At 29.2% G+C, this 72,089-nt stretch overlaps 2 protein-coding genes across 8 annotated transcripts; one reads left to right on the top strand and one right to left on the bottom strand.

Moving 5' to 3' along the window:
• The first annotated feature begins 39,970 nt into the window (after positions 1 to 39,970).
• Positions 39,971 to 50,225, top strand: LOC115697072 (transcription factor TCP2). 7 transcript variants are annotated; one of them, XR_009688868.1, is made up of 5 exons: positions 39,976 to 40,173; positions 40,714 to 40,850; positions 40,950 to 40,970; positions 41,389 to 43,705; positions 49,936 to 50,225. XR_009688868.1 is itself a non-coding variant. In XM_061119041.1 (3 exons), exon 3 carries the CDS (start codon positions 41,910 to 41,912, stop codon positions 43,650 to 43,652), a length of 1,743 nt encoding a protein of 580 aa, XP_060975024.1. In that variant the 5' UTR covers positions 39,972 to 40,173; positions 40,714 to 40,850; positions 41,389 to 41,909; the 3' UTR covers positions 43,653 to 43,811. The 7 variants fall into 7 exon arrangements, 1 of the variants encoding a protein (XP_060975024.1); XR_009688867.1 differs by lacking the exon at positions 40,950 to 40,970 and having other exon boundaries at positions 39,971 to 40,173; XM_061119041.1 differs by lacking the exons at positions 40,950 to 40,970; positions 49,936 to 50,225 and having other exon boundaries at positions 39,972 to 40,173; positions 41,389 to 43,811.
• A 4,695-nt stretch (positions 50,226 to 54,920) lies between these two features.
• Positions 54,921 to 57,676, bottom strand: LOC115697151 (F-box protein At5g46170). Its single transcript, XM_030624060.2, has 2 exons — positions 55,979 to 57,676; positions 54,921 to 55,431 (listed from the first exon to the last, which is right to left on the bottom strand). Exon 1 carries the CDS (start codon positions 57,221 to 57,223, stop codon positions 56,000 to 56,002), a length of 1,224 nt encoding a protein of 407 aa, XP_030479920.2. The 5' UTR covers positions 57,224 to 57,676; the 3' UTR covers positions 54,921 to 55,431; positions 55,979 to 55,999.
• Between the last annotated feature and the right edge of the window lie 14,413 nt (positions 57,677 to 72,089).

The raw sequence follows: 72,089 nt of genomic DNA, 5'->3' as shown, positions 1-72,089 counted from the left end.
ATTAATATCTTGATTCACATCTGTTACATGGACAATGTTTGTTTATTAATATTGTTTATTCAAAAACTCTTTTTAACAAACCTATTATTTATCTGATCTAAATTGCTATGATTAACTTGTTGACAGATCATGATCCAATGATCTGATTTTAATCATAGTCTAATTGACGATAGATCTTGTAAATAATTTGTAACAGGTAAATTTTGTACTTCTTTCATCTGTGTAAACCTAGTAACATGATAGGGTCCATCCAAATCATTTGACCTGTGTGAGCCTATATGTTTGCTATTGGGCTTAGATACATATAGGGAGCCCATTTAAGTTTTTACTAAGTAAATGGACTAGGTTGCTAAAATAAATTTTGACATAAGGAAATTTATTTAGGCCCAATTAGATTTGGGCTTATTCAATGAATAACAATTGTTTATTTTAAGGTTAAATTCCTCTCTTTTGGGCCTTGTGTGAGAGTTGGGGGCCATAGAAGTGGGTACGACATACTGAACCCAGCTCCCCCTCACATGAACTATCCCAATTGTGAAGGCCCATTTGCCTTATTTAAATAATTGTATTAGGTTAATTATATTAGTCTAACCTAATTAAAATTGAATTAACAACATAATTAACTTTTAAAATATATGAAATTTATTTTTCATGTAATATTTTAAAGTTAATTTTAGAAAAACACTTAGTCAATGATATATTCTAGATAGTTATTTCTAGTACTAGTTATTATTTCTAATATTAAATAGGAAAATATCATAGATTGTGAAATTTATTGTTTCCTAATTAATTTTGGTACAATCTAAGTTTAGAATATTTTCCTAGTATTAAACTAGAATTAATAATTAAGTTTCCTCTTTACTTAATTATTTATTTCTTGAATTTAATACATTTAATTAAATTGAAAATTTCAATATCTAAGTTGATTTTCATCATGATACTTTAATATTGTTATTTTCATGTTATTTAATTAAAGTTGAAAATTATTTTAAGTTTGGAATCTTATTTCAGAATAACTTAAGTTTGAATAATTTTCAAAATATATTTTATTTTATTTTATTAATCATTTCCCAAAATTTCGAAATTGCATCACCTTGATGCAGAAATTTCGAATTTTATTTGAAAAATAGATTAAAGTTGAAAATTATTTATTTAATTTTGGACCAACTTAAATCAGTGACTTTTTCATTTGATGGTTAATTAAAATAAATGAACTAAAATATATTATAATTAGAAATTAGATTAATTAGTCTATGAAAGTCTAGATAGATATTATCTGTTTTGCTTGAAGTATTTTTCTAGTGATATTTAATTAAATAGAAAATTAATATTTAAGTTGATTTTTTAATCATGATACTTAAATATTTGAAATTTTTCTTAGATATTTAATTAAATAAGAAAATTATATTTTTTGTTGAAAATTAATTTTTATTAATTAATTTTGGGCCAACATAAAATTAGAGTAATTTTCCAGGATTTATTTTATTTTATTTTAAAGCATTTTCGAAAATGCAATATATATTTATAGAAAATTAAATTTGAGTTGTAAATTAATTCAAATTAATTTTGAAACAACTTAAATTGAATAATTTTCTAAATATTTATGGAAATTATTACTAAGATGGAAATAATTCACGTTATTTATCCATCTAAGTATAATTTATAAATATTAAATTAAAATTTATATTTGGAATTTTTCATTCTAAATTGGAAATTTTAATTAAATAAATATATATTTAAAATAAATGGATTAAAATAAATATTAGAAGAAAATACAACCCTTCATTAAATAATGAGCTTTATTATAAGGATATTCGATCTCCATTGTTGGTTTTACATAGCTATTGTTTTAGTGAGTAATCCTCCCTAATGGAGGAACGTTCATTAGCAAGTTAGCACCGTTTAATCTCGAAAGATAAGTAATCTTGTAAGTTTTTTTATATAGTTTATGACCACCCTAATGGTGGCGACTGTATAAGACTTGCAAGAATATGAAACAATGGTGGAAGCTCATAAGATAGAATAGCCTTGACTCTCGCCTAAACGGGACAACGCGAATTTCAATCTTGATCGAATAAAAGGTTGCTAGAATGTTGATCATTTTAGATGAGCTGACAACTCTATTCAATGGATGATAGCTTTGACTCTCGCCTAAACGGGACACTGATATCAGTTTGTTGAAAACCTTGGAAATTATTTAGGATTGTATGTTTTTGTATTTACACTTGTCATTCCTACTTGCTATGTGCTTCATAATTTCTGAATTGTGTATGAATTTGTATTGAACCATGCTATTTTCTGTTATTAAATTGTAGTTTAATTTCGAATCTTCATTGTTGGTCTAACTTGATTTGTTTTTCTAATGAGATAAATCCCTAATGGATTTTCACCATTAGACTAACATAATAGTGTTAGATCTCGAAAGATAAATATTGTATGTGCAACATCTAGCTGTTCATCAATTGATGACACCTTAGACTAGTGTTTTACAATATGAAACAAGAAGATTGTATAAATAAGATTACTTTGACTCTCACTAATCGAAGCATCGTTGGATTCTTATTTAAAATGAAATTATCCTAATTCCTCTTAGCTTATTCATTTCGAATTAGCTTAATGACATATCATTGGATGAATGGTCTATAAATCATATAAAGTCTTATTTTCTCTTAAGAAATTAGATGACGCATATTATTATATTCCCGAAATTCTATCCCTAAATGATATAAATCCTCAATCTTAGATATCTCCTACTTGTATAGGCAAATCATAGAGTTAGATTAGTAGTGGTGGTCCAAGAAAGAGTTACTAATTATACAGTTACACTTTCACAAGTGTTTCATAGCCATTTTCTTTCAATGGATTCAAACTGTATGAGTTTAGTATTCTGTGACCAGAATCCACTTGCACTATTCTAAGAACTCTTTGATGTTGATGTAACTTAAGTCATCAAAAGATACAACCACATATTTTATAAATCTAAGGCATTTGTATCTTGTTCATAGTGGTTTTGACAAGATCATTCTCTGCAAAGAGTTAATATGCCTATATCCACTGAAAGTAATTTCATCTCATTCGCAGATGGATGTACATTCAGGGGTGGATATGAGTTTTCGTTGTATTCTTAAAACGATCACTCTAGATTTTATCTTATGCAAAGGAAATTTGAAATGTTTGAAAAATTTCATGAATTTCTAGCAATGGTAAGTGGTTAAAGATCTTGCGAACTGATAGGGGTGGAGAAAAAGTTAGTAGATATGCAGTTCAAAGATCATTAATTTGATTTTGAATAATATCCAAACTTACCTCCCCAGAAATTCGAGTTGCATATTGATGATCAGTTACTAGTCGTTGCCTAAATCCTTCTATGGAAATAAAATTTCAGAATGATGTAATGGTTGTATACTTAATGTAAATCATTACTAGATTCATGGATGACCTAATCGAAACTTAAGAAAAGCTAGAACTGCTAACCTTGGTTTGCATGTTTGTCAGCTATTCTAAGTGATTAGGGGTGGAGCATCCCATAGTCATTAGACAAGAAAGTGTTTGTTTAAACAAATACTACTTTTCTAAGAAAATGACTAAGTCTGAAAATAAAGTAGCAAATAATGGAGATATTTTTTTTTCTTGATTCCATAAGTGTTCTATCATCTTATTTTATAAGATGATCTCACTGCCTCTGTTGTCTTAACACAACTGAGAGGTCTATACCATTTAGTTTTCTTTGACATAGTTCACGGTACCTTGTTGTAGTGGGAGAGTTTCTAGGAACTCACCTTCTTATATCTTGGAAGACACTAGTGATTAAAATCCATTGTGAGTTTAAACAAGTAATGGATTGTCAAGATAAGAAACTAAGAAGAAAGCCAATAGAACTATGGTTTGATCCATTCACATGGAGTAACCTAAAGTTTTCTATTACAAGGACATGAAAGGAAATTTTCGTGAATAAGTCTATTCAATGGACTTAACAAAACTTCCTGTTCCTAGTATTATAGGTTTGAGTTTATCTAAACCTATGGCTTGTGGTATACCTGGAAATTACTTACTCTAATGCAAGCATGAGATGCTGATGCATTTTCTTTCCAATGGAAATCTATAGAAGCTTCACAACTTCTTAGATATAGATTTGATTTATCTAAGGAAAAGTTTCAACTATTCCAGAAAAGATAAAGCCATGAAAGAATTTCTTAAATCAACAGTGAGAGGTCTCAGATATGCTTTAGTATGCCTTAGACCAGACACCTGCTGTTGAGTGGGAGTAATGAGTAGGTATCAGATTAATCCAGGAGAAGAACATTGGAAGACAATCAAGTAAATCTTAAGATTAAGAAGAGGAACTATATGTTAGTCAATAAGGGTGTTTGTTTAAAACTCTTAGACTACACCACATCAGAATTCGAGACTTGCCTGTGTGCTAGAAAGTCAGCTGATGAGATGGTGATTACTTTGGGGGTGGAGTAGTGATTTTGGAGAAGTGTAAAAACCTATCTGAAATCTCTTGGTCTACCAGAAAGAGACTGAATGTTAAAAGTTGCAGGAAAGATACTTTTTCAGTCTAAGGAAAGTTCTATACATTTGTGGCAGTGTTCCAACTTGCCTTAACTACTAGGGTTACTGCCTGTATAACAAAAGAGTAGTTGCCCAAAAGTATAGAATCCAGTATCCCAAAAGAGTAGACATATAGAGAGGAATTTCACATTATCAAGGATTTTGTGATTAAGGAAGAGTAATGGTGTAGAAGAGGTTGTGTTTAATTCAACCTGTCAGATCCCATTACGAGGAGTATACTACTATTACACTTGATTGGTATATCAAGGTGTTAATGATTATTTGAAATGCACTTTTTGTTTTATATTAGTGCAAGTGGGAGTTTGTTGGGTTTTATGCCCTAAATAAAACTCATTTCATATAATCAGATTTACTCATTAATAAAGATCGGAAATAACATTTTATGTTACATGGTTCACATGATTTATTTCATGATTATATGTATATAATGTATGAATTCTTTTTAAGTCCAGAACATATGAGTTGGTTAAAGATTATAGTGTTGTCAGCACAGTGGAATATAATCTTTATTATATGTTCAAAAGTTGATTCCCTGATTTGTCAGAACACTGGATTTAGACTGACATGGTATAATCAGCGATAGGTATTCTTACACCTTGGAAAAGTGTTATGTCCTTTCCAGGACATTGGCAAAGTTTACCAGTATCGGATGTATGGAGTATACATCGGAATGGACCGATATTGAACTTTGAATTAGATTTTGAAACTTACCGTAAATATCTATTCAATTCAATATCATAAGTTGATCCTAGATCACATGATCGAAATCCTGATATGGTTAGGCTCAATTTCAAGAGTATTACTCGTGTTCTTTGATTTGTTAGTTAAGCCCAGTTTTGTATCAGGGTAATACGTACATTTTGGGAACACGGTAATACAATTGAGTGGGGGAGCGCTAACATAAATATGGAATCTATAGCTTCTATTTGGCAAATAGAAGTAAAGGATGATTTCCTTCGAGCTTAACCAAACGAAGATAAATGGTGGAGATCTCATTTCACTTAGGTGAAATATCATTTATACAGGGTTAAGTGTTTTAAGGATAAAATACATTGTAGGGTGTTACGGTAATTTAATCCTGTACAGTGTAAATCATCTATATAGAGGATCATTGATCACATTAGGGTTATAACAATGGATAACTGATGACGTGTCTATATCGTGGAACATATAGAGCGTTTCTATATGACTGAGAGTGCAATTCCAAGTTCTAAGTGTGGATTCAATGAGGAATTAATAAGTTAGGGAATTTACTTGGTAAATTCGGTTCGACTTATTGGAAGCTCGGTTATATAGACCCATGGTCCCCATACTAGTTGAGGCCATACTGCTTGTAAGACTCAGTTAATTGATTTTAATTAATCAATTATAATTCTAAAAGTTAGACTATGTCTACTTTATGAATTCTCACAATTTAAGGATGAAATCGTAAAAAAAAAAGGATTTCTAGGTTTAATTATTAATTAAGAGACTTTGTATGTCTAATTAATAATTATTTTAAATGACAATATTATTTAATAATCTATTTTAGTTATTAAATAATTAGTTTTGGCATTTAAATGATTAGAATTGGAAAAATGGCATTTTTGGAAAAATTGAAATAAAATTGAGGAAACTGCAAAATCCAAGTGAGGCCCATATTCCCTCTATGGACGGCACCTCTTTGTGTGTTTCCCAATTATTATTTTCAATTTTAATTGCCATGTAATTGCTAATCAAAGCCTAGCTATAATAGGAAAGTGGTGGATCACACTAAATAAGGCAGTTAATCAATTACACAGTAAAAGAGGAAACTGTTTTATTTGGAAAGTTGTGCTCTCCCTTTTCCCTATATAAAAGCAACATTGCTCTCTTCTCTTGTATGGATGATCAGCCACGAAATTAAGAGAGAAAAATAGAGAGAAATTTCGAAATCCTTGTGAGATGAGTAGTGCCCACACACATCAAGTGGTATCTCAATCATAGTATGGAAGACTATGGAATTTCTGCATCAAAAAAGGAGAAAAGAAGATCCATGTAACACCCTAACTAATTTAGGCGTATTACGTGATTTTTAAACGTACTGTGCAGCTCGTTGCTAATCAACGAGGTTTATGGAAAAACGTGATTAATTAAAATTTTGCTTTTTAATTAAACTTATAAACCATATTATAAAAGTCTCGGGATCCCGATTTATAAAATCATTTACAAACGTTTTAACTGTTTAACTTTTACATCAAAATAAAGTCGTCTAACGACAGTTACAAAAATCTCAGCCTTGCTGTCCCGAGGATCGTACGCTCCAGGCCTAACCGCCCCGACATGTACAATCTCATAAGCTCGCTCACGGTCCATCGGCTATGACCTTGCCTTTACCTACACATGAACATAAACCGTGAGTCGACGGACTCGGCAAGAAAAGCATAATAATATCATACATAAAACTGACTGCCGTGTCCAACACGATACTGAGTCCCGCTACTGCCATGTCCAACATGGTACTGAGCACTACTGCCATGTCCAACATGGTACTGAGTTTTGAACGTTCAGGGGACGGTACTATTGACAAGTATCCTCCTGATCGGTCGAACCGGTCATACTCCGCCGCTTGGTCATACTCCGGCTGTACCGACGGGATAGGTCAATAGCACCGAACCACCAACCAAGTGTCGGCTGATCGGTCGAACCGGTCATACTCCGCCGTCGGTCATACTCCAGCCTGTACCGACGTGACAGGGTTGGATGGTTCGAAGCCTAAATACATAACTAATGTAATCTAGCAATCTTCCTACATGCACGCTAAACATGTAATCTACATATGCATACTGTTATACTAATCTTACCTGGATTCCGATTTCGGGTGTGCGGTCAACCCGACCGGAATCGAAGCCGAGCGGCGGACATCGGCTCCTAAACCATAAAAATCACAACGCTATAAGTGACACGCTAAATCACTTCCCGGGGACTAAAACTTGGAACTAAAAGTTTCCCTATCGATAAAAAGCATGCAATACCCCTAAAAACCTAAAAACGAGGAAAACTAGGGTTCTGAAAAATCCCCCAACCGGAAGACCGGTTGCCCAACCGGAATTCCGGTTCTGGGAAATTCAGGACCCCCATCCGGAATTCCGGATGCACAACCGGAATTCCGGTTCCTCGCAGGCAGCCAACTAAAAATCCCATAACTCGACCAATTCAACCCCAATTGGTCCCAAACTTTCCAGACCTGTTCTAAACTATCCCTAGAACAAATCCAAAGCCTCAAAATCACCCAGAAAGCACATATACAAAATTCACCATTAAAGACCAAGCTTTGAGTTCAAAAACTCAAACTTGGTTAAATCCACTAACATGCATCCTAGCCTAGTTAATTCTACTTAACTAAGCATAATAACACCTCTGAAAACATACAAGAACATCCAGCAATTCACAGAAACAAAATATAACATTTCTTTCAAAATTCATAACTTTTTCACATAAAAACTACAAGCTTGAACAACCTAACTAATATGCTTTCAACACAGCTCAATCAACATCAATAATCATGCTTTGAATCACACAAATTAACCACAAAAACACAGCAGCAAAATCAACTAAAAACTCATGCATGCATCATCATTTTTCATCATATTTTTCAAGAAATTAAAGAAGGAGAGACATGAACCAACCTAGCTTGCAATGGACCTTAAAAGATGATGAATAACCAGCCAAAATCAAAGGAAAAACACCCCCTCCTTGCTGCTCAAAGCTTGGCCGAAAGAGAGAGAGAGAGTTTGAGTGTGTGATTTTTGGAAATGAATTTCTAATTTTGACTAAGTGTTCAAATGAAGGAGAAAATGGATTTTAATGCATATAACACTTTATTTCAGCCACAATTATTATTTAAAAATAAACATTTAATCCATTTATTAAATCATATAAGACAAAACACTAATGGGGCAAAAAGACCATTTTGCCCCTTCACCAAAAAATCACATAAATCATACTAAAGGGGTATTTTTGGGACATTCTAAATTCCCGGCCATTCCCGACATTCCCAATGTCTAAAACCCGTCCCCAAAATACTAACATACTAAGTTGTGATTTCTACTGAGCCAAACGCCGAGTTCCAAAACACCGGACACCGGAAATGCGAAATATAAAGCTACTGATGACATAATCATGCATTTCTGAATTCCGTAAATAACAGTAGTAAATTATTTAAATAGCTATAAATAATTCCATGATTAAACATAAACAACTGCTAATTTCCAAATTAACTAAGCGGGCTTTACAATCCAAGTTCAGATCTTGGTGATGCTCTGCTACAGAAAGGAATCAAGGGCTAGAGATCTGAACGGAAGGAGTCATATTATTCCGCTGCACCCACTGTAAGGTTTTCTAACTTTATATGTGTTTATTTTCATTGTTTTAGAATTCATATTAGGTTGTTAATCCAACATACTTGTTAGTAAATCTAGATCCTGGTAAAATAATTTCTAACAATGTGTGCATTCAGATTTATGGGAAGCTTCAAGGGTTCAGTCACTAGGTGGTGCCAATTATTTCCTAAGTATTGTGGATGACTTCTCCAGGAAAGTTTAGGTATTTCTTTTAATAATAAAAGATGAGGCCTTTGAAACTTTTATCAAACGGAAGAAACTAGTTGAGACTCAAACAAGGAAGAAGGTCGAAAAATTGAGAACAGACAATGGAATTGAAATTCGCTCAGGCTTATTCAATGCTTACTGTGACAAGAAGGACATTTCTAGACACAAAATAGTTTCCAAAATCCCTCAGCAAAATGGTCTTGCTGAGAGGATGAATAGGACATTATTGAGAGTGTCAGGTGTATGCTAAAAGGAGCAAACTTAGACAAAAGTATTGGAGAGAGGCAGTAAAGATAACATGTTATCTCATAAATAGGTGTCCATCCACTATTATTTATTTGAAAACTCCACAAGAATTGTGGACAGGAAATCCACCTAAGCTAGACCATTTAAGAGTGTTTGGTTGTCTTGATTTTGTTCACATAAGGCAATAAAAACTCCACCCAAGGGCCCTGAAATGCATGTTCTTGGGTTATCCCAATAAAGTAAAAGGCTACATATTATGGTGTTTAAAGGAGGGACACAAGAAATATATCATCAGTAGAGATGTGGTGTTCAAAGAAGACCAGATGGCTATGACATAGATGGATACAAATAATGCAAATAAGACCGGTGATACTAGGTTATAGAGAAACCTACCAGTAGAATTTGAAGAAACCATTGCATCAGGTCACACATAAGACAATGAAGATGACAATCAGGTTATTTCTAGTGATGACATAGGGCAGACTGAGCTTGACATCTATCAATTGTCTACAAAGAGACATAAGAGAAATCAAACCTCTAAATAGACATAGATATGCTGATTACACATCATTTGCCTTGAACACTTTTGAAGAGATTGTCGGTACTGAATCAGCAATCTACTAAGAGGCTATGAATAGCAGTGATATTGATAAATGGACTCAGGCTATCAATGAAGAAATGACTTCATTGATCAAGAAAAAGACTTGGATAAAAGTGAGAAAGCCACAAGGACAGAAATTTATAGGCTACAAGTGGATTTTCAAACACAATGAGGGATTACCAGGTGAACCAATCAGGTACAAGGCAAGGCTTCTAGCTAAGGGATTCAATCAGAGAGAAGGTATAGATTTCACATATATTTTCTTACTAGTTGTGAAACAAATATCCATTCGAGTAATCATGACCAAGGTTTCCAAGTATGATATGGATATGGATCAAATGGATGTAAGACAGCCTTCTTGCATGGAAGGCTTGAGAGAAAATATACATGGTTAAACACTTGAACTAGAAGGGTTCAAGAGCAGCAGTCTCAATCAAGGTGTGTCTTTTTGTAGAAATCTTTATATGGCCTCAAGCAGGCACCAAGATAGTGGAACCTATGGTTCAATGAGCTTATGACTCACATAGGCTATACAAGGAGCAACTATGATCCATGTGTCTACTATACCAACAACCTATACATTCTATTATATGTAGATGACATTTTGATAATAGGCAAGGATAGATTAAAAATTAGAAAACTCAAGGAACAATTAAGCTCAGAGTTTAAAATGAAAGACTTAGGTGTTGATAAGAGAATTTTGAGAATTGCCATAATAAGAACAAGACCAAAGCACTTGTTCTCATCTCAGAAAAGCTACCTTGAAAAGGTTCTGAACAGGTTAAACATGACAAAATAGTTAGATCTATTACAACACCTCTTGCACCACATTTCAAGCTATCACAATAACAAGCACGGGGAAGAAAGAGAGGAAATGGACAGAATACCCTATGCTTCATGTATTGGAAGCTTAATGTACTCAATAGTTACTGGCAAATTCATTTTAGATCTAGGATTTGAATATTGGAAGGCTCTTAAATAAATAATGAGGTATACCAAAGGCGCCCTGGACCTTGGATTAATGAACAATGCAGACACATATTACAAAACTAAGATTGAAGGGTATGTGGACTCAAATAATGTTGGGAGTTTAGAGACAATTAGATCATTGATAGGTTATGCATTTAAAGCATTGGGTGGATGCATCAGTTTGGGAGTCAAACCTCCAAAAAGGTGGTGGCATTATTAAGTACAGAGGCTAAGTATATAGCTGCTATAGAAGCAATCAAAGAAGCCATATGGTTGAGGGGATTCACAGAAATTGGGTTACAATTCAGAGAAAATTATTGTGCTATGTGACAATCACAGTGTCCTGCAATAGATTAAAAATTCGATGTTTTATGAGAGGTCTAAACACATAGACATTAAACTTCACTTCATCAGAGATGCCATTGGTAGAAATAAAATTCAAGTGGAGAAGAAACAAAGGACAATGCAACAGACATGTTTACTAAGTATGTCCTTTAAAGCAAGTTTAGACATTGTTTAAGCTTGTTCAACATATTTAGCTGCTGATATTTCAAATTGAACCAGCTCAAGATGCTAAATCTCAAGCATGTTTACCAAGGTGGATGATTGTTATAGTTGGTAAAATGCTATTGGACTCAAACGACTAAATGGACCTATAACAGAAATAACAGTTAGGACTCAATATTTTAGAGCTGGACTTTTCTATCTCGACCCACTTAGTATTTAAGGTTCTCCTCCCCTTTTGCTAATTCATTATATTCCCATAATTGTAAATGCCAGAGTTAGAAACAGAGAGAGAGCTTAGTGAGAACAATGTCCATTGTTGAGTGTTAAATTCTTAGAACCTATGACTGTACAGAATTTGAAACAAGTTGTATAAAGAGATTGAAGAGCCGTTGAGGTTGGTTTCGACTGTGGATTAGAGTATGTGTTTGTGTTCTTTATTTTTATCTCTCTTTTGGTTATTGATTTCTTGATCGAACCAGTTCTGTTTTTAGTTATTGATTGTTGATCAATTCTATCGAATTTATATTGTGTGTTTTGTTCTAGTTTGAGGTTGTGTCTACAACAAATTAAAACTAAATTAATTTAACGGCCGATTAAAAACTAAATTACATCAAACTGAAACTAGGGTCCATTCCACTATAATCTAAATATATATATATATAAAAAATTATAATACATAACAAAATGCATTTGGTTTTTCATACAAAAGGGGACAAAATTCATTCTCATTCTCTCTATTATATAATATGATATGATTTGAATTTGATGATGGTATATGTAGTTTAAGAAGACATAAGACCATGACACGTGCTATGGTCTCACTCTCACTCTATTTCTTTTGTCATCCCAACCACATTACATTGGTAGATTACATGCATTGCATATACATATATATATAGTACACATTATAGATATTATATACTCACTTTCACTTTCACTTTCACTTTCACCCATTACCCCATGACACGTGCCCTTGCCTCCCAACTCATCATATAATTTAAATCACTTTTTAATCATTAATTTCACCTTAAATATGATAATAATCTAATTAAGCACATAGAGAATTGGGAATAGCTTTGGCATAATTAGTAATACAACAATATTAGAAAAAATAGTTTTTCTCTTATGTGTTTATAATGTTTGTTATTATTATACGAGCATTGTTATAAAGTATCAGTGGTGTTTAGTACTATCTAGAAGTAATATTTTGTAAATAATTAGTGATATTTCATTATATAAAATTTAATATTTAATTATATTAATAATAATATAAGTATTAATATATTTAAGTATTTCTCTTTAAAAATGAAGATGATGGAGAAGTAATAATTAATAAATGGGATGAGATATTATAAATAATTGAAGAAGAAGTGTAACATAGAGATTGAAGTATATATGTAAATTTATATATATAGTAAGTTTCAATGTTACATCAAATACTATGATAATTACATTTACTTTTAGTTCTTGAATCATTAATTATTAGACGATTGTAATTAATTTAAAATGTACTGAAAATAATTAATAAATTACTTGTAATTAATCTGATACTAACCTGATTTTATTTATTTCTTTAAATTTAAAATAAATTAAAAGTTATAAATATTAATTTCTAAAAAAGTTTTATTAAACATTTTAATTAAGAAATTAATTTATTTTAAGTATAATTAATTTAAGTTTAAAAATAAAATTGTTATTAGTATAATAGGTCATGTAACAATTGAATACTCACATATTTCTATATATATATATATATATATATATATATGTTGTGTATGTATGTATTGTTTTCTATTGGTTTAGATAATTATTATATATGTATTATTGAAGTACTTATTAATATATATATATACAACCTACTTGTCACAATAATTAGAGTAGTTGATGAAAATTTTGGTTAGCTTATTATGAAGGTGAACTGAGTTATTAAATTCTTTTGTTAATATCATTACTTTTTTTCAATTCCTTTTAAATTGTTATATAATTAAGTCTCTCAAGAGAATTAAAGAAAACCCTTTTGTTGTTTGTTGTTTATATTCTTTGTTTTTATATATAGTGATATTTAATTTGGATGAAGATCATATTAGGTTGGGGACCATTTTGCTGTTTTTTTTTCTTCATATATTTTATATATTATATTGGCAACTTGCTTTCAATAAGATAATATGCTGTAAAATATATATATATATATATTTATATTATAGCATATAGGATGCTTTTTTATTTTATTTTTTTTTTAAATGGATTTTTTTATTTTATTTTGTTTCCTTATTTGTACCCTCTTTTTGAAGCATTCTTAAAAGTTTATGCTTCTTTTAAGGTTTTTAGTTAAAACTAGGCAATTATATATATGGTATAGTTATAATTGGATCACTAATTCAATACTTGTTAAATTTATGTATTAAAACAAAAACAAAACAAGAAAACTCTCCTTTTTTTGTAATATTTTCTAATATTAATGGTACTATATATATATATATATTCATCTATTAATTCAAGAGTGTTATTTATACATATATTTTAGAGCTAATAAAAATTATTTACATAAAATATATATATACAAATTGATAAGTACAATGTACTAGAAAAGAATGTTTATGAAAAAAGCTGTACTTAATTAGTAATTATATATATAAGGTTTTGATGTAATCACGTGAAAGCAAGCACATGGGTACTATTTAATTAAAAATAAAATTATGATTTGCTCTCAAAATATATTAAACTCAATATATATATATATATACAACATAATTTACTGATTTTGAAAACAGTAGGTGATAGGTCATAATAATCTACATAAATATAATTTGTTAAAAAAAAAGTCATCATACACTAAGTTTAATTTTTTAATGCATGTTTTTTTTTTTAATTTTCTGAAGTGATATTAGAATAATATCATATGCTAAAAAAAATATACTTATGAGAATGTTATAGCATTAAGAAACTTATAACTAGTACTAGCTACATTTACAAATTAAATAGTAAGTAGAATAAAAATACAATTTTTTTTTTCATTCTTTTTGTTAATTAATTTTCCATTTTTGGTATTCCCATAGATGAAGGCTTTTATACCATATTTGTACTAATTTCGTTTTAATTTATTTAATTATTCTTGAGTGTACTATGTATGGAATACAATAAGCAAAAGATAACAAATGGAAGAAAAATGTATATATAATTAGGTTGGTAGGTATATAGCCACTCATGTGTAGACCTTCCCTAGTACTATATATAAAATTATTATATCCATACAAGCTTATAATATATGTTAATATATAAATATAATTAATCTCATACACTTAATTAGCTTTTCCATTGCTTTTACCAAAGGGTCACTTAGGCTTTCTTGCCCCCTATATGACCATAATATCTTTTTTTCTTTTTCTTTTTTTTTTGGGTGTGTGGGCAAAATTAATATCATAAGTTTATATTTGCTTATGTATAAGAAAAATAAATAAATAATAAAAAAGGTAAATATTATTTTGGACTTTGTATTTTGTAAAAATTATTAATTCGACTCTCTGTTTTATTAAATAATAAAATGGACCCTGTATTTTTTAAAATTGTACATATAGGACCCCGAACTGATTTTTTGTCAAAATAAAATTTAATAATAATCTTATCTAGAGATGTTATGATAAAACTGGTTACATTTTCTGTATCTGTTCATGTTAGAAATATTGTCTTAAAGTTAGTTATATTAAAAAATAAAATTGCTGAAAATTGAGCTCAATGTCATATTTTTACCATTTTAGAAAATATGGGGTCTGTTTTGTCATTTAACAAAACAGATGGTCCAATTGGTAACTTTTGCAAAACACAGGGTCTAAAATAGTATTTACCCATAAAAAAAAACCAACCAAATAATATCTTTATACATATAAAATGTAGTTATCTTACAGTTTTTGTTAGTTTAGCAAAATATTTCGTTAAATTTAGGATAAATACTATTTTTGACCCTATATTTTGCAAAAATTACCAATTAGACCTTTGTTTTGTTAAATAACAAAATAGACCATGTATTTTCTAAAATTGTACAAATAGGATCCTAAACTTATTTTTTATCAAAATAAAACTTAATAATAATTTGATCTAGAGATGTTATGACAAAACTGGTTACATTTTCTGTTTTAAAGTTAGTTATATCGAAAAATGAAATTATTGAAAATTGAGGTCAGAGTCCCATTTTTACCATTTTGGAAAATATAGGGTCCATTTTGTCATTTAACAAAACAGATGGTCAAATTGGTAACTTTTACAAAACACATGGTCTAAAATGGTATTTACCCTTAAATTTAATAGTGTTAGTAGGATTAATTTTAAATATTAATATTATTTATTTTAAGCTAATTGAATTTATATTAAGTTTAAATTAAGTTAAATATATATAAATATTACTATATTATTTTTAATATTGAGAGTATGTATAATTTTAAAATACTTAAATGTTATATTCATTTTTTTTTAATTTTTAAAACTTTAAATATTATTTTTTTAAAAAAAAAAATTAATAAGTGATTTCTTTTAATTTATAAAATTTTAAAAATACACATAACAAAAATAAAATTAATAATATAATTAAATATACATACAATGCACGTAACAATAATACTTTCTTTTTAAAGCTACATCAATAGATATGAAAACTAGACATCACGGTCATTACAAATAATGTATTCCGGAATAGTAGATATCTCTACCATAGCAGTTAAGTTATGAGCAAAAGCCCAATTAACCACATTATGCACCGCAAAATTACACAGACTCGAAATGAAAGGAAAATTACAACCCACAACAAAGAAGAAAGCCTATTACAATGGTGTATGTAATTATCAATTCACTAGTCAAAGGAAGTCCCCTTTAAGGAATTAATAACAATCTCAGAGTATCTCTCAATAATCACATAATGATACTTCAAAAGGTCTGTCGTAGTAAGCACGCTGTAACTTTACCGATAAGGAGATCAGTGAATTCTAAAATATCAGTAGCAATCCACAAAACTTTTCCCAGAAAGTCTCTAGCCAAAGCCACCACACACATAGTCTCATTCCCTACATTAACATCACAGTTAATCTTTAACCAGTCTTTAGGAGGAGGAGACCAAGCGAGCGTAACAGTAGCAGACGGGGGAGGGAATAAACAAGATCCATAATCTGCATAACAGTGAGTAATAAAGTCAATATAATGTGTGATGCTATTCAGATTATTGTTATGTATCTTATCGTTTTAGGCCCACCAATCGTATCCACCACTACCAAAGCATAGAGGAAAATCTCATCCACATTAACACCCTTTGCTTTTAGACCCCACAGAAATTTAACCCAATCCCATTACAACCACCAAAACCAAAAATTAGTCAAATCTCCCATGGGGAAGATCTCCACAAATGAAAAGCTAAGTTACAATGGAGAAAGAGGTGTTCCATGGATTCTCCTCCCATCCCACAAACTGGACAGGAAGCATCATCGATGTGCATTCTCTTTGCTAAAAGAGCGCGAATAGGAAGCACATCCAGATGATACACCACCACAAAAACTTATGGCACTCTAGCACTTTACTATTCCACAATCTACTCCAAAGGGAAGGTGCCACGACCGACGGAGAAGCACGATCCAGGGCTTGGACCACGTACGCAGACTTACTTGAGAACTTGCCGGATTGCTCTTTGGTCTAAATCCACCAATCTTTTCCTGACCACTCGGTTTTCCCCTTCAAAATATTACGAACTATTTTAAAGTCAAAAAGAGAATAAAGTTTATTAATGTCCCAATCACCATCACCTAACAACATATCAGAAACATTTCGTACATCATTAGGATGATTGGTAGCTGGTCTTGGAATGAACTCTTTTTCATGGGATACCCACGGGTCTTCCCAAATATTTGTATCTTTCCCATCGTTAATAAGCTTGCATGCACTTTTCTTTAAGACATCTTGAGCTTTGACAACATTATATTCCAAAACCAGGAATCTGAATTCTTATTGGAGCAATTCAAAAAGTGTATCTTTCATATATTTGGCTCTAAGAACCCTGCAACAAAGCGATTGATTTTCATTGATCAGCAGCCAATCCCACTTAGCCATAAAAGTTTTATTCATCTCCACCACTTTTTGAAGTCCTAGCCCCCCTCTAGATTTGGGAAGGCACAATTTGTCCCAAGCCTTCAGATCTAAGCCCATATTACCTTTATCACCTCACCACAAAAAGTCCCTGATCATTTCATCAATCTTGGACGCCATTTTTTTCAAAAATTTTATCGTTTGCATTGCATATACAGAGAGAGTGAGACCAACTGATTTGATCAAAGTGGCACAGTTGGCTTTCGAGAGGCACGTAACAATAACTTACTATATAGATCACGAATGATTCTCGTGTTATTCACGAGAAAATTACATTGCATACTTATTTTGTTTTGCATGTTTTAATTTTTATCTTTATTTTTTATATTTTTTAAGATATACCCACTTTTATAGATGATGTCCATATTATACCCCTTAGATTAATGTAAATTATGTACTAAATTTAAATGGAAAGTAAAAGTATATTGGACAAACTACTCACAAAAGTAAGTACATTTTAATGAAATATAATATAAAGGTATTTTTGATTAATAGATATAAAAAAAAGATATATTTTTCAACTTTATGTATTTGTTTTTTTTGTTATTATTAAATATGGGAAGGTAAATAGATATTGGATTTTATTTTTGAAGCCCACTAGTCATTAAGTGGATTTAAAAAAATGATAATTATATAAAATATTATTTTTTTTAAAAAATTTATATTTTTAAGCTTTTTTTTTTTTTATATTTTTCGTCCCTGAATGTTAAATAGGGCGGGGAAGAGAATCACACTCTCCGTCCTGACAAGACCCGTGTAGTATTTTATTTTATATTTCTAATAATATTTTATAATTTATAATTTATGTTTGTATTTTTTTAGTATATTAGTATTCTTTTTATGAATTTTAAATTATCTTTTGGATAATTATTAGTTTACTAAATTATAATTAATGTCTAATATTTTAATTTTTTGTAGTTTAATATTCTTATATATTTAAATTTTTATTATAAATTTTATTTTTTTATAGGAGATTTCCCGTCCTGTTTCTGCTCCCATTAAGGGATTCTCTGCTTCATTCTCGATGAGGAATAAGCGAAAATAGAGATTAAAATTCTTAACGGGAATAAAAATAGAAGGAGCATTCCCCACTAATTTTTTTGTCCGGTGTGCATCCTTACTAACGATAGTGAATGTAATACTCCTGTAAAATCAATTCCACTATTTTAATGTTTTCAAAAAAAAAAAAGAAATCCACTATTTGAATGATTGTGTACATGTATAACATACATATTTATGTATATATTATATATATATTTATATGTCTTTGTCATGGTGATTCAAGTGGTGCCAAGTGAGGATAGTCTAGGTACAATAATATATGAAGAAAAGAAAAAGGTTGGTAGTTGAGTACCACTAATCTTATGATGACATTGATCTAAATTGTGTAATATTATTATTATACTTATATATGCACCCTTATAATATTTCTCAAATAAAAATTAAAACATTGTTAAATAGATTGAGCTTGTGGAGAGGTATATATATATAAAATGTATTTTGAAATAATATTTTATAAATTCATTGCATTATTTTATGTATATGGTATTGCTTTTCTCATATCAAAATTGCATGCAGAGCCATTAATGATCTTAATTAGTGGATTTTGTAGCTTTCATGCATTGAGTCTCTTATAATATTTGTGGAGAGAAATAAAATAAACAAATTGATCTTTCGGTTTCATGCAATTTTTTTTAACTAATTAATGTAGCATTGTTGATCTTGCACTCTAAATTTTGGTTCAAATTAAATTAATTATAAAAATTTAATAATTCAATTTTTTTAATAAATAAATTAATAAATATTATGATAAACCAATCATAAAATTTGATAATTGCATTATCATATAATTCAAAAATGTTATTTCTTAAAATATGACGACTAGAATACAAATTTTCTAAAATTTACAACAACACTTTCTACTACTACACTGAAAACTATTTCTTTTTTATTATTATTATTATTTAATATTTTGTCTATATAGTACATATTAACTTCAAGCAACATGAGCAAGGTAATTATTCATAATAGGTCGACCAGTATGATGGTCGGTTTTGAAATTTAGTGGGTCATAAAAAAAAATATTTTTAGACTCTAAAATTAATAAAAAAATATGTATAATTTTAAAAAGAGATTTTTTTTTGTCCTATGGGCTAAGTAGGCTTTAAGCACAAAACTAACCCGTTTATGCCCAGAATCAGACGTGTTGATATCATGTTGATGCCAACTTGTCATGCTACATCATTTTTCTAAATAACAGTATATATAAATAGGGGTGGGCATCATCCAATCCAATCCAATTGAACCGAACCGATCCAATCCAATCCAATTACAAAAAGTTGGATATCCAATTACAATTGGATTGGATTGGATGTTAAAAGTTGGATTCTAATTGGATTGGATCGGTTATTGGATGTCAATCTCAAAATTCAATTAAAAACCGATCTAATCCAATTATATTTATATATATTAAAAAAATTATTTATATAATAAAAAATATCGAAAAATATAATAAATATTTATTATATTTTTATTAGATATTTTTGTATGTTGAATTTGTAACACTTGATTGTTTAGTGTATTTATTTTCATGATGTTTTGTTCTATTTTATTACTTAGAAATGTTATTGTTTTAATTATTTAAAACTTTTAGCTACAATACACTTGTAAGAATAGTATATTTAAGAAGTATTAAACTTAAAGAAAAAGTAATACTTAATTTTTTACGTATTTTTCTTTATATTTTTAAGCTAATATTGAAATTTAGGTGTGTAATTAGATATCCAATTAAAAAAACCGATCCAATCCAATAAGTAATTGGATTGGATTGGATTGGATTTTGAGGTCTAATTGGATTGGATCGGATGATGATTTTCCAAATCCAATTACTAATTGGATTGGATCGGATGAAGAAAAAAAAGTTGGATTGGATCGGATGACCACCCCTATATATAAACATTTGAATCCAAGTCATGAACTACCACTATAAGATGATTAAGTTGGTTTTCTTTTCTCAAAAATATATATATACATATATATATATTATTATTTTAAAAGGAAAAAGTGTGTGCTCCATAAATTTATAAGGAAAAGTAGTAGAAGTGCTCAAATTATTGGTGCCCTTTGGTAACAAAAATGCTCTTAATTAGTTTGCCAGCAAATAGATTCAAAGTGGGTTTTATTATGGTGCTACCTTCCACATATAATATAATATATATGTATATGATTAATTAAACGACATATATTTAATTAAGGACTTAATTAATTACAATTAATTAATTAATTAATGATGGTAATTGGAGGAGGAAGCAAAAGAGATACATCATTACTAGTACGGATCAATAAGTCTTATCTCATTTAGTTAATCCTTAATGTCCTCTCAATCTCAAATCTTTGCTATAAATATGAGAAATGTTAAAAGAGATGAGTGTTGTGTGATGCTTTTTTGGTGTCATATCGTTATTTATACAATTAAATATTAAGTCTAGATAATAATTTTTAAAGAATATTGTTAATTAATCATAGAGTGTCACCTCTAAGTGGTGCTAAACACCACTAATACATAATAATGTTCTTTAAATATGTATAGATATGAGCATTGCTCTCTCAAAAGAAAAATAATTTATACAATAGTTACTAAATTAAAATACGCAAGATTTAACATTTAATTACATTAATAATATTAGGACACTTTATGATAATGTTGAGGCTAGGGAAGCACATTTTCCATATGGGGATGAGACTCGCGAGAACCTGCTCCAAGTGGAGATTCCCTCTCTAAATGGAGAACAGGGTGTGGACATGAATCATTTTTTTTATTTCTAAATGTTAAACAGGACAAGATCGGGGATGACACTCTCTGCCCCAATGGGAGCTCGTTTAATATTTTAGTTATATTTTTAATAATATTTTATAATTTATGTTTATATTTTTTAGTATATTAGTATATTTTTTTTATAAAAATTTAAGTTATATTTTAGATGATAATTAGTAAATTGAATAATAAATAATGTATACTATTTTATTTTTTATGTGATTTATATTTTTATAATTTCAATTTTTTGGAATCGGTCCTTCGTAGAATTGGTTTTGTGGATAACTAGATTTTGTTGGTGATGAAATGTGTTAGCTCGGCTAATTATAAGGTGGTTTATGGTGGTAGATTACTTCTACCCGTGGAATTCGACAAGGTGATCATTTATCACCTTATATCTTTATCATTTGTGCGGAGGGTTTATCTTCATTGATCAAAAGATATGAAGAGAAGGGATTGATCCATGGTTGTAAAGTGGTGAATGGCGCTCCAAAAGTGTCTCACATGTTATTCGCAGATGACAAGTACTTATATTGTAAAGCTACTCTTCAAGAAACTACACATGTTAGAGACCTCCTCCATCAATTTGAGAGTGCTTCAGGTCAGAAAGTTAATTTGGGGAAATCATCTATTTTCTATAACACCAATACTGTGGGTCACATTAGGGATGATATTAATGCACTACTACAATTTCCCCAAGAAAATGACATGAGTATGTATCTGGGGCTCCCTAGTACTATGGGTCGGAACAAGTCGGTTGTTCTGGGATTTTTTAAGGATTGGGTTCAAAAAAAGCTTCAAGGTTAGGATTCGAAAGTATTATCACGAGCTAGTAAAGAAGTGTTGATCAAGTCAGTAGCACAAGCTCTTCTTAGTTACACTATGAATGTGTTCTTACTACCTATGGAGATTAGTAGAGATAGTGAAAGCACAATGGCAAGATTTTAGTGGAAAAGTTCTTCGGGGGACAATAAAAGAATCTCATGGATGTCTTGGGAGCATATGTGTCACAATAAAAACAATGGGGGCCTGGGTTTTCGTAATCCTCGTGATTTTGATTTGGCTCCATTGGGAAAACAGGGTTGGCGCTTTCTTACAAGACCTGAGTCACTTGTTTCTCGAGTCTTTAAAGTTCGTTATTTCCTTAAGGGAAGCTATTCTTCGACATTTCTTAGAAATAATCCAAGCTTTGTGTGGCATAGTGTTTGGGAAGCTCAAGCTATTATCCGTGCGGGTGTTCGTTGGAGTGTTGGAAATGGTTCTACAATTAATGTCCTAGACGAGCAGTGGTAGCCTGATCAAAATCAGCCCTTTGTGGCTTCGTGTCATCCTGCCCTCCAACAAGCTAAGGTGTGTAACTTGATGAGCATTGACAGATGTTCCTGGGATAGTGAAATTTTAGATGATCTGTTTGAAGATAGGGATAATAGGTTGATTATGCAGATCCCCCTGTGTTCAAACTAGTCAAGTGATGTATTGAACTGGTTTAAAGAACTGGTGTGTACTCTGTGAAAAGTGCCTACCAGTTAATTCAATCGTTGAAAGGTTTGTGCAATGAGGTGGAAGCGTCTGAGTTTTAGAAGACATTGTGGTCTTTGAAACTGCCACCAAAGGTAAAGAATTTGATGTGGAAGGCTTTAACCAACTGCCTACCAACTTTAGCTCAGCTTGCTACTAAGTGAGTTGTTGTTAATCCTCGCTGCCCTTTGTGTGATGAGTTTCTTGAGTCTATAAAACACAGTTTGATCACTTGCAGAGTGATTCAGGAAGTATGGGAAAGAGTCGGCATTGGTACAATGGTGGCTACTGCTAGCGGAGAATTTTTGGATTGGTGTGTGACTATTTTTAAGACTTTGACTACAGATCTTCAATGCCTAGTTGCTGCCCTATGCTGGGTCATTTGGGGAGCAAGAAACGATTTAGTGTGGCAATGTAAATCAGTTAATATTTCAACAATAGTAGCTTCTGCTAAGAGCTATCTTGATCAATGGCAGCACGCTCAAAAAACTCAAATTGAGTCATCATGGTTTAATCTTCAGCATTATGATGGGATAGAGCGTTGGCTTAAACCACAGGTTAATAGCATTAAGATCAATGTGGACGCAGCTATCTTCGAAGGACATAATCGTTTTGGTTGTGCTTTTGTTGTCTGAGACCATAATGGCTTGTTGCTGGAAAATCACACAAAATTACATTTGGGCAATGTTGCTCCGATTATTGCAAAAGCTTTTGAGCTTTCAGGAAGCGTTGAGTTGGATTAAAACTTAACCTCCTTGCTCTATTTGAGTGGAGACAGATTGTTTGTTGGTTGTCCAAGCATTAAGAAGCTCGACTATTTTAGCTTCTCATTTTGGTGGTGTCATTCAAGAATGTAAAGCCATGTTGGCTAATTTATGTAATGTTTCGTTTTGTTTTGTTAAGCGGTCATGAGTTTGCAAGAGCGTCTTTATTTTACCCTGATTGTACTTTCAGTTTGAAAAATATTCCAACTGAATTGTTACTTACTTTGGTGACTGAATTTGAAAGTTAATAAAGTTTGATTTTCCTTTTAAAAAAAAAAATAATTATTATAAAATATTGTTAATTATGCCACACCTAAAAGTGTTATTCACTATAATTGCAATTGGTAGTTAATAAAAGTACTCTTATTTATACACAAGAAGAAATACAAGAAAATAGAACAATGAAGAACAATAAAAGAAGAAGTAAAATACACTCAAAAGAATAACCAACCAACAATTAAGTAAGTCACAACTTAACCCTAGTAAAAACTAATTAACTAACTAATTAATTGGATTCTGAGAGTGAGATGTATTCTCTAATTAACTAAATCGACATTTGCATCTTTTGTTTTAACTTCACTTATTTTATTCAGAGGACATAAAAGTAATTAAGCTCTTAACAATTAATTGGTAGAATGCCAAATAGCTTAATAAATGTGGTATTTATCTTATTTATGAGGCTGTCCATCAAACCCATTTAATTTCTTCTACCTGATGCCACTTCACATAATAATAATAATAATAATAATAATAATAATAATAATAATAATAATAATAATACTTTGTAAGTTAATAATTGGATAAATATTATGTGTTATGTGATTTTATTTAAAAAAAAATGTATGTGTATTTGTTCTATATTATTGACGTGTGAGTAATTTATAACGTGTTTGTCTTATATTGCTCGTTCTTTTTAATAAAGTGTCTCATATTGCTTATGTATTAGTAATTGGGAAATTTACACCCATTACTGATTTTTCTCAATTTCTTTCTTTTATACTGTTACACGCTGGAATCAACTTTTATACTGTGTTTTTTTTTTTTTTGGCAGTTTACTGCCTTGCAAACTTTATTATGTAATGGGCTGATGCTTGCCACTTGTCACGATAGAGTTTTGCCACGTTTTTTTTTTAAAACAAATTTTTTTTTTTTGGCAGTTGCAAACTTTTTACATAAAATATATATATATTATAATCTTAAAAAACGTGTGCAGTGGGGGGTTTTTCTTGTTTTTTTTTTTAATTTTCTTTTAATTAAAATTATATTATATTTTAAAGGTATAAAGGTATGATGTGACTTGTGTTGTCACTTTAGTGACATATATTTTTTTTTATTATTTTTTAATTGAAATTGATGATAAAAATATGTCACCTAAAATATTTCAAATTTATTTCTTTCACTCTAATCTCTCAATACCATTATTCTCTCTTACTATTCATCATCTTCTTCATTTTTTTCACTCTCTACTTCCTCAAGTTCTCTCTATTTCTCTCCATCAACATATAACTTTTTTATTTTTTTTTTCATGTTCAGTTCTTCTTCTTCATCTTCTTTTCTTTTCTTCTTCTGTTTTTTTTTTTTTTTTCAATTTTTTGAAGTTCTTAGTTACGTTTTTTTTGAAAATATAAGAGTTAGTGTGGTTTTTTTTTGTTCTAATTTTCCAGATCTTTCTTGCAAATATAGTGCATTTAGTATTGAGGATGTGCACAACATAGTTAATTTTTGATCATTTTTTTCTTTTATTGTTTTATTTGTTTTAGTATTGTTTTAGTATTGTTTTACTGTTGTTTTTCATGATTTTTATTTTTTTTTCATGTTCAGTTCTTCTTCTTCATCTTCTTTTCTTTGCTTCTTCTTTTTTTTTTTTTTAATTTTTTGAAGTTCTTAGTTACGTTTTTTTTTTAAAATATAAGAGTTAGTGTGGGTTTTTTTTTGTTCTAATTTTCTAGAACTTTCTTGCAAATATAGTGCATTTAGTATTGGGGATGTGCACAACATAGTTAATTTTTTATCATTTTTTTCTTTTATTGTTTTATTTGTTTTAGTATTGTTTTAGTATTGTTTTACTGTTGTTTTTCATGATTTATTTATTTGATGCCGATTTCACTGCCCTTGCTCCATCTCGCTGGAATTAATAGGTATTTTCTGGGTGTTCTCGTGTTGTTGTGATGGTTATGTCTGTGAGTGTGGAAGATGGAGGCTATAAATACATTTCTTCTTCGTTCTCTTTGGCTATTTTTGTGGTTTTTTTCTTTTGGTTCTCCTATAAATATATTTGACGAGCTCACTCACAAGAGAGTTTTGAGGTGTGTGTTTCTTTTATATTTTTCTAAGTAGTTATATTTGCTTCATTTGTTTTTGTGTTGTTTCAGTGTTGTTTTAGTAGTTTTTTTTTTTTATAATTTTCTAGGAATAGACTTGCAAATATAGTTGATTTTGCATCTGGTGTTGAGGTTGTGCAGCAGATTGTTTGTTTTTTTTAATCATTTTTTTCTTTTGTTTTGTTTGATTGTTTTAGTGTTGTTTTACTGTTGTTTTGCCATGATTATTTATTGACGTCGATTTTACTGCTTTTGTTTATTCTTGCCGGATTTAATGGTTTTTTCTTGGTGATTTCCGTCTCCGGCGTCTCCCCACACACGAAGAAGGTTGTTTCCCGTGTGTTTTTCTGTTCACAGTATAAATGTTATGCTGTTGGGCTTGGGCAGTACAAAAGTAATGAAATTGGGCTGGGGCAGTAAAAATGTTGTTTTTGCCGTGTCCCAGTATAATTGTAAAGTTTTGGTCCAAAAGCAGTATTTTTGTAAAATTCCCTAGTAATTTATGATGTTTAAAGAACTTCTAAACCTTAAACCTATGATAATATTTTGGTAATATTGGACAAATGCTATGTTTAGTGTGATTTTTATAATATGTATATATATTTATATATAATATTGTTACATGTAGTTTGAGAAATAAAAAAAAAAAGTTTTTTTATTTTTATTTTTAGACTTTAAAGTAGTTTTTTTTTTTTTTTCTTTTTATACTTTTACGAAAATTCACATAACAACCAACGAAACAACCAAAATCCACATAGCAACACACATAGAAATTATCGAAATAATTCAAATTGTAATTTTTTTAAAAAAAAAAGTTGAAAAATAACATATGAGATAATTCCTCGAGAAAATATTAGATAGGCGCCTCCTTAGAGACTTTTGAAGAGTTGAAAATTTCAACAAGGTGATTTCTACCGACAACTCCAACATAAATCTTACCATTTTCAAGGTTGAGCGTTGTGTCATAATAACTACTAAATCTTAATTTCATTATAGAATTTTAGTAAATAAATTAATATTACGTGTGTGACTAAAATTTATATTGAAAAATATTAATAAAGTTACATTTGTATTAACTTAACAAGCATTGTTTAAGAAAATAAGGTATCGGATTGTAACAAGGCCGATGATTACTTGTGTGACAAAATGTCCCAAACAGTAGAATCAAACTTAATAACATTGTTCACGAAGGAGACGACTGAACTAGTCATGGGTTGAAACTTGGGACAAGTACTCTTGAGCTGGTTGGAGACTTTTAATTGTCATTTCACCAGCCATGTATGTACTTAATTATCATTATGCATTGCTTAATTTTCATTAAATGTATTTAGGAAATGTTATTTTAAAAGTTACTCTCTCATCAAATTAAATAAGTTTTGTAAAGATTTTTGTATATAACTAAACTAGGAGGAACCGATTTTTTTTAAATCTGGTTAGTTGTACTATTGAACACATTAATTAGAATCATAATGAATATGAAGGTAAAAATAATATATAGTTGACTTTCATAATTTTGAATATATTTATCAATCTACAACTACTCTTCTATTTGATAAGAGGGACAGTTATTTTGCTTTATACATTTAATCTTTAGATAGCTAGCTATTTTTTAAGGATGTTGGCAGTAAAATTACTTGAATTATACAATTTGTGATACTTAATCATAAAAATTGATTTTTTGACAGCAAAATCTATCAAACTCATATTCTGTTTTGCTCTTTACACTTTCGTCCACAAGACTCTCTTAAGTGCCAAGTAAGACATGTCACAGTGTACAAAATTTACACATGACAAATTTATACATGAAACTCGATAGTGCAATTGAGTGGGAGCGTTAATCATATATATGAAATTTATAGCTTCTATAACGATTAGAAGTGAAACAATTGTTTCCTTAGAGCTTGGCTTAACGCGATAAATGATAGAGCACTCATTTTAGTAATTATATTAGTTTACTGAAATATCATTTACAAGTTAAATAAGTGTTTTAAGAATAAAATATATTGAAGGGTAAAACGATAAATTTCTCCCTATTCAATGTAAACCGTCTATAGAAGATTATTGACTATTTAGATTATAACAATGGATAATTTATAGTGTATCTATATTTGATATATAGAGCGTTTTATGTAATTAGGATTGCAATTTTGAATCTATAGTGGATTCAGGAGGAATTAATACGTTAGGAAATTTACTTGATAAATTTTGGATGTACTTATTCGAAGCTTGGATACATAGGCCCATGGTCCCTGCACTAACTGAGATAATATTGTTTTGTAGTCTCAATTAGTTGATTTATTTAATCAATTAGGATTCTAAATAATGACTATGTCTTATTTATGAATTTTACTAATGTTATCCGTGTTTCCAGCAAGAGACACGTGGATTTCAGGTCAGCATCAAAAGCCCCCCAGCGGGTCCCAAAGAAGATAATTTGGGTAAAGCCCAAGTCACACAGGACCTTTCAGGAATGTAACTTAGCTCTATGACCAGAAGAGCTTCCGCCAACAACAGTCTGTATTTGGAAGTAGCTCCAGTATCGTGATGCTAGAGGGCCAAAGAGCATGTTCCTGGAAGACGAGTTTGGTCTACCTTTTTATTCAAGCGCACAGAATAAAAAAGTAAATGATCCTCAAATCTCAACAGAAGATCGTATCAATTTAAAAGGGAAAACTATTTAAAATGAAAATCAAGCAATTAATTCATAATTAATTTCTCACAATTATAGGACAGGATTTTGACAAATCCAATCATATTCAATATGTCTAGTCAGCAGATTTTCTTCTTCGTGGGCTGAACTTCACGAAAACATCCCAAATTATGTAATTTCATGTAAACTCCCTATTAGAGGGATTAAGAGAAACTAAGTATAATTCTCTTAACACTATAAATACCCAACAAATCCTTTGGATTAAGGGTTAAACTCTCTTGTAATATTTGCTCACGCAAGCTAAGAGAACTTATACTCATTGTATTCCTAAAGGTTTTTCCAGCTTAAGATACATAATAACACCGACTCGTGTACTAAAGCTCGTTAACGTTCGACCCACGTAAAATTTTTGTGTGTTGTTCTTATTTCTTTTTTTGAATTATTTATTTCTTCAGCTTTAATTTATTATAATTGGCTTTTTAAAAATCTCAGTAAATATTTTGGTGCTTTCATTGAGAGTTGAAGGAAGCAGTAATACCATCTGAAGATTACGCTCAATAATGGTACTCACCCAAAACAAGTCTGGTCTTCACTGATCCAAATGCCAAGACAAGAGATACAAAAGTTCAGAATGAAGCAACCAGCCGTCACAAGGATCAACTTGGCAAAGACACAGATCTAGACGCTCTTGTATTTGAAGATGATGATTCAGAAGAGAATAGCTCTGATGATGCTGAAGATGATTCTCAAGATACCTCAAAAGATGATCCTCGGGACACACCAAAGGATGATCACCAAGACAAGACTATTGACGATGATACTGGAGGAAAGGATAAACCTGATGAGTCAGATCCTGTGGTTATTATGGCCAAAAAACTTCAATTAACTGAAAGTATGTTATCTTGTTAGGACTAGTTTAATGAGATACCACTTGGGAAGATGACAAGAATGGAAACTGTGATGACAACCCTGACCAAAGGAATCCCTAATGTGCAAACAACTCTAACAACAGATGCTTCCAGAAGAGTTGATCCTAAAGATCCTGAAATCTCAAATCCTTGCAAGGATAAAGAGAAAGGGATAATAGGTGAAACTTTGAAGAATACTCCTTTGACTAAACAGCAAAAGAAGTCTAAAGTTGTCAACCAACCTTGAAGGAAAATATAAATGATAAGAAAAGATGGTCATCTTTTCTCTTCTCTTTTTATACTTAGAATTTTGAATTCCAATATTCAAGAGGGAATAAGGATATGAAATCCTACTCCCAGTAGGAATGCTTGAAGAACAAAAATAATTGTCCAAGATTACTAAAATTGATGTCAACCTGGTAGTTTCGAGAGAAACGGGCTTAGTTCACATCATTAAGTCAACCTCACACAAGTATAGATTGACTTGGGGGCAATGTTTACACTAAAAGTAGTTTTGATGATGTGAACATTAATTTTTGACACGTGGCAAGAAAGAAAACATCCTGGAGTTGAGTAGTCCCAAATCATAGCAATTCGACTTGGGAGAAGTCCCTAGCCATGCGCCCAAGTTGACTTCGAGAACTCCGGTGTGGGTATTTGGATCCTGCCAAGTTGTTTCCAACTCACTATAATTCAATATTTTGTATCATGAAGACATGAAGCATCCAAGTCCAGGCCCTAGAAGCTAAAAATATACGGACCAACACCTTGAAATTTTACCCGGGCGCTTAGGGTTTCACCTAGCACCCAAGTTGACAACCTAACTAGGGTTTTGGTTTTCAGGACAGTCTTCGTGAAAACGGGTCAATTTTTTCACTGGGACATGAACTAGAAATACCATGAATATATTTAAGGCATCAGAATTAGATTCGGAGAACTTTCATTTTTGAGCACCCGGTGCCCAGGCACCCAACACCCACGTTGACAATTTGTTAACCTAGGCCACTTTCAAGCATCATATCAAAAATCTGACCCGTGCATATTCTTCATCTTCATGAAAATGGGGAAACAAGTGACACCTGGAGCTGGCCCAACGCCCATGTTGACATTTTGTCAACCTGGGCCAATTTTGAGGAGTTTTTTCAAAAATTCTTCCGAGAATATTCTTTGTTTTCATCAAAGATTAAGATTTTAATTTTTCAGGAGACCAAACAGAACTTCCAAGTGGCCTGAAACTGGACCTAGCACCTAGGTTAACACTTGACATATGTCAACATGGGTAATTTTTAATCAATTTTTTGAAAAAAAAAAAATATTTTGGGTATTTTTTCCAATTAGAAATAATGAAGATACAAGTAAGCTTAGGGAGAAAACTACAATTCTAAGGGTATCACAACTAAGCCCAGTGCCGAGGTTGACCTGGTGCGCTGGTTTTGATCATTCAAATGTCAATTCTGATTTGAGCATTCTTTCTAAAATGGTCGAAAACAGGGTAGGAGACCTTGTCCTCAAGTTCTTGAACCTTGGAAGTATCAGAACGACATCCCAGAAGCTCTGAAATAAGAACCCAACGCCCAGGTTGACAAATGGCCTGGTGCGCTGGGTTCTGCTTATCGGATTCTGATTTTGTCTCGACCGTTCGTCTAGTTTTTAATAATAACTGAGAGTCATGAAGTTAGAAGATTCAAATTCACAACTTCATATTTTCATTTTTTGGCAAAGTTATTTACTCAAAAATTGGGAGTTTTGAGTCTTCTATTTTCGCAAAACAGCAACATCTCCGAGAACTAGTGACTAACTTCGCCAAAACATAAAAATCGACTAAGTGATGTCAAAATATCAATTAGACATCAAAAAGTACATCCTCGACATGTTTCCCAACTCAACCATCGTCTAGGTTCACATCATATGTCAACCTGGGCGTTGGGCCCAAAATAGCCTTCAGTAAAACGATCATAACTTACTCAATATTGATCCTATTGACGTGATTCAACTTGAATTTCCAAGAATTTTCAATGATATATCAAGTCATGTCTCACACTCTAATCGCAACTTTAAATTTTTTGACTCAAAATATTACTCTCAAGAGAGTTACGAATTAAAGCTACAATTTACTCGGAGCGGGTCCTGCTCGCGGGACTCAATCTCCAAAAATTGACAATCAACTTCAAAAGTTAATTTTCACAATTAGATCATCATCTACCGTAAAAAATAGTCTAAATGTACATTTCTATATACTTTTTTGAATTATTCTATTCACATTTAATAGGTACTCCTTCACCTATAAAAGGAGAACAACACTAGCCCATTTTTCACATTTTGAAAAGTACTCATATGGTCAGAGCATCTGTTTCTAGTTTCTCTCTCTAGAAATTTAAACTTTTACACTTAACTAATTTTCTTATAATTCTCGTGAGAAATAAAAACCTGAAGTAGACGTAGCTCCATTAACATTGCGACAAGGGGAGTGAACTACTATAAATTTTGTGTGTCTCTCTAAATTATTTATTTAAACTTATTATTCACATCGCCAATCTAGCAAGCTGGTATTGACCATTTTTCAGCGTCAACAAATATCCTAATCATTTTTTTTGATAAATTATGTAATTTTATTAATATCTATTATACCTATATTTCGAGCAATAAATATATGGCTTTATTTGCATGTCACGTGTATTAAATCCCTCAATTAATGAGCTAATAGTTCAACTCACTCATTAAAGAATCCAGATTTAACATATACCTCTCGAAGAATACTGGTTAAGTGAAATATTATTATGGTTAAATCGACCATTGATAGATTAAGATACTCAAGATTGTCTCAAATAAAAGATGAGTACTATTCTCCCTTCCTAAATAATAGAGGGATGAAGGCACAATCCAAGAAAGATAATTAGTATCAGTATGATATATCCAATTGATGAGAAGAAGAAATCAAATGCTTCACCTAAGTCCAAAATTATAAATGTTGATTCAATCACAAGAAATAACTAAAGCTTATAATGGATATCTTAGAAGATTTAAGACTTAAACTAAAGGTACTAAAATTGTTTAAGACAATCAGAAACATTCTTGAGATATCGTTAATACGGAGAGATAAGACTTATCTAAAGACAATCAGGAACAGTTATATATACACTTCCCACCTATTAAAAGATATATAAAAAGTAGAGAATGTCCAAGTTTCATAACTGTTGTCTAGAGAACATTAAAGAAATAAATGTAATCCTACTCCTATAAATAGTAGTAACAATAATATACAAGGCACGACCAAATTTCTAACTTATAAAAATTCTGACAAATTGTATACACAAAAAAATTTTAGAAATAATACTTACCCGTGGAGTATGTAGATTTAACTATAAATACATAAAAAAATCTCTCTCTTCTTTTATTATTCAATATTTTAATTTATTACATTTATTTAGCCATTTTCGTTCAAAGTATTAATTATCAAGCATCAATTAATATTAACGAATTTCTGATTTAACAATACCAATCAACTAAAATAATAGTCTGCAATTCAATTAGGATATCTCCCCTGTTAGAGACATGATTGGGATTGATAATTAGAAAAATGAGCCAAATAATCAGTCGCCTAATTCCCAGATCGTTTGACCAAAAAAACTAAAAATAAAATCAGATAAAAAGATTGCAGCACCACAGATAACCTTTAGAACACTTTTATTCAGTTTCATCTACTGCTCAGAAGACACAACAGTAAAAAATGTTACAACAAGTTCATTTAACCTCATTGCTTGAGCATTGAACTATTATACAAGGTACATAATTGCACTACTAATAACCCCTTCAGTCATAGAGAAATTGTTATTCCTAACCACTAATAGTGATTTGATGACGAGTCATCGAAGAACAAAGAAGAATAAATAACAAAACAAAATTATGTCACACAAACAAGACTAAAGCACTCAAAACTATGTCACATAGACAAGACTAAAACACTCAAAATCATGTCACAGAAACAAGACTAATCACAGTAGTAAAAATTAAATTGTAATAGCAAAACACAATCTCGACTAAGCCACACCTATCTCAAAGAAAATAGGCATGCCTGACCAAAAAAAAAAAAAAAAAAAAAAAAAGAAGAGCGCAACCTCATGTAGATATAAATTTAAGAACAAGAAACTCTAAACTTCCTAATCATTTTTTTACTCAAAAAGTAATAAATAAACCATGAATAAAACTTTCTGTAAAATCTTTTTTTTTAGTCTATGGTAAAATCTCAATATTTAGTTTCTATACTCGTAAAAAATTAAAGCGTGTAATGTTTTTATAATAAATGATAATAATAAACTATTTGTAATACAATAGTGATATTAGAGGGGGCCGGTTGTAAAAAACCTAAATTTTCATTTCATAATAATTAATGAGAATACATTAATGTCAATTTATAACAATAAATAAATAAATAATTGAAAAATATATCATGACAATGGATCCCAAACATGCTAGTTAATTAAGTTATTATAAATTTGATACTAAATGTTCATTATTATCTCCATAAATTGTAATTAGAACCAAAATAAATGCATAACATGAATTGAATTCGGCATTGGACAAAAAGGAAAATAGACATTAAATAATTGATTTAGACAATGAAAAAACTAGAATGAAGGAAATTATATTCAAAATACATAAATGAATACTTAAGACTCCACTTATACTTTGATATTGACATATATATATATAATATTTCTACAAAAATGAATGTAATGATATACCTTAGTGGGATTATGAATTTTTGAAATTTTTTAAATAAGTTTTAATTAATGCTTAAAACATACTTATAAAAGAGTGTACATATGGAAGTTTAGATTTGTAGAAGGGTAAATTAAGCTTATTATGAATTATGCGACAGCTACCGAGTATGTTTTTGTAGTTAATGGGCGCCTTAGGAAACATGTGGTCCCTATCAGGGGATTGCGTCAGGAGTGTCCTTTATCTCCCTACTTATTTTTATTTTCTGCAAAGACTTTGTCATCTTTGATCACGCAAGGAGAAGCTAACTCTAATTTGGTTGGATTTCGATGTTCAAGATCACGTTCTCAAGTGTCACATTTGCTCTTTGCAGATGACAACTTGATATTTGGGAGAACTAATGCTCATGATACAAAGACTATTAAAAAGATTTTACAAAAGTATGAAGAGGCATCGGGGCAAAATAATTAATTTTAGTAAGCTAACGATCAATTTTAGTCCTAATGTGCAACAACCTGACAAAGATGCGGTAATATAGATATTGAGATTAACTTCGGTGGTTTCACAAGACAAGTATTTGGGGTTGCCAACTATAGTAGGGCAGAATAAAAAAAAAAAGACATTTGAAGGTATTTTTGAGGAGGCTCAAAAGAGGGTGCGGGGTTAAAAAATGAGTCTTTTCTCCACTAGCGGGCAGGAACTACTCATCAAGGCCATTTTACAAGCTATTTCTCTGATGTACTTGATGAGCATTTTTAAGTTTCCAGGGTGGACTAGCGATAAGCTGAAGTCAATAATTCTGCAGTTTTACTGGGTTCTTCGGGGGATAAAAAGAAAATAGCTTGGTTGAAATAAGAGAATGTGTGTCGGGCTAAGGTGAAAGGTGGAACGGGATTTCAAGACTTTCATTTATTCAATCAAGGACTGGTGGCCAAGCAAGTGTGGCGTACAGTTTTTGGATACGCTTGCAGCTAGAATTTTGAAGCATAAATATTTTCCACATGGTTCTATACATGACTCTATTGATAGAAATTAATGCTTTGTCTCATTTGTGGACTAGTCTTATGTGGGGGATGAAACTTTTGAAGTAAGGGCTTAGGCTTTCGGATTGGGATAGGAGACTTGTAAGGACTTTTCAAAATCTGTGGCTTCCATGGTCCTGGTATATTTCAAGCCAAAATCTGCACGTCGAGATGATAATAGAGTGGTTCATGAATATCTCAATGTCACTGGTGGTTGGGATGTGGTGGAGCTATGCAATAGTTTTCTCCTAATGGATGTTGATGTTATTCTTAGTATTCTATTAGCTAATGGTGTGAGAGGTGATAGATGTTGTTGGCACTATGATAGGGATGTGATTTACTTTATGAATAGTGGGTATTCTCTTACTTGGTCTCTTAAATTTTACAATGAGCAATCGAATTCGTCAAGGGTAAGTGGTGGTGATATGGGTTGTGGAGTTTGAAAATTCTGTCTAAGATGAAAGTGTTTGTGTGGAGATTATATCATTCTTTCCTAGTTTGTTAAAAGAAAGGTTCATGTTTCTCTTTGTTGTTTGAGGTGTGGAGAAGCGACTGAAACTCTTGAGCATGCATTTGTTTTCTTCTCTTTGTTGGTTCAGGTTTAGTATAGGTTGGGCTTCTAGTTTGTTATTAGTCGCTGGCAGTCGAAGTCGTTGCCTAAGCTTTTAGTGGTTCTATTTGAGGAGTTTACGAGTTTTTCCTTTGAGCTCTTTGTCATGGTGCTTTGGTGTGTTTGGTTTGACTAAAATTCAGTCTTGTTTGGTGGGGTGCACTTGCGACTAAATGTGCTTGATGGGTTGGCTTATAATGCGTTGGAGGAATTTCAGCAGATGGAGCATCGGGGTCTATTCCAAGTGGGTGGTGGCTCAATTTTGTAGAGGGAGACACCATGAGTTTCCCCTCTGTTGAATTTGTTTTTGTTGTGCACAGATGCCTTTGTTGTACCAAGTATAGGCTTTGTTGGGCTTGGAGGTGTGATTCGGGATAGCCTTGGTGTGGTATAGGGAGCTTGGGCGGTGGGTGCGGCTAGGCATTTTTCAGTGAGTGTGGTCGAGTTGCTTGCATTGCGGTTGGATCTTTCTTTTGCATAGCGGTTTGACTTTTCTATTTCTAAAGTTGAATGTGATTCTTTTGTGGTTGTGAGTTGGGTTGATAGTTCTAGAGTAATAATATTCTTATTCATTTATTCTTGATGATATTTCGTTATTAACAGTTGTTGGTGGTGGCTCTTGTAATGCTATTTCTCATAAATAGTGTTGTCCACGCACTAGCTACTTCTGGTACTAGTTCTTTAGGAGAGTTTATTTAGACAGATGCTTGTCCCTGATTTTTGAATTCTCCTCCAACATGTGATTCTATTTGAATGAAAATCCTTCTTTTTAAAAAAAAAATAGAGAAGAGTGTATATATGTTTATATGTTTTATACACGTTTGATAAAGAAGCTATTTAAATTCTATTTTTAGCACACTGAATTTTTTAAAAATTTATATTGTTATATAATTGTAATATATATTGTCATAACAAAAAAAAATTGAGATCACTGTCATCTCAAATTTCGCACAAAGGTGATGTGGCATCCAACATGGTAATATGTGGAGAACATTGATAAGTTTAAACATGTAATTTTCTCTCAATGGCCCGCCCAGAGAATTTCTACTTAAAATTATCAAGATTACATCTTCAGCAGGGATCAACCAGGCAAAACCTGTGCATGATTGCCCGTACAGAATCATATCATCCAAAGATGTCGAGTATTTTGAGTAGAGTAATTCGGCATAAGAAGATCTTCAGAGATACTTCTCTTAAATATAAGTAAAGGGGAGTAGGCTATTACTATTATCACGGGATCGAACTTCTATGAATCTATGTGTTCTTATCTACATAATTACATACACTTATTATTTATTATTCTAATTGCTTTAATTGACTCAGTATCGTTGGCTAAAAGCGATGTCAACAATTACTAAGTACTGAAAACACAAAAAAAAAAGTGATGCACCAATTCCCCCATAATGTGTATATATGGGTATACTTTTAATGAGTATTATCCATGAGTAGTACCAGAAAAATTTGAATTCTTATGCTTAATTTTTCTATCTAATTAGAAAAATCTCTTATTTTTACATTATATGGGCTGATGTTGGTCCATCGACTAGAAAAAAAATTACGAAAAAAAGTTTTTCTACAAAAAAAAAAAAAGATAAAAAAAGTTGAGTTTAAATCAAGTATTTTGTATAGTAAAAAAAAATATTTTTTTGATATTTTTTTTAATTAAGTAGTTAAATTAAACGTAAAAATTTAAATTTTCATTTTATTATTCGTCATTGGATCAAAATTTAATGGCTTAATATTTTCAAAATTAATATTTATAGTTAAATTTATTTAATAGCCATTAATAAGTAATACCTATTGAGAAGTGTTCTTATGCATATTAATTCTCATCAAGAAAGCGATTTCCACTGGAGTGAGAATAACACTCAAAGTAGCGATATTTCGATTCCTTCGTGATTCTCGCATTTTCTTTAAAGGGGGCCAAATAAATGTCTCCACCGCTGCCAACAATCTTTCTTCAGAATTATATTTCATAGGTCGATCCAACCCTCCCGTTTGTTTTAGCAACTTATCCTTCCATCATTTAATTATAACAAATTAGGTTATGTTTTGGTCAAGATGATAAGATAAAAAAAAAGTTATTAATGATCATATAGGTATAGGTTCACCACATAACCATTGGAAAAAATAATTGTGACAACTAATACTAAAGTGAAAATCCTTATCCAATATATAGTTTATTTCTATGCATATTAATTACATGATTAGTAGATAAATTAGCCAACTATTTATATTTTGAAATGTTGAAAGAACATCTATTCTAATTAAGTTTTATAAGTAATTCACAAATTAAAAAAGTAAAATCATGCACATGCATATATAGATAAAAGAAAATGAAGAAATTAATGAGCTTAATTAGTTAGGCATTTTTAGTTATACTAGTTGCGAGTTACGTGGCAACCCACGTAAATATTAGTTTTATTTTAAGTTCTTGTGGTTTTTGTTTAAGAATTTAGTGATTAATTGTAAATTATGTTATAAACGATATGTTTTATAAAATTAATTGTTAAGAATGTCATAATTGTGTATATAAACCTATAATATACAGTTATTCAAATGTTTTATGTTATAAACATTGGGTTTAAACGTTTAAATAAAGATTGTTTAATTTTTTGAGTTTAAAAAAAAAATCGTGTAAGCCTAATCTGTTAAGTGTAACCATATTAATATTAATATTTTTTGGGTTTAATTATTGGGTTTAAACGTAAGATTGTTTAATTTTTTAGGTTTAATTATTTATATATTTTTGAAAGTTAACGGTTATAAACGATTTTTTTGTATAAAGTTTAAATTTTATATTGATGATTGTTATTTAGGGTGGGTATCGGTGTAGTTTTTTTTTAATTTTTTTTAAAAAAAGAATGTTTAATTTTTTGGGTTTAATTATTTATATATTTTACTAATATCGTTAAGTTTAACAGAATATTCTTTTATTTTTAAATTATATTTTGTTAAACAAAAAATGTCATTAAATAGACATTTTTAATATATAAAGATATTAACATATTGATGTATTTATCTAATTTTTTTTATTATTTTATTACACGTACTCATGTTTACAACTTGTACACCTAACTATTTTTAAACATTAATTTCTATTTTTATTCATTGTTTTATCTCATACTTATCTAATATTCCAATTCAAATCTCTCTCTCTCTACATATATATCCATTTATTAATATTTTTTATTATTTATATACTAATTAATGAAGAGAATATATATGATTAATGATAATTAATCTCATGATAAAGACATGATGTGATGCATCTAATTAATTACATCATTAATTGTGATCTTCTTTCATTTAATCATCTTAATTAATCCTCTATATTTATTTATTATTACTTTTGCATTTGCTTAATATTTATGTGAATATTTACCTAAACAAATCCCATTCATCTATTAATTATTGTAATATTTATCTAAATGTTTTTTATTATTATGATAACTATTACTATCTTTAAAATAAAAAAAAAAAAGTGAGATAGAAACAAATACGAAAAAAGTACATTTAGTGTATTAATAATATTAAAGAAAATTATACTTACATAGATACATGATAATATTTAAAACGAAAATTAAAAATATATAAATATAAATCTTATATAAAACAAAGAATCGTTAATCACCTAATACTAGCCAAAAATGTGAAAATTAAATAAATAAATTATCAAAGCCAATAATACAACAATGGGGAAAAGTCCAAAATGAGAAGAAAAATACATATATAATACAAAATAACAATATTAATAATACTAATAATATTTGTTTAATTTATCTGGTTTCAGACATCCCAAGAAAAATCACACTATATCTTTTTCTTATAAAAGAAAAATCAATAAAAACAAACATATAAAAATTTGAAAAGGGCAAAACAGAAACAAAAAAGAATAAGAAGGGCAAAAGTGGAATTAAAGGTTTGAGGGTTACGGCGCTGTGTCTGTTCTGTATGTTTTGGTTTTTTGCCAATAAGTCCAGTGATTTAGTTAAAATTATGAATATGACCCAAAATATTAAAATCTATTTAATTTTATACCTTCTTTTATCTTAGGTAGGGCACTTTGAAGAACAACCTCTCTCTCTCTCTCTACTTAATCTCTTTCTCTCTCTAGATTTACTGTCCCTCAAATTCCCACATGCTTGGGATTTTCTCTTTCTCTTTCTTTCGTTTTCTCACCCGCCAAACATGTACTAATATATATATAGCTATATATAGCTAGCTTAAAACAACCCTAAACTACTCCACTGTCAAATCAGTAAGTTTTTATTTATTTATTTATTTCTCCCTACATTCTTTTAAATCTCCCTCTCTCTACTTATTTTTGCCCCAATTTGAGCAAAGATTTTTTGTGAATTCAAGTTTGGTTCTTGGGTTTTTGATCTTATTTCATCATTTCTGGAAATTGGAAACATATATGTATTGAAAGAAAAAAAAAAAATCATGAGCTGGATTTTGATGGGTTTTAGAGCAAAAAAATTACAACTTTGAAATGGGCTTTAGATTTGTAAAATTCATTGCTTTAAAATCATGAACTGAAAAGTTATGATTTTGATGAAAACCCAAAACAGGGAAGTGTTTGTTTTTTTGTGATTTTGATTTAATTTGTAAAAATCTAAAATGGGATTGATGATATTGCAGTATTGGTCTCAATAAGAGGAGAAAGATTATATATATATAGATATATATACAAGAGGAATAATGAATAAATTAATATGTGGAATTTAGTGTTTTTTGTTTATGGTTATTGGTTTTTTTCAGTAATAAGGAACTGATCCCATGAATTTTGAATACACAGATCTGTGAGCTTACAGCACCAAGAAAAAAAAAAGAAGATTTTTTTTTTATAAGCACATAATCACAGTCAACGTTTAGCTACCCAGAGACTTTGACACCTGTAACCCCAGAATCTAATTAATCCAAACATTGTTCAAGGTTTGTCATTTCTATATATATTTTTAAATATTTTTTTTATAAATATATATAATGACAGTGAGTGAGTGTAATATATGTATATATGTCTGCCATTTTTAGGGACTGAAACAGCCAGCAAAGGTGATTAAATCGGCGGCTTGTAATGAAATTTACTTGAATCTGAAAAGAAAAAGAAAATTACAGATCAAAGTCTTTAAAAATAGGAGCTTTGCTATACTATTATATAGTGTTAGCTTTTTTCTTTGTATTTCGGCTAAAGCTTATCTTTTTCTTTAAAACCCTTTTGTTAGGTATGAAGCTTTATTTGTTTTTTTGGCTTAATTTAATTATATATATATATTATATAAACTAAGCTAAGCTAAGCTAAGATTAATACAAAGTCAGATCTTTTAGCCTGTTTGAAAAAAGGCTTACATACAGTGAGTAGTGGTATAGTATATAGTGCTTTCTTTTATTACTCATCTGAATATATAGATATAGTACAACTGTGTTAATATATATATATATATATATAATGCTCTCTCATTTGTATTTGCAGGGTTGAGAGAGAGAAGAACTAAAAGCACAAACAGGCACAGCACAGCAACCAACAGCAGCACCACCATCACTCACCTCTCTCTGCAATACTGCAAAAAGCTTAAAAGAGAGAGAGAAAGAGAGTGAGAGAGAGAGAGAGAGAGTCCTCTTCTTCTCTTCACTGACTTAGACTGTGATATATCAAAGCGTAAAAAAAGGTCTTTTTATCAATACAAAAGCCAAAGTACTCTCTGAATTATCGTCATCAATGCAATAGGACACAGCCAAGCCCAACCCCACCTGCACCTCTCATCAACTCTTTACCTCTTTCTCTTTCATACTCACCAATTTCTCTCTCTCCTCTTTTTTCTCCCATGTCTAAAGGATAAGAACAAGAAGAAGAAGAAGAAGAAGAAGAAGAAGAAGAAGAAGAAGAAGAGGGAGTAAAGATTGAAGCTTTTGAGTTAAAAGTGAAGACTTTTTGAATGAGTTCGACTTGGGTTATCTGTTTTAGTTTAGAAAAGGCATGAAAGTACTGCTGTTATGGAGGTGGAGGAGATTCAAGCTCAAGCCTTAAAGTACTCGAGGATTAATGAAAATGGCAGTAGGAAAGGGGGAAACGAAAATTACCCACCTGATGAAGAACAAGAAGAAGGGAGTCGAGAGATCAAAAGGGTTGCCGGTGCCGGAGCTGCTACTACTACTGACCTATCTATCGTTAACGGCGGCGGAGGAGCTGGAGCCAATCGGCTTCGAGGGTGGCACCATTCTTCAAGAATTATTAGGGTTTCGAGAGCTTCAGGTGGTAAAGATCGGCACAGTAAAGTATGGACATCGAAAGGGTTAAGAGACCGGCGAGTTAGGTTATCGGTAACGACGGCGATTCATTTCTACGACCTTCAAGATCGATTGGGTTTCGATCAACCCAGTAAAGCTGTTGAATGGTTAATCAATGCGGCTTCGGAAGCCATTGCTGAGCTTCCTTCTCTCAACGGCTCTTTTCCCGATACTCCTAAACAGCTTAGCGATGAGAAGAGGGGTAGTGTTGGAACCAACACCGGCGGCGGAGAACAAGGGTTTGATTCAGCTGAGGTTGAAATGGACGGTATCAATTACCATCATCATCAACATCTTCAATTAGATCAGCAAAATCAAAATCAAAACCAAAATCAGCCTTTGTCTAAATCAGCTTGTAGTAGTACATCGGAGACTAGTAAAGGCTCCGGCTTGTCTCTTTCCCGGTCCGATATTCGGGTTAACCGAGTTAAGGCCAGGGAGAGAGCTAGAGAGAGAGCCGCTAAAGAGAAAGAGAAAGAGAATGAGTCAAGAATTGTTGTTCACCACAACGACAACCCCAACAACAACAACAATCTCAATTCCATTTCTCAAAATTCAACCTTTACTGAGCTTCTCACAGCTGGAATGAGTAACAACAGCAACAACAACAACAACAACAACAACAACAGTTCTAGTCCCAATACCCAACAAAACCCAGGTGCTCATATGGATTACTTTGCATCAGGGCTACTTGGGTTATCTTCTTCTTCATCATCTGTTTCAAGAACACAACAACAACATCATCATAACCAGTCTTCTTCTGGGTTTTCTGGGCAAATAATCAATCTTGGTAACTCATTACAACAGCAGCATAATATGTCAATGTCTATGTTTGGTGATCACAATCATAATCATCATCATCATCATCAACAACAACAACAACAACATAATGGTGATCAGAATAATCAGAGTCATCATCAGAGTACAGTAGTACTGCAACCACCACAACATTTCTCATTTGTTCCTGAACAACATCTCATTCCGGTGGTTGCTGCTTCTGCTGCCACGTCATCCCAACCCAACGGCGGAGGCAATGGTGGTGGGGGTGGGGTTGTTGATTACAACCTCAACTTCTCTATCTCTTCATCCGGAGGCCTTGCTGGTTTCAATAGGGGGACCCTTCAGTCCAATTCACCGTCTCTTTTGCCTCATTTTCAGAGGTTTTCTCCCATAGACGGAACAAACAATCTACCCTTCTTTATAGGAGCAGCACCTCCCGCTCCGGCTCAGGCTCAGGCAGCTGCTCCTTCCATGGAGAATCAACACCAACACCAACATCAACATCACCACAACCACAACCACCATCATCAATTCCCAACTGGGTTTGTTGATGGCCGATTGCAACTCTGTTACGGCGATGGAAACCGCCATAATTCTGACCACCACCACAACCACAACAGCCACCACCAGCATCAGCAGCAGCAGCACAAAGGAAAAGGAAAGAACTGAACTTTATTAATGGGCATATGAAGATTCCTCTTGGCAACATGTTCTTCTTTCTGGTAAATACAAATTAATCTCTCTTTTTAATCTTTTATTATTATTATTATTATTATTATTATTACAAATTTGTTTCATTGATCATCAATAATCCTTCTTTTCTTTGTTTGTTGTTTGTTTGTTTGTGTTTTCTTTCTCCTCATTATTCATGACATAACATAGGTTTCCGTCTCCTTAAACACATAAAAATATATTATAAATATCTTTCTTTTATAACCATGAATGAATGATAACAGGTTTTGCTTTCTTGGTAATCTTAAATAACTCAAAAGGCATTGGTCATTGTACATACATATATATATATAAATATATATATATGGATTCCTGCATGGATTGTTGTGAATGAATAATGTGATATGATTCCATGATCGGCTGGTTGTCTCCTTTTATTGCTCTCTTTTGTTTTGGTTCCCTTCTCACTAGCATTTGTTAAGGAAGTCTTTGACAGATGTTAACTTCCCCATGGCTATGTCATGTGTTGGTTATGAGAGGAACATAACTTAATTAACAACCTCACTTTAACCCATAAAACAAAATCAAAAATTTATAATGAAAAATTATAAAACACCTTGCTTTACATATAATTAGTAATTTAGTAGTTGAATATATAGTATATATAGCTAGCTTTTTCTTTTCTCTTTCTCTTATTTTCTTTTCCTTTTTCCTGCTTTCCAATCACAACACATGGCAAATAATCACTGTGCAACTGGTTTTCTAGATTATGTTTTGAGTTGATGTGAGTGAAATCACAAGAAGGGTCTTAAAAAGTTTCTTTTTTTAATAAAAAAAAAAAACATGCCATGCATGAACGTAGTTTGTAGTTTCTTGATGAATTGATCACATTGGCCATTACTGTTTAAAAATGTGTTCTTTTCATGTTTTGATAGATTCTTGGCTCTTAGCTAATAACTATTTATTATGAAGAAAGATCTAATGATTAAGTAAATATAATGGTTAGAAAAGAAGTGCATGGTGAGGAAAAGATCTAATGAGTAAATGTGTTAACTTTATTAATGATAACTAAATTCTTAATAATAAATTTGGAAACTTTGAAATAGGTTATAAAAAAAATGAAGAAAATTGAAGTGCAATGGGGCTATATGTATGTATAGGTATTATTGGCTCAAGCTCCTAAAAAGCTAATAACTTTGAGTTTTTTGTGTTGTTTTAAAAGTCATGAAATAGTGGGAAAGTTATGTATATAGAGAAAGGGTTTTAATTAATTAAAGATTTATTAACAAATATAAAAGGGATTATTATTGGTTGTCTAACCCTAGCTAGTACAGTACTATAGGTGTTTATGAATATATGGAGCAAGATGGGGTATTAATGGCAGACAAATAGGTAATAGAATAGGTTAGAAAAAGTTGGGATATTTATGTGTGGATATGACCTTTAGAATCCATATGTATATACATATATTTTAGTACTTTATTATTAAGTGTCATATTTCCCAATTCCTTCTAAAAATGAAAAATAAAGAAAATATTGGTGTGGGATGTAGAGTAGACCTTAAATTAATTTATTAATAATTTAGCAATAAATGCAAACACTAAATATTGTAAATAAATAGATTTAAATTAACCCTAAGGTGTATCATAAACTTTTGAAATATTGTAGTAGTATATATATGATTGAACATTATTTGGTATTATTCTTAGGAATAATTACACAATGTATTATTTTTTTTGTAAAAATTTTATAATATGTATTTTTATAAATAAAATTATAAAAATCATAAAAATATTTAAAATCGTATTTTTATAATTTTATTGTTATTTTTGTGTACTTGTAAAATAATCACTTTTTCTTAAGAGTTTTTTTTTAATTAAAAAAAGAGTTCTTTTATTAGTAATTAAAATGAAAACTCATAAAGATAATTAGGTATAAACTCAGAACACATATATGTATATTATTATTATATACTGAAACAATTTTTTTATTTTCTTATTATCTTCTCCTACACTATGATTTGGCCTTGAGTTATACAATCAGAAATGTTTAACTTCTATAGTAAGAATGTGTTTGTTTTGTTCTAAGTTCCCTTTTTTTTTATTTTCATAATATTGAGTATTATTGTACTACTTGTATTTCATAATATATAACTCCATTTACAAAAAGCCTAATAGTACAGTTGTTATACTTGAAATGAGAGTAAAATCTCTACTAAAGTAATAACAAAACTCACCATGTTCTTTGTTTTCTGCACCAATTATAAGTCTCTCAGATACCAAAGACCTGTAATTTATTAACTTTGGGGCAGTTGTGATTGGGCTATAGATGCCAGAACTCTCAATATGTGATAATATATTATGCTTTAAAAGTTGTTTATTAATTTAGGTTCCATTTGGTTAAGAGTAATAAAACAGAATTAAATGGAAAATATTCTATTTTCATTCTTCTCATTTGTTTTGTGCATTTTAAAATATTAGAATAACTTTTTCCATCGATTTAGTGAAATGGTTAATTATTCTAATTAAAAATGAAATATGTTAAATTTCATTTCGCTCTAATTCTATTTCTATTCTTATTCCTATTTATCACGTATTTTTGGAGTAATATAGTACATTAGTACCAGTTGGTGTAGCTTAAGATGTGTATAGAGAGGAAATATTTAATAAATTTAGAAGAAAATAATTTATGTAGTTTGTAAAAGAAGATTATAAATACAAGAGCCATGCTTTGCAAATAATGCTACTTGACTAAAATTAAGTTACACCACTATATGCTAAACCATAGACTAATCCTTATTTGATAAAACATAGTGATTAGAGAAGATAGTAATATATATTAGGAAACTAATTAAGTTAGACTAGTATGTTGAATTGGTTTATGAACTTTGGATAAGTAAAGAGAACCATCCAATTTTTATAGTCAAAAGCTATAGAATTAGACCATTTGTTTGTAAATCCACCCCTGTGTCTATAGTTGCCACTATTTTCGGTTACAAATGTATTATATTTGGCTTATTAGAAATTAAATCTATGATTTTGTTTTACCAAGGTTAATTAATCTTCTGCAAAATCTCCAATTCGGATGAAATATTTATATTTTTGTTATGTTTTTCCTCTCGAATACTGCATACCAAGTCCAAACAGTGCTTAAATTAATTGGTTATGATAAGTTTGTAGAACTATTTTTTGTAGAATTGTTATCTTAAATGGTTTGTTATATTGTATGATATTATATACTATTATTAAATACACAGCATTAGTTAATACCTTTTGCTACTATCTTAAGTACATTATTTTTGGTTACATTTGAATTTTTGTTAGTTGTATAATAAATATTTTTTGGATATCACTGTTTGAAGCCAAATAGCATTTTTAGAACTTCTCTCTGTAGCTGTTGTATATGCATATTAGCATGATTGCATGACAATGTTACATGATAAGATTGCATTGCATCATTGCTTTAGTAATTTACTCTTTTTTTATATATATATATATATATATATGGTAAATCATCGCCCTCAAAACAAGTTGTTAAAGCAATAACAATATCTAAGAAACACAATTCAAAACTAAAACCAATCACAAACCAAAACTTGAACTTAATTGAAAATTAGACAAAGAAAACTTAACTTGATAATGAATGAATAATGGATCTTTATTGAATAGGAATAGTCAGTAGTACACAATAGAATGAGCCTAAAATTACAACTCAACACAGTAAAGTAATACAAAGAAATGCTTCACATTGAGTGAAATCACTTCAAGAGTGATACTCCCTTTTACATTCCTTCACACACACTTACTATGATTTTGGACTCTTTCTCTCTCAACTGAACCTAAAATATGAGCTTTGGAGATTAGAGATCAGAACTCTTCAATCAGAACTCTGAACACCACTATATATAGTTGTTGGTGGGGTCCCCGGTATTAAAGCCAACTGAGCCAACTGTTATAACTAACAGCAGTATATTCCAGATTCATCTGATGAGCAAATAGATAGACATACTAACTTGATGAATTTAATCCTAACAATATAGTATATACAGTACCTTTGAAGTAAAACAAAATCTATGGTTACAACAAAATAAGACTAAAAATGTGGAAACATTAAAGTTCTGTTCTGTTCTGGTTGTGTTATGTTAACTACTTTCATCTCCACTCTAGTGAGCCTTTTTTGGATTCTGTAAGTTGGGTTGTGCAAAAGATTAAACCTTTCAAGGGAGAGAGAAATAAATATTTAGCCAAGGCTCTATATAGGTTAAGTATCATATATGGTTATAATATTAGGTCAACTAGTGATTCTTATAGCTAAAGGAGACATTTATGACCAAATTAATTGTGGCAAAGTTACAGCCATGTTGGTGGCTTTAGTTTTGCTATATATGATACTCTATGAGTTGTAGTCAAAGGAAACACCAGTAACCAATTTCAAGCTATGAACTTTCTTATATTTCATGTTTCTTTACAGTGAAAGAATTGTGGTTTTTTTTTTTTTTTGTAATATACAAACTTCATTTCACATACTGAAATTTTATTGTTTTTCATTGATTGTGTAGGTGTAGGCATATATATATATATAGCCCACCCACATTAAAGATATACTTGTGCCCTATTGTTTATGTTGTAAGCTGTATTATTATTAATTACTTTTCTAGATAAGGATTGCAATAATAATGTTTTTGCATATTTTTTGGGAAATATCTGGATATTTATATGTACTATTAAATTCAGCCTAACAAAATAAGACTCACTTGTATAAATACTATATTTGCTACATTATTTTTTTCTCTTTGTGGGAAATTTTTCTGGTTTTTTGATTTTTTTTAAACCATATTTAAATAATTTTTCCTTAAGAAAAAAAATAAGAAGTTAAAGAGTTTTCATTAATAATTACATATTGAAAAAAAAAAGTATTTTAATGAAAATATGTCAATTAAAATAGACTAAAGTGTTTTTTTTTATTAGATTCTTAATTATGCATTAGATATTTTCCTTTTTCAATAGTTTTGTCCTGAAAATCTCCTTAATCATAGCCTTATTTTACTTCAACTAAGGCCACCTGTTAGTTTAATACCTTTTGTATATATAAGCTAAGATTGCTCTTTGTATCATATGCAACATATGATTATTGAAAAATATTATCTTTAGAAGTTGTTATATAAGGTTCATTTTATTGATTCAGAAACTAGAAAGAGTAAAAAAAAGTGGAAGGAGAATAAGGTATTATAACATGAACTAATTCTATTTAAGAGATAGATCAGAGAAACAAAGGTCATAGATTTTGTAAATGACTATTGAAGGTTTAAAAGATTACTAGCTAGTTTGACTTGTACTAACAAGGCAACAGAAATGACAAAAGATCATTCCTTTACTGATCAATTTTACTAGATTCTGAACATTGCTTAATTTCATTTCATGTTCTTGTTACTCTTATAGATATTATTATCAGTTGGTATTATAGTTATGGTGATTTGTAATCTAGCTGATTTAAAATTTAAACTCTTGTTTGCTGTGATCTCTTGCCTATAAATGAAATAAGCTATATATGCAACTTACTACAATGCCTCTTATTAGCAGTAACTAGAAATAGCTAGATCAGCCTGCTCTATATAGATTTGCTTAAAAAAATTGGCTTTCTGAAGATTATTAACTATATCTAGAACCAAAACTATCTTGTCTTGTATCAAGATGTGGGGTTCATAAATTACTCATGCATTAATTTGAAGGTGTTTATAAACCCTGCATGCATTTCTGAAAGGAAGCTACTAATTTCTTCTCTATCAGAGAATAGAAATGTATGCATGATCAACTAGACATGAGTTTGTATAGCAAAGTATATATATATCTATATATATATATATATATAGGCTGTAATTCTGCATCATAATTAGGGAGATGGAATGCTATTTCAATTTTTTTTCTGCATCATAATCCAGTATATAGTGTTTCACTGATCATATGATCTATCAGCATAAAAGTCTTGTTCCAATTTCTTGTTAATCTCACTTTTTCCTCTTTTTAATCATTGATTTCTAATGATGATATATATATATATATTTATATATATTATAGTACACTGCAAATGCTACTACTCAATTACACAAGAGCATTCAAAAATGCCAAAAATCATATTGACCAACCAATCCAAAATTGCCACCACCTTATTACTATTAAGCTGTGCTTTAGCATTTTTGTTATGACTCATCTCAATCAACTTTGCATGTATGTTTTTGGTGGTCATCTTCAATCTAAATGGTAAAGTTTTTTGGTTGTTGCAGAAAAAGTGAAGATATATAAAAGAAATGGTGGGAAAAGTTAGCTGGAGGCAAAGAGTGAAGCCTACTTTCCTTGATCAGATGATTGCTTATATTAAAATGCTTCTGATACACTTTGATGATATTTTCTACATTAATCTCCCTTTTTGAAGCCATTCAGCTTCCCATTCATATAATTCGGATATATATCTATATATTTATGTATGTGTGTATTATTATTATTATAATTAATCATGTTTTTGATGAAATTTAGCTGACAATTCCAGTAAAGTAATTCTTTTTTCCTTACAAAATTCTCTGTACAATTTCTCATGTTTAAGCAATCACCACAATTCTCATCACCCTTCGATATATGAGTATTGTTATTGGGCACCAGAGGTGCTTAACACCTTTTACATCTGATTGGTTAGCGATATTTTTTAAGAGTTATTTTTGTGGGATTCAATACTTAATTAAACTAATAGTGGTATGACACCGAGTAAGGTATTAAGCATTAATAGTACCTTTTAGCAATTTTTGGGGATGAAGTGAATGGACATTTACTAGCTATAAGTGTTTGCTTTTTTAGCTGTGAAAGTGTTTGCTTTAGCTGTACAAAATGGTCACATTATTAGGATTAAAGGTTACTAAAAAGAAAGCTATAATTGGTCCATTATTCACTTATGTTCTATGCACCAAATAATTCAATGCCTTTCTCATCTTTTGTTTTATTTGCACATGAAAATGTTTATTCATTCATCTTGCTAATAATAATCAAGAGTGTTAATGAAGATTTTTCAATACTTGAATTTGACTCATCTTCTTGGGATTGTTGTAAAGTGTTGACTGTATATTCAAGTTTAGTTTTGTGAGTAACTTGTTTTTGGGCTTTTTCATTTTGAAAATGGCCCAAAAGTGATATTCTTCAATAAAATCATGAGGTTTTTATAAAAATACTAAACTTTAAGTAAAAATTTATAATTTTACTCTCACAAGAAATTTTTTATAAAAATACTCTTTTTATAAAACAATTGTTAAACAACAAAACAGAACAGTTATAACAATAGTAGAACTACTAAAAATAATCGTGAAATAATAATAAAAACTTAACACAGTACACAACATAAAAAATACACAGTATTTTTTAAAAAAATTCCACCCCATAGTAGAAAAAAAATTATAAATTTCAGTGCGTAGTGTAAAATTTTTTAAAATCAATTCTCTTATGAGAAATTGGAAACGATTCATCTGATTCATAACTCAAACTAATAAGCCTACTAATTAGGCAACAGTAGTATCTAACACCACCTTAGGATTGGTAATTAAAATACATGAGACATAATATTAAGTTATTCTAGGGCATGTTTGAAAAGTCACTTTATAATTGGAATTAAGTGTAATTTAGAGTAATTATAAAATTTGGTGTGTTTGTTCAACTAGATAATTATACAGTAACCATGTAATAGAGGTAATTGAGTGGTCTCAATTGTACTCTGAAATTCTTAATTACAAAATATTACCATTTTTAAGCTTTGTAACTAATTAATATTATTAAATTATATGATTACTAATTCATTTGTCAAACATAAAAATAATAATTCATATCATAATTATTATTTAATATTTAAACATAATTACACGATCTAATAATTATAAAATTACTTTTAAACGCCCCTCTAATAGTAGTATTCACATATTAGTGTCATTTAGTATTTTTTATTGAGCATTGCTATTGGGCACGAGTGGTGTCTAGCACCATTAAGACGTGTCACTTTACGATTGGTTAGCGATACTCCCTAAAAGTTATTATATTAAATTATATGGAACCCGATACTAAATTACAGCAATATCAATATTGACACGTAGAAGGGTGATTGGCACCACTGGTATCTTTTAACATTTCTCTTTCAAATTAACTAAAGCTAAAAAGCTCATACAAAAACATAGATGATGATACTCTTCTTCACTACATTGTTTTCCTAATGGTTAGTGGATAACATATTTAATGGTAGTACTTTAAAAAAAAAACTACAATTTATAAAAGTAATTCACTCTCTTTTTCATAAAGCACCATCAAAAAAGTAAAATTTACTTTGATGGGTGATTCTAAAAGTTTGTCTAAATAATGCCTTAATGAATGATATGAAAAAGAAAAAAAAAATAATAGGCTTCAATTCAAAGCTATATTAAATGAGATCCACCCTTAGTTACACAACCTTTTTATATGGTAATAAAGTCATTGATTAACCTAAAACTAAAAAAAGAAGTGACTTGAAGAGTTCCATAGTAAAATGAAATAGAGGTAAGAAAAATGTATTTATATATATACATATATAAATAATAATTGAACATAAAAAAAAAAATTTAAATAATTCCCAGCTGTCAGTAGGTGGTTATTATTATTATTGATGTCTTATTTAGGCACTAAGAAAATAAGATTGAAATGATTAGGCTTTAGACATTGACTTCAAAAAAAGTAAGGTGAATGATCAAAATTGCATTAAATATTTATTCAAAAATGAAAAATTGCATTAAATTTTGTTGAGGAAAAGGGCATTTAATTTACCACCAAATTTGGACCACAAACCAACCCTATGAAAAAAAAATAATAAGTTTAGCTAATTTCCAACAAAAGTGAGATCCATATATTATCAATGGTCCAAAACTAAGTAAAAAAAAAAGTTAGATATATAAATAAAACCAATCAACTATTTTGCTTCATTGTTTCAATAGAAATATTCATTTGCCTCAATAATAAATTAGCCTTCAATATCTAGGATTGCCTTACAATAAAAAAAAAAAAAAAGTCAATAATAGATTACACAATGAGTAATGTATGTGTATATATATAAAATAAATTTAACTATAAATATTAATTTTAAAAATACTAAACTATTAAATTTTGATAAAATGACGAATAATAAAAGAGAAATTTAAATTTTTATACCTAATTTTACTACTTAAATAAAAAAAGTAAAAATTATTTCTTTTTATATTATATTAAAAAAAATGTTTATATACAAAATATTTAACTCCAACAAATTTTGTTTATCATTTTTTTGCTGAAAATTTTTTTTCATAATTTTTTTTCCACAACAATTCTAAAAGATTTTTCTAGTTAGGTAAAAAAAAATTATCTTAAAAACTTAAATTTTCTTAATAAGCAATTAAAAGTACACATGTATATATATTTATAAATATGTTGTGAACTTGTGAGTGTGTACACATTAAAAATTCACGTGCAGTAGAGAATTTGAATTGTGAGCATGCAAAGCTAAGGTATCTCTCTCATGTGAGAAACAGATAAAGGTATAGGCAGACACAGCTAATTAACTCATATTATAATAATAATAATAATAATTCTCCCAATCAAAATTAAGATATTTCAATACTAAAATATTATTTTGGACCTTCTGTTTTGCAAAAGTTACAGATTAGACCTTGTGTTTTGTTAAATGATAAAATGGACCTTGTATTTTCTAAAATAGTAAAAATAGGACCCTGAGCTTAATTTTTAACAACTTTTTTTTAATACAACCAACTTAAAAACAATGCTTAATACGAATAGATACAAAAAAATGTAAACAGTTTTGTCATAACACTTTTAGATCGGATTATAATTAAACTTTATTTTGACAAAAAAATCAATTCAGAGTCCTATTTGTACTATTTTAGAAAATACAGGGTCCATTTTATCATTTAACAAAACACAGAGTCCAATCGGTAACTTTTGTAAAATAGAAGGTCTAAAATGGTATTCACCCTTTTTCTTTTTCTACTTAATTTATTTATATTAATTACCAAATGAGATCTGGAACCAGCTTGAACTCTCTTACATTATTAAAATAAATAATTAAACAAATCTCTTCTCACACTCTGTCCTCACTCACTCACTCACTACCTTCTTCTAGAACTATATATATATTGTTTGTGTTTTCTGGATATGAATCATGAAAATAATAATAATAATATTGTTTGAACAAAGAAAACCATCTTTTTTCTACAACCAAATAAATAAAATCACTATGCTTGTTTTGTAGTATATATACATACATACTACTACTCTTATAAGAGACAATAATAAAAGTTTATAAGGGCTAAGGGAATAAAGTTTCTCACCGACCCTTATCTTGGTTCCAACTTTTTTAAATGAAAAGAAAAACAAAAATTAATAATAATAATAATAATAAATTAAACAAGTGACATTTTTGGGTGTCGGATAAAATTGCAAATAAGCAAACTTTTTGGGTTATTTTGGGACCCTAAGAACATTGCAAAACAGGTAGTAAGTTCCAGAAATTAAAGTGGACAAAAGCTTACTAAAAACCAAGCTGGTCCATACCCCTAAATCATCATCATCATCATAAAATAAAAGAACATATGCTTTTTGTAAATGTTAAACACAATCACATGAATTGGTTTTTATTTTATACAACTCAACTACCCTCCATTCATTTTAAGACAAACATTTGATTTTCACACACATAAGATGCTCTATATTGGGGGTACACAGTCATGATTGGTGTCTTCCAATTGCTCATATATATATATATATGATAATAGCCTAGGTTATTATGCCTAATTCAACTTTAAATAATCACCAACTTGAAAGTATTATGCCTAATCAAGTTGATGAAAAATTAAATATATATTGTATGAATATAGTACCTCAAAACTCAAATAAGACAGTGGTCAAAACCCATCATTATTTTTTTAAGAGGGGACCCCAATTGAGATTTGAGTATGAATGATGAGTTGGGTGGGTTTATCACACCACTCAAATTTACTATAATAAAACTCTTGAAAATTTTTCATTCTAATGTGTGTGTATATATATATTTAATAGCATAGATGGTGATACTGACAAAGATGCAATAACATGTGGTGACCATAATAAGAGGGCAATTATGGATGGTGATATAAGAGAGTAAACTTTACACAATGACAAAAGAGTAATAAATGAAGACAGAAGAGAAGAGAAGAGATAGTAATACCATTTGTGAGCCTGGTTTAAAACCTGGGAATTTATATTATTATTATTATTATAATTATATATATATCACATAAGCAAAGTAGCATAGTCATGCCTACAATATTCACAATACAGAGAGATGAAGATGATGATGATGATATATAAGATACAGAAGTAGGTGACTACAAGTACAAACTTCTTCAAGCTCTAATAATATAAATTATATTATCAAACCTATTAAGCTGAGTGCATGCATATATGAGTGTGTGAAGTACTCTTTTCTTCTAAGAGCATATGCCTGAAATAAAAAAACAACCAGCAGATGCATTTTTTCCTTTTTCTTCTTCCAACTCTTTTAGTTCAAGCTCTCATTGTTTTGTTTTTTTTTTTGATTTATTTTCTTTCCTGCTTTTCCAACCAAGATTTTATCTTCAAAGTGGTACAATGACAAAATTGTTCTGTGGTTCTCCCGTTTCAGAAATACACATATTACTCTTCTTCTCCTTCCTTCCTTCCTTCCCTCCCTTCATTCCATTTTTTTGCTTTACCTGATTATCCCAACCAAACTAGAATGAGTCACCATACCACATAACAAAACATCTTTTAATTATGAATCAAAACTAAGTTTTCCAAGCTTGATTTAGAAACATATTTAGTATATATATCACATTATTCAACACCAATAGAAATTCAGAGTAATGAAAAGGGAAAAAAAACCCAGCTTTCATCTCTTGATTTAGAAACACATTTAGTATATACATACATTATTCAACACTAACAACAGTCAGAATAAGAAAAACAGAACAAAACCCAGTTTTCCTCTCTTGATTTAGAAACAAATTTAGTATATACACACACATATATATATATATCACATTATACATCAACATGAGTTAGAATAATATAAACAGAACAAAACCCAGTTTTCCTGTCTTGATTTAGAAACAAATTTAGCATATTTAGTAAAATATTTATTGCATTAGAAGTAATGCATGCAATCAAAACCTAATTTGAAATTTATATTAATAAAGTCTAAACACAATCAATCAATCACAGAACATAAACAAATATATATATATATACATTTATATATACCTTAGATCGCCATTAATGTGATCAGAAGGAGTTCATCTCAAGGCAGTAAGTCCGCCTCTTGACAAGCATCTTAGCCGCCGTTCCAAAAGGCTCCTCAAACGCCGTTGAAACCCAAGACCCATCAGAAACTTCCTTCTTCGCCGCCGATTGCTCGCTAGGCCTAATAGCAACCAAGGTGGCGCCTTTCAAAACGACACCGTCCGGTAATTCCAAATGAGGAGCATACCAAAGTCTCATGTTGAGAGCTGGTACAAGGGTTCTCTTAGAAGCTGAAGAAGCCGATAATGGCTTAACCCTCAACTCCTCGAGCTGATCTCTGTTCATGCACAATACTCCTTGACCATCTGCATCTGTAAGGACCAAATTATCCAACGTTTTGTGCTCTGAGATTATTGGTTGGAGTAAGTAATGCCTCGCTGAAGCTGCAATTAAGGAGCTAATTGTCCAAACCACTCTCAATTTTAAACCCCCATTTGTGTAAAACGAATCTGGAATGCTTCCATTATCTTCACCACAAACCCCATCAGTTCCCCCATTTTCCTGACCACCATTATTACCACCACCACCAATCGAGGGTTTCATCGATCCAGGAGAAATCACCGAAGAAGCACCGAGAATCACGCAATTATCGAGAGTTGAACCGAAATCAGCTCTCCATTTCAACAAAACGCCGTCGTCTATACCCAATTCACCACTGGGAAGCTCGATTCTCAGAAACTTAATCTCGTTAAAATTCTTCAAAACCTGAGTCGGAGAATGGTGTGTGACCCCTGCTTGATCAATCTCACCACCATCGTCTTCTGTTCCGACGGCGAGCGAGCCGAAACCCGAACCCGAACCGGAAGACGAAGACGAGGAAGAAGAAGAAGAAGAAGAGGAAGAAGAAGAAGCTCTTTTGGGTCCGAGAAACTGACTAAGAGCTTGAAGAGGCTTAACAATGCCGCTAAAAACGAATCTGAAGAGATTAGAGAAAGGACCACGAGACTTATCCGAAGAGGAAGCAGAGGAAGATGAATCATCATCGGAGATAACGCAATCAACACGAACGACGACGTTTTCAACCTGAGGAACAAGGTTATGAAAACGACGTGAAACAACACAGCACCGACCTAAAGCTTTAACATCTCCGATCTTGTTGAAGACTAGAAGAAGAACAGAGTCAGGTAAACGATCTAAGTGGTCGATTTCCATGGAATCTGGTTCTGGGTATACTCTACAAGTCAGATCTGGACGCATGGAAGACATTTCTAGAGAGAGAAAGTGATTAAACCAACGAAGTGGGTATTGCCCAGATCGAACTGTAGAGAGAGAGAGAAGAAAAAAGATGAAAACTTTGAGATTAATATGATGGAGAAGAGAAGTGGGTACAAGACAGATCTGAAGGTTGATATTGCATGTTGTTTGCTTAGAAAGAAAGTTTAGAGAGAAAATTTGTTTAAAAAATAAAAATAGAAAGAAAGATAAGAAAAAAAAAAACCCTAAAAATTGAATTTTTATTTTGTGTCCATTGGAGGTTAAGAGGTAGAGAGAGAAAGCTTTGTTTGTTGCAGCCCTTTGAGTATTATTTTGTGTTCATGTTTTATGTTTTTAGAGAGAGAAAGTTAAAGAGAGAGATGGTGGGATGAGATAGATCCACGGTTTTGTCTTTACACAAAACAAAATATTAATAATAATAAAATAAAAGGAGAGGATATCATGAGCTTAAGGCTCTACTTGATCTTACATTTATTTATTTAGAAAAAATAAAATTAATATATATATTTGGAAAATTCTACAATGCACACCCTTAAAATGAATATATTGATGCACCCCTATTTGTTTTAGCATCCGAAATAATTTTTCAATCAAATTTTTTTTCATGGTCATGTATGTTATAGTTATTTAAGACATCCTGCAAAATTTTAAAAAATTTGAAAAGTTTAACACGCCGAAATCTATGTTCAAACATTGTATTGCACGCGTGACTATTTTATTTTATACGCGTGTAAAATCGAGTGTTTGAACATTATTTTCTATATTGTAAATTATTCCGAATTTCTCAAAATTTTGTAAGATATCTTAAATAGCTATAACGTACATGAATATAAAAAAAAATTAGATTAAATTTTTTTTTAATGCCGAAATAAGTTAAGGGTGCATCAATACATCCCTTTTAAGGGGGTGCATTGTAGAATCACCCTATATATTTTTTTTAAAAAAATTAATTTTTATTAATTGGTAAATCGAACATAGTTAGGGATGCTTCTATGTGTTTAATTGTTGTTAAGGATTTTAATCTTTATTTTGGCTTATTCCTTATTGGAGATTAATAAAAATTAAAATACTATACCTTAATTATTATTTAATAAATTAATTTTTATCCAAAACGCAACTTAGATACTAATATACTAAAAAAAATACAAATTCATAAATTATAAAATATAAATATTATTAAAATTATAAAATAAAATACTAAACGAATCTTCGAGGAGTGTCATTCTCGTCCCTATCCCGTTTAACATTCAGGTACAAAAAATAATCCCCGTCTCCGCCTCATTTCTCATTTAGACAAGAAATTCTCGCCTCATAAGGGCGGGTCCCTGTGGGGCATTCTCTATGGGGAAAATGTTCATTTATAGACATAATTCATTATATGTAGATATTACTCATCCAAGCTAAATCAATAAAAATAGACTAATTAAATTGCTTACATTAAATATGACAAAAATTGCTAACAGCATCTTCAACTAAGTAACTCATAAGTCATCATCAAAATGTAAAGAATACAAGATTTACATCTTGAATGAACATATGACAGGTCACACTTGTTAATAACAACCCGTCAAATATTTTATTTTTTAAAATAATAATAATTAGGTTTTTTTAAATAATAAAGTTAAAATTGAATTAATTAGAGTTTACAAATATGATAATTTTATTACTAGTATTAAAAAAGAAGGCAACAGATCTTACACTACCTTTTTATAATGATTATAGTTTAAACAATATACAGTAGAACCTCTATCCAAGAATACACTTGGGACCAAGTAAATTATATTCTAATTGAGAGGTTATAACTAAATAGAGTTACACTAAAAAAAAAATTAAAAAACTAAAAAAATATCAATGTAACAATAATAACAATAAATAATCATTAATACTATATCATAATAGAAATATTTTAGAGTAAATATAATTTCATACATGTATAATAATTTAAAATAAAATTATTAATTTTACATAAATAAATTTACAAAATACATGTATATATTTTATTAAGATGTAATTATTCTTATATAGAGGTATACTTTATTAATACGGGACTTAGAAAATGTATAACTAATTACAATTTAGAGGTTATTCTTATTTATAACTGGCCCAAATTGGGACTTGATTTTTTTATAACAAATTAGAGGTTATTCTTGAATAGAGTATTCTTAAATAGAGGTTCTACTGTAATTGCAAATATTATTACTTAAAAAAGATAGACCTTTTTTTAAATAAATAAAGTTTTTGTTACTCTATATTTGTAAAAGAAAAATAGAATATAACGTAGAGTTACAAATATGGTAATTTTTTTATTAATATTAACAAAGTTTCTTTTCTATTTAGTTTTAGCAACTAAGATTAACTAAGTTGATTAGTTGTTAAAGTAATGTATCAATATAATTTCCAATCTAAACAAAAAGAAATGTGACATTAATTCAAATAATTAAATGAGCCAACTCACTCATATATTGATAAGCTATAACTTCTTATAGTTTTCAAGCAAAACAAATTTTGATTTACATAGTAAAATAAATATTTAATAAATGATAATAATAATTGATACCTTAATAATTATTTGTACTTTATTATTTATATAAAAATAAAATTAATAATTAAATATGATATATCTATATCCATCTCTATCACAATCATAATCCTAATCCGTAATTTGGGGCATAATATGCTTATAGCACAAACAATATAATCACCAAACTTTACCAATTGTTTCCATTTTAAACAAAGTATAATTAAATAAATAATATTTGTAGGGTACCTAACATGGTATTTATTAATGTACAAACTTTGGTTAAATTGCACCTATAAAATACTCATACTTATTGGGACTTGTGTGTCCCCAATTATAATTATTGTATGTATGTATAGTATTGTATTCATTTTTTATTTTTCTAAAAAAGATAATTATTGTATTCTTATTTCCCATACTCTATTTTTATTTTTTAAAAAAATATTATGAAATAATATTTATATGGATTATTTAGTATTTACATCAAATGGGACAACTCATGCATATTGCCCATAATTAATAGTCCTTTTTATATGACTCAAATCAAAACAAAATCACTCTTTATAGATAGTTTTTTTTTATTAATATTGGATTCTTGTAAAATTAAAAATTATATTTTTTCACCTCAATAAATAATGTTTAGATAAGTTATTTATTGATCTAAAAATATATTTTTAAAATATTAGTGAAATAACAAATAAATAAAATTTTGGTCATTCTCAGTTATTTGGTTGGGAAATATGAGAGAACTTGATTTTTCTTTTGTATCATAAAAATATTAATTTTCCTAAACAAGATATAAGTATTTTTTCCACCACAAAGGTCTAAAGTCTAAACTCAGTATTATAACCACTTAATAAAATGAAGTAAGTACAACACTTGATAAAATAATTACTATGCAAAATAATTTAGTCTTGAGTCTTTAATAAAATAAATTACTTTTTTTAAGTAAATAAAATAAATTATTAATGACTTGTTATTATTTCTCCTTGTTGTCGGATTTGTAATGTATTTGTTGGAGTTATAATCATTTATTTTTAGGTAAATACCATTTTAGATCTTGTGTTTTGTAAAAGTTATCAATTAGACTCTCTATTTTGTTAAATGACAAAATAGACCATGTATTTTCTAAAATGGTACAAATAGGACCTGAATTGATTTTTTGTCAAAATAAAATTTAATTATAATCCGATCTAAAAGTGTTATGACAAAACTGTTTACATTTTTTGTATCTGTTCGTATTAGGAATTGTTTTCAAGTTGATTATATTAAAAAAAAAAATTGTCAAAAATTAAGCTTAGGTTCCTATTTTTCCTATTTTAGAATGGTAAATACCATTTTGGATCCTGTATTTTGCAAAAGTTACTAATTGGACCATGTGTTTTGTTAAATGACAAAATGGACCCTGTATTTTTTAAAATAGTACAAATAGGACTAGGGGTGTTCATCCGATCCAATCCGCACTTTTTTGGTCAAACAACATCCAATCCGCACTAAGTGCGGATTTCATATTTTGGATCCAATCCGATCCGCATAAAAGTTTAAATCCAATCCAATCCAATCCACAATAGTGCGGATTGGATCGGTTATTTTGGATCGGTTACTTTTTTAATAATAAATTATTTAATATTTCATAGAAAAAAAATTAAAAAAAGACTATTGTTTCTTAATCTCCAATACTAATCTATTTCCATCTCTATTTATATACAAATTAAACCAATATACATATATATCAATATATATATATACTTATCTTTAGATTTACACTAAAATATATATGTATCTAATTACTAAAATAAATAAACTAGTATATATATATTTAAACTTTATGTGTATGTGTCTATGTGAATAAGAATTATTTTTCTTGTGTTTTTTATTACAAAATAAATAAAATGCACAAACTCAATATATTACTAAAAAAGATTAAGAAATTAGAAGTTTGTGTCTTTTTTTAATTAATATATATTACATATTATAATTTTTTAAAAATATATATAATTAAGTGCGGATTGGATTGGATCGGTTACTTTTTGAGGTCAAACAACATCCAATCCGCACAAGTGCGGATTTTAGATTTTTCAATCCAATCCAATCCGCACAAGTGCGGATATCCGCATTTTGCGGATTGGATTGGATTGGATCGTGCGGATTGGATTGGATCGGATACTTTGTGAACACCCCTAAATAGGACCCTGAATTGATTTTTAAAGTTTAATTATAATTCGATGTAAAAGTGCTATGACAAAACTGTTTACATTTTTTGTATCTGTTCGTATTAGGAATTATCTTCAAGTTGGTTGTATTAAAAAAAAAGTTGTCTAAAATTAAGCTCAGGGTCCTATTTTTATCATTTTAGAAAATATAAGGTCCATTTTGTCATTTAACAAAACACAGGGTCCAATCTGTAACTTTTGCAAAACACAGGGTTCAAAATAGTATTTACCCATTTTAGAAAATACAAAGTCTATTTTGTCATTTAACAAAACATAGGGTCCTATCGGTAATTTTTGCAAAATACAAGGTCCAAAATAGTATTTACCCTTTATTTTTTCTATTGCGCTGTTGCGCATGGTTCACGGGTGTGTGAGTTTCACAGCTTGGCCCATTGTGTACTTAGAAGGAAGAGTTTGGATTCGAAAGTTGGGTTTTCATTGTTGTTGTTATAGTTGTTATGGTCAATTTTATTTGGTTAATAAAAATCTTTGTATCTTGAACATTGTTATGTAATCCTCTCAAGAAAAAAAAGTATATACTATTTTATTTTGTATATATTAAAAATGTAAAAATATATATGTACAGTTATTGATAATTAGTCCCTAGAGTTAATTTTTTTACAATTTTTGTCTTGTCACTAACAGCGAGTTAATTAAACATGACATTTAGGGCTCGTTTGGAACGCCGTATTAGGTCGTATTGTATTGTATTGTATTATATTGAATTGTATTTTATGCAATATTTTTATGTAAAACTATATGTGGTATTAACTCTTATGGACACCTAAATATATAATATTTTAGTATAAATTAAAGTTTAACATAGTATTATATAAAAATATGATATATAATCCAATTCAATATAATACAATACAATACAATACGACCTAATACGGCGTTCCAAACGAACCCTTAATGATAAGCTTATCGCTAATGTTGTAAATAATTGGTAGTGTTTTAGTTCTAAGCTTATTTTAATTTTAGCTGTAATAGTCTTATTTGATTTAATGAGAATTCATTTTCTTACATCGAAAAAAATAAAAACAAAAAACAAAATTAAAAAAAACAAAAAAAAAAAACCTTAACTCAAGTAGGTCATGCCTAAAACTAACTCTAAATCAGCTCAATTTATAAAGCTTTAATTAAAATGTAAAATAGAAACAATAAAAATACAACAAAATGAAATGAAAAGAAAATACTAAATCACATCAAAATTTTGCAATTAAGAAAAAAAAAAGATTTTTTGGTTGAATATAATTATGAGACTATTTTAAAAAAAAAACACAAAAATTATAAGAATAGGGTTGTTCAAAACATTAAATATTTTTACGGTTTTAAAATTTTATTTACAAAAAATACGAAATTTTGATGTATTTTTATATTGTACTTCTGTTATTTTGTTATTAATTTTTTGTTATTTGTATACTATTTTTTATCTTATTTTGATGTTGTTTTTTTGTTATTTTTATGTAATTTTTTTATTATTTTTTTTTGTTAATATAAAATACTGTAAAAAAAAACTTTCAACTTAAAAGTGTAATTTTTTTACTGAAAACATTATATAATTTTCCTTATAATACATATCATTATAATTAAGACAAAAAAAAGGCACCTATTTGTAATTATTATATATTTTTCTAAAAAAAATTATAATTTGAGTTTAATAAGCACATAAACTACCTCATAAAAACAACAAATAATAATATGTGAACCTAAAATGTGTACATATGTAGAATGTTTAAACACATTATTATATCAATATGTATGAAGTCTATTAATGTTGTGAATTAGTTTAGTATCATTTTATATTGTGTAGATTTTATTTATTATTAATTAGGTCAGATTATGATTTTTCTTTTATTTTTTTAGCTTTGTTTAGCTTGGTAGGATTTCTCTTCAACAATTTTGACCCTTAAAAGTCATATAATATATAGTCTCATTCTCAACTATAAAGAAATAGCCTATAATTCATAAGAAATAAAGAAAAAGAAAAGAATATGAATAAGACTTGAATATTGTACATAAAAAATTATATATTTTAGGATAAATAATATTTTAGACCTTGTTTTATAAAAATTATTAATTTAATAATCTATTTTAATAAATGATAAATTAGATCATGTATTTTTTTAAATAATATTAAATAGTATTCTGAACTGATTTTTTATCAAAATAAAACTTTATAATAACATGATCTAGAGGTGTTATGACGGAACTAGTTATATTTACTATACATGTTTAGGGGTGTGCATAAATCGATCAAATCCATTGAGAACCGACCGATCCAATTACAAGCGACCGCCAAACATTGGATATCCAATTGTGATCGGATCAGATTGGATGTTATTTTTAAATATTCAATTGGATCGGATCGGATGGTGGATGGGGTGCGTAAAAATCCAATACATCTAACATCTAATCGAACTAATTTGTATTTTCATTTAGTTTGGATGAGTAATTAGTTTTTATATTGTTATACGTCAAATCTATATGTATATATGAAAATTAACATTAAAATTTTACTATTTTTTTCTTGGATTGGATGGATCTAGTCTAATCCAATACATATTGGACCTAAAATATTGGATGGATTCGATCCGATCCAAAAAATACTAGGTTTTAAATATTGAATAAACTCAAATTAAACCAATAAATATATATGAAACACATCTAATGGATAGAACCGATCCAATCCAATATCCGATGGATGTTGGATTGATTGGATGACTGAAATTGATTGGATCGGATCGGATGGTAAAATCTAATATCCAATATATGATTGGATCGAATCTGGATAGGCTCAAAAATATTGGATGTAATCCAATGAACACCCCTTTATATTAAGAATTGTTTTCAAATTTATTATATTAAAAGATGGTTAAAAATTGAACTTAACGTTCTATTAATACTATTTAAAAAAAATATAAAATCTATCTTATTATTTAATAAAATAAAAACTCTAATTATTAACTTTTATAAAATACAAAATATAAAATAGTATTAACCTTATTAAATCTTATATTTAATGAAATATTTACAATCACTATTGTTGAAGAACAAGAAAAAGGTAGCCCAAAATAAAATATATGTATATAATATATACAGGAATATAAAAAATGTATGTTCAGAAAAAAAAAAAAGAATATAAAAAATGCATCTCGAATTAATAAATGTCATACATAAATAAGAATTAAAATCTTTGGAGAAGATATTGGTGGACCTACCAAAATAAGTTGTTTGATAGGTGGTAGGGTCAAGGCTAAAGGCTATGCCTACAAAATCACAAGATTGGGCTCACATTTAGGTCCAATTTCTTGCCATTAAATTTGGGCCCAAAATACAATAATTATAGCCCACCTAATATTTTATTATATTTATGTAATGTAATATATGCTATTTTTATATATATATAGAGGAGGTTTGAATGGTTACATTTTTATTGTAACCATCATGATTACATTTTTTTAAGTCATTGGATTACTATTAAATGGTTGTGATTAATTTGGAAATTAAATAAAAATAAATAATAAATAACTTGTAACGTGAAAGTAACATAATCATTTATTTCCTTATAAAACTTTAATTAAGATTAATTATATTTTAGAATTAAATTAATTATAATTATTAATTAATTTTTATGCAATTTATTACTATATAAGGATCTTTTAGCAATTTATTTTTTTATACTTAAATTATTTAAAATTTTATAGCAAAACTTTTTATAATTTAAAATTATAAACATATAATTTCATAATTTAAATTTTATTATACTTGTAATCTTAATTTTAAATTATTTCACTTAATTATTTATTTTTTTAATTTAAGTATTTAAAAAGTAAAAAATGAAATAAGTTGAAGGATTTTTTAGAAAAAAAAAATACATGCACTTATTATCGATTGATTAGCTTGAGGTCTCATACTTAGTTCATATAATTGTAACAAAATAATTAAATATCATTTAAAAATAATTAATTATTTGAAAATTTATTATAAGAAGAGCATTTTAATTTGTGTCAAAAGAAGTTTAATTTTTGTAAAAAAAATAAATTTTATTGTAAATATTATAATTAAATGGTTTAATTATTAAAATAATTCAAGTAAGGATTTAAATATAAATATTAATTGTTAAAAGAGTTCTTGTTGAATATTTAATTAATTATTTTAAGAAAATAGTTAATTATAATTAATTAATTCTAAAAAAGGAATGTTTACTATTTAATTAATTATTTTAAGAAAATAGTTAATTATAATTAATTAATTCTAAAAAAGGAAAGTCTACCATATGGTTACAATAAAAATGTAACCATTGAATAGTCACCCACACATATATATATATATATATATATATATATATAAAAGCATAAGTTTCCCTTTAGATATATTGTGTACAAAAAAATAGGTGATATAATATTGTGCGTAAAAGAGATAATTACATAAGGCACTATTTTTTGTAAAAAAAAAAATTATATTTTTACGTTTAAATATTTTTTTAATATATTTTTACGGTTTTTTTATAAAAACAACATGAAAATAACAAAAAAACTACATAAAAGTAATATAAAAATAGCATCTTAATAACATCAAAATAACAACAAAAAATAACATACAAATAACAAAAAATCAACAATAAATTAATAAGAGTACAATATAAAAAGACCGTATTTTCTGTAAATGAAATCAAAAAAATCGTAAAAATATTTAAATTTCTTGAAACTTATTTTTTATAATTTTTTGGTTGTTTATGTGTATTTGTGAAATAATCTCTTAATAAAACTTCATAACATCAGTTTGTATTTTGTATCACACTAAAATTTAAAAATATAGAATCTAAAATAACATTTCTAAACATAATTTTACTATGTGGCTAGCAGTTCAAAGAAGGTTGCGCACAAGAGACAAGTTGTTTAAGTTTAGAATCATTAATGATGTAACGTCCCCGCTTCAAGCCTTCATTGGGCCCTTACACTCACGGATTAATGACTCTTATACACGAGTACGCCACTTTGGCTGTTTTATGGACTGATGACTGACCCTACAGACCAACACGAGTGTTTCAAGCGTGCTTTGTCCTCACTCGCACGCTTCCTAGGAAAACTTCCTAGGAGGTCACCCATCCTGAAATCGCCCCAGGTCAAGCACGCTTAACTGTGGAGTTCTTTCGTGATGGGCTACCGAAAAACAAGATGCACCTTGTTGATATAGGTAGTACCAATCAATCCATTTAAGCTCTCTTCAACTGTGTAGTCCCATACCTACACAGTCTCAAAATCATCCCACTTGACCTTCCCCAAGCGATGTGGGATTGCACAGCTTACCCGGTATTTCCCCTTACGGATCACGGGACTACTACTGACTGTCACAAATGATCTGGGTTGCTTGTTATGCAATGTTCAAGAAAAATCTCGTGAACATCTATTTTTTATATGCACATTCTTGTTTCAATGCTTATAGGAAATAAAAGTTTGGCTTCAATGGAAGGCGTGTACTGCATCCATTACTAGACTTACAAGATGGATCGACAGAGCTAAAACCAGTAAGTTCAAAAAGCAAATTTTATCTGCTGTATTGGCTGGTTTAGTTTATCAAATTTGGAAGACAAGGAATAAAAAGCTTTGAAATTCGAAAATTGAAGATGTAAATAGTGGAACTTGTATAGTTAAAGAATTTGTAAAACAGTGTTTGACCAAAAAAAAATTAGCTTGAAAGATATGGAATAATTTTTATCGTTGTAATAAAAAATATTGTATAGAATACTTGAGGTCTTCAAATGAAGATGCTTGTAGTATGTAAATCAGTGTTTTTGAAGTAATGAAACTACTTTATTCATATAAAAAAATATTTACCCTTATAAAAAAAATTATAAAGATTAGGCTAATTAGTATTTTTTTCTCCTGAACTTTGACATATAGTAAATCGTGCCCCCTGAACTTTTTTGGCCGTTAAAAATTCCCCCCGAACTATTGAGATTGTTAAATTTAAGGACTTTTGTTTAATTTTAGTAAAAAAATTCTAACATGGATGAAAGTTCAAAGGACATGATTTAGTACATATCAAAGTTTAAGGGACATGATTTGGTAGATATCAAAATCTGGAGAGTATGGTTTAGTACATAAACAATCTCTGAAACAGTAAAATTGAATGAAATTAGACAAAAGTTCTTAAATTTATCAATCTCAATAGTTCGGGGGGAATTTTTAACTATCAAAAAAGTTCAGGAAGTACGATTTACTACATGTCAAAGTTCAGGGGAAAAAAATTACTAATTAAAGACTACGTAGTTTTCTATGGAGAATATTACAAAGACTAAATTGATAATAAAATATAGAAATTTTTACATGAAAAATCCATTTTACACAATTTATTACAAAATTACTCATACACGCTTATAACTACTTTTTTACTTACAAAGTTTGTTTTATTACACATATACCACTTAGTCATCATTCCATCTATCATCAATCAAATCCTACTCTCTTCCCTCTCTTTTTTCATTTTCTATCAATCAATCCATCATTTCACTCTCTTTTTTTTCTTCTTTTCTTTTTATTTTTAATTTTATTTCAGTTTTTAATTTTTATTTTTTAATTTTATTTCAGTTTTTAATTTTTAATTTTTAATTTTATTTTCAGTTTTTAATTTTTAATTTTTTTTCCATAACAATTCTTCTTTTCTTTTTATTTTTAATTTTTAATTGTAAAGCTAGTTTCTTATATATTGTTGCTTAGGTCTAGGATTGACTTCTATCAATCAATCCATCATTTCACTCTCTTTTTTTCTTCTTTCCTTTTTATTTTTAATTTTATTTCAGTTTTTAATTAAATCTTTTTAACTTATTAGTTTAACTTTACAACTTCTGAAATACTTTCATGACAAAAGAGAAGACTTTGACTAGGCCATTCAACTGATATAAGCATGTACAAATAAATTCGTACAATTTTAATGTCATTTTCATTCTCGCTGGACTAGCTCAAAGCCACGTCGAAATAATTAGATAACAAAATAAAATAATAAGAAACAATTACCGATGATATTCTATACTTGAAAAGAAAACGATCTAATTCATGCTTATAGTAGTATTGACGTGAGTATAGTTATAAAATTAATATTAGAAAAGTATTAGGACAAACATGATTAAGATTTATGAGTGAAGGTGGCAAAGCTAATAGATTAGATTAACCTGGTCAGTCCCATTTTTATATCATCAATGGGTAACAATGAGATTTATCATGGATGTTGATGTTCAAAGAATGTTTCCTGTATTTTAGTTTGTATACAGTTGTTTTGTAGTTTTATTATAGTTTTGCTACTTGCATATGTTATTTCACTATAAAATTCATATGCAACTATTTGCACAAAACTTACTATGTATAACTACTATTTCTTAGTCCCCATCAAATTAAATTCTTGCATAATATATAAACTATCATAAAACGATAATGCAACTATAAGGCAACTATTTGCACTTTCATACAGTTGTTTTGTAGTTTTATTATAGTTTTGCTACTTGCATATGTTATTTCACTATAAAATTAATATGCAACTATTTGCACAAAACTTACTATGTATAACTACTATTTCTTAGTCCCCATCAAATTAAATTCTTGCATAATATATAAACTATCATAAAACGATAATGCAACTATAAGGCAACTATTTGCACTTGCATACAGTTGTTTTGTAGTTTTGTTATAGTTTTGCTACTTGCATATGTTATTTCACTATAAAATTAATATGCAACTATTTGCACAAAACTTACTATGTATAACTACTATTTCTTAGTCCCCATCAAATTAAATTCTTGCATAATATATAAACTATCATAAAACGATAATGCAACTATAAGGCAACCAAAACAAAAAATAAATCAAAATGCAACTGTATATAACGTAGATGTATTATTCATGAGGTTTTTTTTTTTAATTTTTTCACATCATACATTGTTTTGGATTTAGTGGGAGCTCCAGATCTGTTTGTTACAGATCTACATTTCATGAATATAGATTTCGATATTAGGGGGAGTTATTTTGATCGAATAAAATAGAAAACAAATGTGTAATTTCAGTTTCTTCACAGTTTTTCTGATTTTTTTTTCGTCATTTTCAGTTTAGATCATTGCAGGTATTCTTTTCCAGTTGATTTTGCCAGAATTAATAGTTGTATTTTTCTCGTTTTGGTTTCATTTTGGTTGTTTTGCGGTTTTGAAACGAGCGCGTATTTTCATCTTCATGGTTCGCTTCCGTACTCGAAGGCTTAGTGCATGTGGTATTTTTGTAAATATTTGTATGTGGACTGTATAAATGTTTAATGGGCCGGCCCAAAGTATTTTTGTAATTTTTTTTCCTTTTTTTCCTTTTTTGTTTTTTTCCCTAAAATATATGTATTTCAATTATTATTATTATAAAAAATAAAATAAAATAAGAAAAAGCTAAAGTTATTCCTTTCTATAGTTCTTGGAACTTTCCTTTTTAAGGAAAAAAGAAATTATAAGAGAAATTAATATTGTTCTTTAGGTTAATTAAGCAATGCTTATTTTTAATTTTAAAAAGTGATTATATTAATAAATTCCATGACAACTAGACATATAAATATATATATATATATAAAGAGTCAACTGTTCCATAATTATTGGTATAATTAATATATTATAATTGATCAATTAATTTGGATCAGATTTAATCTCTTCATTATCGATCATGAGCTGGGTTTATTAACAAACTCAATAATTAAAATGACATCATCAAAGATTTGTTAATTATAAAGCTTCATATACTAAATAGTAAATTAGTAGCTTTGAGTTGATATAAAATGAACAAATAATAATTGATTGATTTTCCTTTAAATAAAGCTGAGCTAGCTAGCTTTGAAAAGATATAATGATAGAATAAATTGGTTAAGTGTGACATAAATTATAGAAATTAAAATAAATAAATAAAAGGAATAAGATCCAATCTCTATTTAATTGAAATATGGCCTTAAATTAATATCTTTATATAATTACCCCTTGATTAAAGCCTTAGAAATAATATAAAATCTCAAGATTGTATCCAATATCATGTGCATGCAATAATAATAATAATTCATGTGCAATTAATATATGCACAACAAATAGATCCAAGAATACTTTCATTCTATATTTTTATTTACAAAAAAAAAGTAGTAATTAAGAAAAATAAATCCCATGAGCACGTTGTGGCATGTGTTTATGATTTGTAATCGTGGTTTAAAACCTTAATTAGAAGCAAATAATTTATACTTATATATATTATAAATAAATGAATATTTATATTCATATGATTCTTTGGTATTCCGTACAAAAAAAAATGTAATAGTACTACTTAACTATAATAATAAAGATTAAAGACCCAAAAGAACCATAGTTTATTACCACAAATTGTGGTCCACATTGAAGTAATCTAACCCCAAAAAAAGTGTAATTAAATTAATCACCACAAAAATATATATTCTTTTTTGGTGTATTATTGTTGAAGCAATCTTGATAATTGTGCAACACTCTTGTTAGTTATATATAATAATTAAAATTAATTTATTAGGGATTATACTATTAATCATAAGAAATTAACCATCTACCTAAGTTTTATTCATGAAGTTAGTTAATTGATTAAGACAATTTTTATAATTAGGTGATTAATGATTATCATTTTGTTCAAAGTGTTTAGTTAATTAACTTAATTATTTGTTAGAACTAATCTTGATCTTGTTATGTACTTGGTTATATGTATGTATGTACTATAGTTGTACTTTTGTTTGTTTATATATATATATATGGAGGAGGTTCTAATGGTTACATTTTTATTGTAACCATCATGGTTACATTTTTTTTAGTCATTGGATCAGTATTAAATGGTTGTGATTAATTTGGAAATTAAATAAAAAAAAATAAAAATGACATGTAACCTGATATTAACCTGTTAATTTATTTCCTTTTAAAACTTTAATTAAAATTAATTATATTTTAAAATTAAATTAAGTATAATTATTAATTAATTTGTTGCAATTTATTATTAAATAAGGATCTTTTAACAATTTATTTTCTTACACTTAAATTATTTTAATTTTTACAACAAAACTCTTAATAATTTAAAATTATACACATATAATTTCATAA

Source organism: Cannabis sativa, chromosome 7, assembly GCF_029168945.1.
Source record: "Cannabis sativa cultivar Pink pepper isolate KNU-18-1 chromosome 7, ASM2916894v1, whole genome shotgun sequence".
Classification (NCBI taxonomy): domain Eukaryota; kingdom Viridiplantae; phylum Streptophyta; class Magnoliopsida; order Rosales; family Cannabaceae; genus Cannabis; species Cannabis sativa.
Note: the sequence above shows the minus strand (reverse complement) of the source record. Positions and strands in the feature narration are given on the sequence as shown.

Bases quoted from the DNA above. Each gene is read 5' to 3' on its own strand.
- LOC115697072 (XM_061119041.1), top strand. From the start codon at position 41,910: ATGGAGGTGGAGGAGATTCAAGCTCAAGCCTTAAAGTACTCGAGGATT.
- LOC115697151 (XM_030624060.2), bottom strand. From the start codon at position 57,223: ATGTCTTCCATGCGTCCAGATCTGACTTGTAGAGTATACCCAGAACCA.